This window comes from Elephas maximus, chromosome 7 (assembly GCF_024166365.1).
Source record: "Elephas maximus indicus isolate mEleMax1 chromosome 7, mEleMax1 primary haplotype, whole genome shotgun sequence".
Lineage (NCBI taxonomy): Eukaryota > Metazoa > Chordata > Mammalia > Proboscidea > Elephantidae > Elephas > Elephas maximus.
Genome location: NC_064825.1, coordinates 128,523,957 through 128,594,003, shown reverse-complemented (window position 1 = coordinate 128,594,003; position 70,047 = coordinate 128,523,957). Strand labels below are relative to the sequence as shown.

The following is a 70,047-nucleotide window of genomic DNA, read 5'->3' as shown; positions in this document are numbered from 1 at the left end:
ACTCTGTAAGATGAGCAAAGAATTAATTCAACACATCAGCGACAAGACTCAAGGTCTGTAGGTGCGTGCACTGTGAGAAACCCAGAAAGTGACCTACACCAGGGAACTTGCTGAGAACATGCCACTGGCTTAAAAATGTGAAAATTAAAATGGCTTCAAGGAACCACAACTGCTCCTACTCAAGGAACTGGCAGGGCTTTAGGGAGCAGAAATGTACATGACTGGCCCCTTGAGCTGCCTGGAGGGCCCAGGGCAGCAGCAAGGAGAACCAGCCAAGTGCCATTTGCCTTTGGCAGGGGAAATGTAAACCCAAAGCAGTCTTGAGGTAGAAAAAGGGATTTGCCCAAAAAATGTCCTTCACAGCATGATTTTATCATTGAAAATGCTGGCATCAGCCCATGTTACCACGACAGCAGCAACAGGCTCACACCCTGGAATGTCCCTGGGGCCTTGCCCAGAACAGGTGGATTATTTTTCCATAGGTAACTGTCCATGATATAACCTGAAGTAAAAAAAAAAAGCAAAATAACTGCCAATTACAACCACAGGAAATAGACAAACGGGTATCAGTATAACGCAGAAGAGAGATGCAAACCATTTTAAAATTCGATGTTCAGATAGCCTCGAGAGGATTTTCAGTTGAAGATAAAGGAGCAGACCAGGTGGGATGCAGGTACGGTCTGCACTGTCGCCATCAGACCCAGGCCAGGCAGAGAGCACTCCATCAAGAAGGGTCGCTCTGCCCTGTGACTCCTCCTAATGAACCAATAAGGCTACTCAAACCCACAAGCCAAAGCCAGTGAGTTGTCTGTAGAAAGAACCCGGAAGTGGTGGGGAGACCGTAACTCACACTTCTGATTATGTGGGATCCAGCGGATTTGGATTTGACCAAAAAACATCAGGACGGACAGATACAAAATGTGGAAGGTGGCAGAGCAGACCTTTTCTCCTCCCGTGCAACATTTGTAACAATGATCAGACCTTGAACAATGAAGAAACGGAGCCATACATTCAAAAAGGCAGAAATTGTACAGGCCATCTCCTCAGGTCACCATTCATTAGGCCAGAAATTGATTATGATCGCTTTAAAAAAATAAAAATTTTCTAACACCTGGAAATTTTAAAGCATCCTCTTAAATAACTCAGATCAATTATTCATCAAAATTGAAACCACAGAGCAGACAGAAAATAAAGACAACAAACTCTTACCAAATACAGATGGGATCACTTTAGTTGTCTTAGGGATCAGATTCTCAATCCCGAGGAGCCCACCAAGCTGACTCATCCTGAAGCCCCACCTTGCAATCCCGACTGCCCCCTTCACAGCTCAGAGGCTTTGCTCATGCTCTTCCCTCGGCCAGTAATGCCCTTCCTCGCAGGTCCTTCTGCCCTTCAAACTTAAGGGCTCTGTTCTCACTCTTGGACAGCGCTATGCTCCTCTGTAGCTGTAACCGCAACTGCCAATTAACTTGCCGTCTCGGTAGTCACCATCTGAGGACAGTCCACATGGGAACTGGAGCACCCTGAAGGCCGTGCCAGTTGTCTGTGTCCCTGAGTCCATGGGGACCAGCTCAGTGCCTGGTCATAAAGGATGCTGCTCAAGTCAAGCGAACTTTAGAAATGGAAGCTCTGTGGAATTAGGCAGCAATAGTCGCAGAGTTTCCGTTTACTGAAGGCCATGCATGCCTGCCGGGCCACCCTCCTGGGACCATGTCAGGAGCCTCCTTAGAGACATTCCCCAACTCCGCAGCTGAGGGACCTGCCTGCGGTCACAAGGGAGCTGAGGGCAGGACAGGGCTGGAACAGGACTGCCTCACGCCACAGCCTCCACTACTCCACTTCTCCTCCCACTCTCCACTGTTAAAAGTAAGCGAGTGTGAACATCAATGAATTAAGTGCGCAACGCAAGACACTAGAAAATGAGTAACAAAACAAAATCCAAAGAAGGCAGGGAAAAGAATTAAGTAGAAATTAATAAATTACAAAATGAAAGCAAAACTGCTTACTTAATCTAAAGCAGCTTCTTTGAAAAGGCCAATAAATTAGATTTCTTGAAAGTCTAATCAAGAAAGAAAAATACTAGCAATGAAAAAACTACACATACAGGAGGTAGTAAAATATAAAAAGACTCTACACTAATAAACTTCCTATCATAATAAGGACAAGAAACAGCAACCCCCCACTCACTCACACCTGCAAGCCTGCCCCTCACTACAGCTGCACACCCACCAGTGAGCTATGTTCTAACACTATTTTGTTCCCAAAGTATCCCTGAGGAAACTGCCTTCGAGTTTAAGAAATTTGGTCAAAGACACATGCTCAGAAAAAAAAAAACCACGTTGCCATTGAGTTGATTCCGACTGCTAGTTAAGTGGCAAAGCAGGGAATGGAACCCAAGTTGTCCAGTCAAAGTTATGCTCTTAACCAATCCCAATATCCTGATACCAAAACCTGCGAACAATGCACTGACGTCCAAGTGGAGCTCCTTCCTAACTTGCCTCTGTGGTGGCAAAATAAAGCTCAGGACCAGGAAGAGTCTGTTTCAGAAACCAAAAAACTAAACCTGATGCCATCGAGTTGATTCTGACTCATAGCGACCCTATAGGACAGAGTAGAACTGCCCCATGGGGTTTCCAAGGAGCAGCTGGTGGATTTGAACTCTGACCTGCCAACCTTTTGGTTAGCAGCCAAAAGCTGAACCACTATACCACCAGGGGCCCAGAAATCAAAGGAGGGTTTAATATTTCGAACTCCATAATATTATCACTCATCAGAAAATCAAAGAAGAAAAGCTTGATGCTCATCTTGAAAGATGCAGGGATGACATGTGAATAAGCCCTGTATCTGTTACTGATCTAAAAAACGTTCGACACCCTTTCCCCCCAACCCAGCACATCTAGCAGCGCCATCAGGTTTGGGAAACCCAGGCCAGCCCACTCCCACACTGTATGGTTTCTCTGATTCTAAACCATCTCAAAGGGTACACTCTCCTCCACACTTAGTCATTCACACAATACCTTGAGGTTGTTGTCATAGCTATACAGCCAGCCCTACCGTTTTTTCCTTAAATCAACTCAATTCTAAAAGATAAAACCCCATAGAATGTGAGAAAATTTGCAAATATCTGATACTCAAAAAAAAAAAACAAAAAAACAAACCCATTGCCATAGAGTCAATTCTGACTCATGGCAACCCTACGGGACAGAGGAGAACTGCCCCATAGAGTTTCCAAGGAGCTGCCCGGTAGATTCAAACTGCCAACCTTTTGGATAGTAACCGTAGCTCTTAACCACTACACCACCAGGGTTTCCATCTCATACTCAGAATACATAAAGAACTCTTACAACTCAATAATAAAAAACAACCCAATTTAAAATGGGTAAAAGATCTGAATAGCCATTTCTACAAAGAAGATATGCAAATGGCCAACAAACACATGAAAACATGCTCAACGTCATTAGTCGTTAGGGAAATAAAAATCAAAACTACAGTAAAAGACCACTTCACACCCACCAGGACGGCTATAGTGAAAGAGTTAAACACAGAATTACCATATGATCCAGCAATTCCATTCCTAGGTGTGTACCTGACAGAATTGAAAACACGGTCACATAAAATCTTGTGCACAGATGTTCACAGTAGTAGTATTCACAACAGCCAAAAGGTGGAAACAACCCAAATGTCTATCAACAAATGAATGGATAAACCAAATGTGGCATATCCGTACAACCGGGTATTATTCACCCATAAACATGGGACATCATTCAGCCACTATTCATTCTATAAGAAGGAATGAAGTACTGGTACTTCAAACAAGTACTTTATACTGAATCTTGAAAACATCATGGTAAATGAAAGAAGCCAGACCCAAAGGGCCACTTATTATATGACTCCATACGAAATGTCCAGGATAAACAAACCCATAGAGACAGAAAGAAGATTTTGTTGTTGTTGTAGGGGCTGGAGAAAGAGGAGAATTGGGTCTGACTGCTAATGGTGTGGGGTTTCTTTTCCGGGGATGGAATTATTCTGGAATTAGATAATGGTGATGACTGTACAACACAGTGAATATACTAAAAACCACTGAAATGTACAATTTAAAACAGCGAATTTTGTTACATGAATCATATAGTAACATAAAAAGGAACAAAATAATTTAAAAGCAAACTGTATATTACCACTATAAACAGCCAGTGTTTTTTCAAATACATATTAAAATAAATAAATGTCTATTGCCAATCACCCACCTTGTCTCGGGGACCATAGCAGGACAATCACCCCTTCGGCAGCATGACGTAGGCTGTGTGGGCCTCTCGAGCAGCTCCCAGGGCCCAGACCACCCCTTCTCCTCCTCTCGCTGTCACATCCCACCAGTGGGTCAGCTGGGAACAAGACCACACTGCTCACTGCTTTTCAGCAACGTTCTGGTTGTTATAGCCAATGTAACAAGACAGGAAGAGACCACTAAGCAGCACAGAAAAAGTGATCAATTACACGTGAATAACATCATCCTTAAAGGTGGTGGTTGTTTACGTGGAAAACCCAGGAGAACAGGTGCTCACACCATGTCAGAAACCGTCTGCATTCTTTCATTTACTCCTCACCCATTTCTGAGGTGGGTAATGTTCTTATCCCTTCTCACAGATAGGGACATTAAGGCAGAGAGATGGTCACACAGTAAATAAGAGCCGGGTCCAGGAAGAGAACCAGATGGTCTGACTCAAAAACCAGTCCTTTTAGCCACAATGTTGTATAACCTCCCTAGTTATGAAGTTCATTCTACGTATTTATTTACAAAACAAGATATTTCTAAAATAAGTCTTACCCCATGCTACCATGATCAGAAATTTTAATAGAAAAATACACCCAACCATGATACAGAATATAAAATTCCTAGGAATAAACCTCAGAAATGTGTACAGCCTGTATAAAGAGAGGTTCAGAGCTCCCCAGGGACATAAGCATCATGCTACCCTGGGTGAACAGGGAGGCCAGCTGATAAATGGAAAGTCCTGATACTATAATAAATCTATAAATATAATACAACCCCAATAATAATCCAAATATTGTAATTAAAAAAAAGAATGACAAGAATTTGTATACGTATATATTAAAACTAGATATTATGAAGCTAAATAATGAAAACAGTGATTTGGTATAAAGAAAAGCAGGTCAGTGGAAGAGACTAGAAAGCCCAGAAAGACTCAATGATATCAAAGCATATAGCCCATAAGCGGTAAATGGCATTTCAAATCAGCAGAGAAAGTAGAATTATTCAGTAAATGGTGCTGGAAAAATTGGCTAGCCATTTGGAAAAAACCACATTTTGACTTCATACAGTACAGCAAAACAACTTCTAGATGGATTAGAGAGTTAAACGCCAACTATAAAGGAACCAGAAGAAAAGGGGGCCTAATACCCAAGTATGAAACCATAATAATGAAGACTGACCAATTTGATTACAAAACTAAAAACCTTCAGCAATATCTAACATATAGAATTAAAAGGTAAAACTACAAACCTGAAACATGTTTGGTAACAGATGAGGGTAAATGCCAACACAAAGAGTTCTCACAAAGCAGTGAAAGGGCACCTGTACACCAACGCTCACGGCAGCACTTTTCACCATAGCCAGCCACCTGAAATGGCCATCAACAGATGAACGGGTAAAATGACACGGATGTATACATATGCAGTGGGATACTACTCAGCCGGAAAGAGAAATGAAGTCCTGACGGATGCTGCGACATGGATGAACCTTGAAATCGTACGAGAGAAATTAAATCAGCTGCAAAATGACAAATACTGCATGATCTCACTTCTGCTAAATAACATAAAACCCAGTAAAAAAAAAAAAAAAAACATACAGAAACCAAAAATTATTAGCGGTTACCAGGGGTGGGGGTGGGGGTTTGTTTAGGGGGCAGTGAGTTTATGTTAATGGTGGTAGAATGCTTTGGAAAAGGGTAGCAAGAATGGCTGAACAACTTGAAGACTGAAATCAATATTACTGAGTTATATATGTAGAAATTGTTGAATTGGCCTATGTTTTGCTGTGTATATTTGATTAAAAAAAAAAGATAAGCACAAAGCAGGCATACCAATCAGCTAATAAACATGACAAGTATTTCACTTCACAAAATCAAATAGTTCAAATTAAAGCACCGATAGACCATTTTTTGGCACCAAATCGGCAAAGATAAGAAACGAGACAGTGACAACGTCAGCAAGGCTGGAGGGACCAGGTTGTTCACTGCTGGGAAAGGTGAGCTGAACCCTTGCTCTACGGAGAGCACCTGGCAGCAGGAGTCGAAAGCCTCCTAAGTGTTCACACTCTTGACGCCAGTCATTTCACTGCTAAGACATTACCTTACGGAAATAATCAGATTCGTGCACAAAAACGTATTAGGAAAGAGAAAAGCACCCATTTCAACAGTAAGTCAAAGAAATCATAATCAGAAAACAGAATAATAAGCATTTGATTAAAAAAAAAAAAAAAGGCCATGAGACCAAAAGGTCAACATTTACCTTAAAAGCAAAAATGAAAAGAGGGCAGGGAAACTACAGTACTGGAAATGGAACAAACACAATTAAAAACAATGTTGACACGTTGTGAAAAATGTTACTAATATCACTGAGCAATGTGTATAGAAATTGTCGAACAGGAACCTAATTTACTGTGTAAATTTTCACCAAAAAGCACAACAAAATATTACTAAAAAAAAAAAGCCCACACACTTTTTCTGAAGTGGCACAGATTATCGTGAAGCAGATGAAGGCAACCTCTGACTTTTATGGGAAATATTAAAATAACTGAAACAAAAGGCCTGACCCCTGGCTTCCGGCACCTTCTATGCTGCCTCAATGACAGCACACAGTGAACACGTTAAGGAAAAGGGGCTGACCTGGGAAGTGACAGCAGACCCCTAACCAGAAAAATACACTGGTGAGGGCAGTCAGTGAGGGGACACATGAAGGGACCGCTGTGTCAGACAGGACGTGTTCACGACATGGCCCCGAGACACTACTGAAGACACAGCACACTGTGGTCTTTACCATCTCCTTAGTAAGGCAGGAAAGCAGGTAATTGGTTTGGGGAGAAGTCCGGCCGGAGGCCGTGGCCAGGAGAAAATGGCGGTTCAGGGGTTGAACACCGGGGTAGGGTGGAAGTACCAGAACGGGATTCCACTTACAGACATTCTGGGGACACAGGACTTCCCCACGATAGGAGTCAGCCGCAAATGGAGCAAGCCCTCCCAGCTGATCGTTCCTCCTTGGATGTTACCTTGGGCCCAATTCATCCTCCAAGCTGCGTTTGCATAAATGTTCTGGTATTTTCAGTGGGACAGTGTGTTTATGGCACATTTCACCCGTGAATTCCATGAACTGACCCTTGTCAATACAACGGTAACAAATAACCATTATTAGACACAAGCAAAACCATAACCATAATCTGTGATGGGGCCATCGTTTGAATGGGGTGGAAGCTGCCAAGGTGGGTTAGGATACCCAGATGTGGGGCACACAAACCAAGATCAACATCACTGATCACAGCTTTCCATATAATAGAAAACCAAATTAAACAGACCTGAGTAAATAGAAAGACATGCTTTACTCTTGTCTAGAAGACATGAAGACAGAAAGAGAAAATATACAAGAATAGCTAGGAAAAATTGTGGAAAAGTAGAATAATGAGGTAGGGATATCCTTACCGTATATTAAAGCACAGAGTGACAATATTTCAAACTATCTGGAACTAGCACATGAATGGACAGCTCAGTGGTGATCAGCCAGGTTAATCAGAAAATGGTATAGGGACAACAGGTCGTCCCTACGTCACTGATAACATCAAAATAAAGTTCAGGTGGATCCAAGATTGAAATAGATACAAAACCCTAAAAGAGCTCGGACAAAACATGGAGTTTAACAAAAAATAATGTCGAGGTGGATTAGCCTTTCTGAACTACTCATAAAATCTCAAAGCCATAAAAGAAAATATCGACAAATTATATACACATTTAAAACTCTGAACAGCAGAATTTTCAAAGTTTAAAGGTCAGTGACAAACCGGGGGAAATACTTGCAACACAAATGACAAAGAGCTCATTTCCTTAATATATAAAGAGCTTTTAAACATCTATAAGTATATAACCCTTAGAAAAATGGGCATAGGCTATGAACCGGAAATAGTTTTTAGATACATAAAAAAGTATATTCAATTTCAGTGATAACAAGAGAAACACAAATCCAAACTACAACGAAATACTGTTTTTTTCACTTCTTGGATTAACAAATAACCAAACTCAAGAACACAGTGCTGGTAAAGTGGGGGGCACTGTACATTAGAACCACCTCTGTAAAGTGCAATCCAGCGACATCCATCGTAATTAGAAGTCACATGTACTGTGACCCAGAATTCCTCTTAAAGGGAATTTTTTCCTGAAGATACACTTGCCCATGTACATAAAAACACATGTAGATAGTTTAGCCTTGTCTATAATAAAAATGGTTGGAAATAACCTAACAGTTCCCCCAAAGAAGAAAGTACATGGTAGCACATTTAAAACACAAACTACCACACAGATGCTGAAAAGATCAATGTAGAAGTGAATATAAAAAAGATGAGTGACCTCCTACCTGTAATGTTAACAGAAAACCTAAGGTGCAGAACGGAGTATGGTGTACCCACACCTCTATTAAAAAAAAAAAAAAAAAAATTTTTTTTTTTTTTTATACTAATGCAGAATTCTCCAGAAGAAAATGCCACAGTTGCCTCTGTGGAAAAGGGGACAAGGGTAAGAGAAAAACGTTACCAATGGTATTTGAATTTTTAACACTTGCAGTCATTACTTTAAACCTTTATTACACCGCCGGACATTTATTTGCCTTTTGGCTCAGCGGCGGCAGCAGGGCCTTGCTTTGATACACAGTTGACGGGTCACACAGTCGTCACATCGTCACATACACAGAGAGTAAGGCAATAGTGCACTGGTCACCAAGGGGCCGAGAGGGGCCCAAGGCACTCAAGCATTCTTCCCTGGAGGTAACAAGGTCTGCTGGGGCAGACACCCCGTAGGTCACCTGTGTTAATCTCCCCGTGGCCCTATGACAGTGAGACAGAGCGAGGCTTACAGCTGTGCTCCTGCTCTTCAGTGGTCTCTGAGGGGAGACGGAGTTTCTGTACCTAAACCAGAAAACAGCCAACGTTCTGCTGGAGAAGGAGCTACACAGCCCTGTTCCACTCAGGACTAGAAGTGTTTGCAACGCCAGGTGGGAAGATTTAAACAGGCAAGACAAACAAACGAATAAGATATAATTAAACACCATTTTTTGCAAATGTCACAACTGCTTTTCTACAACAGTCTGTTTTGTTCTTAACTTGCTCAGGGGAAAGCACACTAGGAAGCGGAGCCTTCTCGGACCTGTTGTTGTTTTGTGTTAAGTCGGTCACCATCCCATACTAAATGCAGTGTTAGCCACTAAAAGGTTGTAACCGAATTCCACGGCACATGAGACGAATACCAGGGTTACTCTGTCAGCAGAACTTCTCTGCCCAACTCACAGGACTGCGGTCGCATTGAGAGCCTCCGACCCATCAGACTACACGACAAGGTGCGGGCCCACAGGAAGGGGGTGCGGAGCCAATGTGAATGCAGGACCTTCTGAGACCAGTTCAGCAGTGTCCCTCAAAGCCTCCCTGCCTCTTCAAGACACTGACTCTAGGGCAGGGCACCTTAGGCAGGGAGTTCACGCAGCACCACGTGCGATGGCCTGACAGCCCCAGAAAGAACCTAAAAACTCACCCACGGAAAAGGAGTCAAAATAACCGAGCTGACATGCCTAAGATTAAACATCTTGGAGCCATAAAATGATACAGTAATGGCAGAATAGTACGCACTGCATTGCATGGTTCCATTTCAGAGCAGATACTAGGATACATTTTAGTATGTTCGTGGGGGGAAGTGTCTGAAGCTGTCATTAGCAGCTATCTGGAGGGGGGTTACAGAGAAACTTTTCCCTTCTACACTGCGCTTTTCTGTAGTTCGTTTGCTTTAAGACAGGACTAGTACTTTACAAAGGCGTTTAAATTTTGCCACAAGCGGACACTCCACAGTCCCATCCACTGCAGCAGTACACTACAAAGTTACCTCAGCCAGAACTTACCTAAGCCTTCAAGATGCTGGTCCCTTCAGAAGCGTCACTGCTGTGCAGACAAGCAGAGAACAGAGCCATGGGGCCACATGGTGCTGGCCACTAGGTGGGGCGTCATGGTATGAGGGATTCAATAAATTATACCTTGAGAAAATTATAAATTATGATGTGTCTTAGGCCCTAGGTCCCTATCAGTGTAAAGTCCATAAATGCTGCAGATGCCAAGAATCTACCGTACCAATTAAAGTCTCAACGGGTCATTTGTGAATACAGACGGGCTTAAAGGTGGCGGCTGGCAGAACTTTGAAAATTTAACATACTGGGTGTCTGAGAGGATATGAGCCAACAGATACTCTCATACTCAGGTACGTCAGTCTGTACACCCGCTCTGGAGGGCACGAGGGCAGAGCAGGCCCAGCGATTCCACTTCTTGGTAACTGTCCTGGGAAACACATGACACGTGCATACGGAGGTGTGTATAAGGACGATCGCACAGTACTGTTACAATATCATGAGACTGTAAATAGCAAAAATGTCCATCAATAGCATAATGGCTAAATAACTCATGGTAACATCTACAGTAAGGAATAATGCGCAGCAGTTATAAAGAATGCCAGCTCTATATGTACTCACGGGAACAGGAATCTCCCTATTGTTAAATGAAAACAGCAAGTCAACGATGATATGTACAATAGTTATTTATCACTTATATATAAAAAAAGCAATCGATATTCCTTTTAGGTATGGGTGTAAATGAAAAGAAAAAGATCTCAGGAAACAGCAAGCAGGTAACACTTGCCTTTGGGGAGGAGGGTGGGATTGATGGTGCCAATCTTGTCAGCGATGTTTTAGTTTTGTTTAAGCACAGAGCCATCACGTATCACTTATATAATTCAAACTTAACGGAGTAAGAGAAGCAACTACTTGCCATCAATGGGAGAACAGATGAATTAACCGGGGATACAGCCACACTATCCCGCAAGCAAACCAAATGAACGAGAGTCACCACAAGGGCTGAATCTTAAAATATCATTTGAGATAAGTTCCAGAAGATTACATACAACATGACACATTTTCCATAAAGTTAAAAACAACTAAAATAAAAATGTATCATTCTATAATTTAGAGCTTTTTTAGAAAGACATACGAAAAGAAAGCAAACGGAAGATGATCCCAGGACTCAGGATGATGGTTACCTCGGCTCAGGGGAGTCAGAGGGACAGAGTGCAGAGGATCACATAGGTAAAAGGAAGTTACTGTCAAAACCCCAGCTCTTATAGTGGGTGAAAGATTCAAGAATGCTTACCACATTTATTAAAAACAGCCAATGAAGCAAATAAAAGAGGCAATGTTGTATCATAAACCAAAGATTAACCCAGCTCTGTGGACTCTAATTCCAAAAAGAAGAGAATGATACTCTCACCTCAAGGACTATGACAAGGTGCTTCCCCCACTTACTAGATTTTAAAACACAGAGAATAGCGAACATTGTTAAAATTCACTGTATTAGATTGGAAGCAATAAAAACTAGAGCCTAAAAATCCCAGAAATAGAGCCAGACAGGTCATTTTTGAAAACTAACATTGACAGACACGGAGCAAAAGAGCAAAAAATGTTCCACTCTTAATACATTTTTTTTTTTTTTTTTCAAACCAGTCCAAAGAATTAATTTGGATCTGCCCTAGGATGGTTTCCTAACCCTGTAAATGAAGAAGAGTGTATTTATTGTAACCGGTGGACTACATACATATTCAGCTACTAAGTATCAGAAGCAAAACCACTAATGTATTTTTAAAGTCCTTTTACAACAGATACTTTTTGTGCCAAAAATAAAAGGAAAAAAAAAAAAAACAAGCATAAGGCAAGCTTGACCATCATAACTGGCAAAAACTTACCTTCCCAACAAGACAATGAATCCACGGCCATTACACAAGTCAACCCTGAGCTTTCACCCGGTAAATGCCAAGAGAAAAATACAGATGGTAAATCAAATGGTAAGATACTCAGGCTGGCCAGAAATTATGGAAATACAGGTTAAGACAACTAAAATACTTTTAAAAGCAGCAATAAATAAAATTGTAAAAACTTTACACTAGTAAATACGTGAGGAAATGGATATACTCACATCTGTCAACGTAAGCTTTCTGGAGCTGTCTGAGAGTGTGTGACAAGGGTCATAAGACCATCCCCGCTCAGTGACCTGGCAATGCCACTCTGAGGAATATATACACACACCAAGTGTATAAAGATGCTTACAGCAGACTGGTTTTAAATAGTCAAAACACTGTTTACCACTTAACTAAGAGACCAGCTAAACATTATCGAGTATAAGAACACTACGGGCTGAAATAATGCAGCCAGCCATTCTTTCTGGAGGTCTTGGGCCGCTTCAAACAGCTGATGAAAGCAATGCTTTCCAAAGAAACAGATAAACATACAATTTCAGAGCGTTCGCAGACCTTTGGAAACCCATCTGAAGAATTCTTGTGAGAAAATCACCAAAGTATGTTTGTGGACTCTGCTAATACATGGAAATGTTCGTGGAGACAAAATTAAATGTACAAACAGAACAGACCAGAATCTACCCCGATGGCCACTATTGAAAAGACCCAGTTTAAGGCAGGCAGGCAGCCAGAGAAGGGGAGTGGGAACCAGGAGGAACCATGAAATCTGGTGTTGGGCAATAAAGGAGAAGAAGGAAGGCAAGGAGAGGAAGAAGTCACTGGAAGTACTCAATAGAGTGAGTGTGTGCCAAATACATATTTCATTCACCCCCAGTTTACAGATGAGAAAACGGGCTTGGTGAGGTAAAGTACCTTGCCCACAGTCATAGCAAGTGGCAGAATCAGAACCCTTACTTTTAAATCTGCCTATCCCTGTGTCTGACAACCCCCAAGGGCTGCCATCGGTCCAATTCAAATATGACAGGAGTCAAAGACGAACAACAAACCAGAATCCCTTTAAGAGACACCACAGCCTTCCTGAGCCTCTTCTGTAATGAAATTCCCTTTGTGGCAACAACCTGGCAATGGGGAGGTGGCATGAGGCTGGAGCAAGCTCTGGGGCCTGAGAGGGTATCAAGCTCCCCTCCACATAGACAGGTTCCACAATTAACTCCAGTTGGAATGTGTTTAAATGCACAAAATGAAACCATGCCAAGTACTACAGGATAACACAGATTCATACGTATTAACTCTTAGGGTGGGAAAAATGTAAGCATTACACCAAGTGCAGAAACCGTGAAGAGTGCTAAGTTCACCTCAGAAAAATATTAAACTTCTGTACGTTTGAAACACAATAAACAAAATTAAAAGACAATCTACAAACAGGAAAATATCATAAATATAAAAAGGGTTAATACCTTTAACACGTAAATAGTTTTTACAAAACAACCAATTGAAAAATGGTTAAGAAGTGGAAAGTCACACACACACAAAAACGCAAATGGCTATGGACGGACGGATGGGAGAGGCTCAGTCCCACTGGCAGTCAAAGCGACAATGCTCAGATGTAGGCAAGGTTTCTAAGATCGTAACACCGGTCCTGAGGATAAGGGGAAACAGCCTGGTTTATCTTACTAAGGAGAGCTCTACCCTGGAGGGCAATTTAGCAATATGAACCTAAAATCTTAAGTTTGACAGAACCATTTTACTTCTAGATATCGACTCGCATTTCCCAAAGAAATAAGCATGGAAGTGATAAAATATGAGCAACAAGGAAGGTCATCATAGCACATTTAAGGGAAAGAAACTCATCTGTTTGTCCATCTGAATGAAAGTACTTAAACTGATACAACCGTACAAGGAAACATTACATCACCATTAAAACTGATGCTTCAAATGACAGGAAAAGATATTCACTATACACTAAATGGAGTTACAAAGCAGAATTTACAGTAAAACCCCATTTTTGTACAAAAAATGCACAGAATAAACTCCTAGAAGCAAATATGACAATAATGATCATTTATGGAAGACTGCTGAGGTTTTTTCCATTTTGCTTATTTCTAAGTTTTACATGAACCCTTTTTACACATAAGAACTCAACTAAGAGTGGCGCGCGTGGTCTGTGAGGGCTGCATCCTAACCAGCAGGCTGGAAGGTGGTGGGGGGGGGTCACCGAGGAAGGCCAAGGCCACTTCTTGGTATGTGCACATTCCCATCTTTCTTATTTTTCCTTATTTTACTACCTTCCCCTTCCCATTTCCAGAGTGTATCAGTTTTTTTTATCAGTCTATTCTTCCATGTTACATATGAAAATGTAAAACGTACCACAGGTATCAGTGAGCCTGTTAGCATTTCTTCATTGCCTAATACACCAGGCACAACACAAGGACAAACACTGGCATGGCTGGAAGGCTAACATTTCCTCCAGAGACTTAAATACACACAGACAGCTTAGACCAAAATGAAGGTCTTCAGAGTCCGTTAATGTCCATGGGTCAACAAGAAAAACCAAGGTGGCTGACAGGGAATGGCATTTACTGTCCAGCCCTTTTGTGACACAGTGCCATTTTTGCAGGTCTCAGCATCTCCAAACTTGGGCACACAGGGGAACTTCAACCAGTATTTGCTCTCATGCAATTTTCCTTTTTAAATTAACTTCCAAAGTCAACTTTTGCTGTTCTTATAACCGATTTCTTTTAAATTCCACAAAGTTTTCTACCCAACTGCCACAAGCCCACTCGCTGAATTTCCCTCAATCATCAACCACTCTGGAGTTCAGGGAAAAGGTATAATTTCAGATCTGTGAATGGAGACGCAAACTGACTAGCAATCATCGCCAACATTGTCTCAACATTTGTCACCCACCCCACCTGACCGGGGGATAAGGAAGTTAGGCAGCTTCCCGAGTCCCCACCTCAGGAGCCCCTGGGTTGGGGTGGGAGGCAGAAAGGCGGCAGTGAGCTGGCTGAGCTGGCTTTTGGCTGCCTAGCCAGGAAAAATCCATCAGCCCCCCTTCCTGCCCTATGGCAACAAGCCCTGCTTCATAACCACTTCCAGTGACAAACATTTTTTCTGGGGGGGTAATTTTCAGCATACCAAGGCCTCTGGGCTGAGAGTTGGGGGAAACAAAGTACCCACCTGTATACAGAGGCATTTATTTATAGCCTTCATCATCAAGGTTCAAAGCAGGAGTTTTGTAATCACCATACAGAAAATGAGAAACAAGGAAGCTACTTTTTTTTTACTAGAGTTATGGAGAGAGAGCAAGCCAGGGGAAGGGGCAGTAGGACCAGAAGCAAAGACAAGAGGAGATACGAAAGAAAGCTGGGTCTGTTTCTTGGGGGAGCAAGGAAAGGGGTGGCAACCAGGGAAAAGATCGGCAAACCTACAGCACACAGCAGTGCTGTGGGCCGGACAGGCTGGCAGTGACTTACTCTTGCCAGCACCTCGCTCTCACTCATTTTAAAGTAGCTTGTGGCAATGCAACACGGGCATCATGAAGGCGAAACCAAACAAACAAGACACTCCAGCGCTAGGACCATGGCTGTTGTCCCGAAGGGAAGAACCCCTTCTGCTATGCTCCCCCACATTGCACTTCAGTCTTACATGCCCTCCAGCCAAGCACACCTTGAGTACCATACGCTTCCCTTACTGCTCCCTTGGAAACAAGTGCCTTCTTGGCACCGAGGCTGGCAGTGGTAAAACCTTACGGCCAAAAGAGTTAACAAAGGCCAGAAAGAGTTAACAGATCAGTACAAGGAATTAGCTCTCAGGATGAAATGCTACCATGTCCCCACCCAGGCCACAGAGACTATTTACACAGTCATGCTGTCAACTCTGCATTACAAGCGCTTCTACGCACTTCCTGTTACGCAGACCTGCTTGCTTAATAGAGGTGCTTACTTGAGAAAGCCCAGAAAACTTTAGTCATTTACCAAAAGAAGAAACATTAAACCAAACTCTTGCTTAAGTTTACAGTTATGTGCTTAGACCCAAATTCCAAATACAGCCCCACCAAAAGACTGCAAATGTGGAAAAAACATTACATGGTCACTCTATTCTTCAGACTGCTTCCCTACGAAAACTGAGATCGATACAGATCCTCTTTTTTGATAATACTGCTGGAAATTTAACCAGGGAAGACTCCAGAATATTCAGGTCAAAGTACTCCCACCTCCCCTTTTAACACCATTATTGGCTGGATAAAGGGTTCAACATCACATTCTGTACAACTGTTGTCAACTTCCAAGAGTAGGCACGGCCCTAGCCCCTCCACCAGCCTGCAGCCTGGTTCAGACATTCCAGTTATATTTGAGGTTACCACACTCTCCTGAATGGCAATTACTTGGAGCTGCCAAAAAAGGAAATGTAGGCCTAAAAGTACCATAAGACAACATATATATACCGGCCATCTTTATTATGAAGATACCTTGATTTACATAAAAGATGAAGATCGAAAAATGTAACAGTAATACAACAATTCTAGTAAGTTTAGAACTCAAAACTTTTATTTATGCTGTAAAGAGGGAAGATGACAGTTAGTGATTCACAGGCATGATGCAACACAATTAGTTCTCACCATACAGAGCAAAGTACAAACGCTTTTAACCACCTACTTTCACAGTTTCAATTTTGCAACAGCACACCCACACACACTTCTCCACCCAGGCATGACTAAGATTCTTTAAACTCCAATGACAGTCACTGTATCACGTCCAAGTTACTGGTTAAAAACTAAACTCTCATGCCAACATACTTCTAAACTTTAAAAACAGACCATAAGACAGAAAAGGCCCCAAGGCATAACATCCACAAGACGTTAAGTATTGAGAATTTTAAAATTTTAAAGGGAAATTTGGGAGGGCATGAGGGACAATAACAAACCACTGGTGTTACTTTATCAATTCAACAGATGTAGCTTAAAAACTAAGCATTATCAAAACAAAGTTTTCAGATCTTTCTCTAAATATTTAAAGATAAAACATTTTGGAAAGGTTTTCTCCCCTTTTGCTCTTCATTCATCTAGTTAAAAAGCACAAAGACATTGTTCAAACTGAAGATACAAGGGATCATCCACTCTCACCTCAGCATGGGTGGACGGACTGTTTGCTACCAAACCTTACAGGTAATTTTACAGGGGCCACAAACGGTTCTTTGAGTCTCCTTTTTACAACTGGCTATGATTTGAATATAAGAAAACTTTTGCGTATTAATACTGATGACAAACAGAAAGATGTGTCCATCCTAAAATACAACTTGCATGTAACAAAAATATCCTTTAGAAAAACCATTGCATTTTTTACTTTGCTCAGAATTTTCAACCACAGAATCTCTAAGTGACAAAATTATGAGTTATAGACCCAGAAAACTAGTACTTCTAATCTTATTTAGGTACACATTATAATTCCAAAATACTTTAACGCCCGCCCATTTGAGCATTTACAAGTCCCTTCTGAGACTCACTGCACCAGAACATCACACACGCACCCCTTTACAGCTTCAGACAGACCATCTAGGCCTGCAAAGCAGTGAAATACGTTCACCTTCAGTTCATCCAAGTTTTTAGCACCTCCACCTTTTCAATGACTGATACTCAGGTTTTCAGTCTTCCCCACATTGCAGCAAAGCAAAACAATTTCGCTTTTTTCCTGCAACTTTGCTAACTACTGAGCACTTTATAAAGTTTCCAAGCAACTTTTGTTGTCCCAAGTAACAACTTGACTAGTACAATTCATCATATTAACTAGTATTTTTCTGTGCCCACGAGCTCTATTAAATTCCCCACCTCTGTCTACTGTTTTTCTCCAGAGAATTCCCTTCAACCCACATTCCCTACCACCCCCACCCTCTGAGCAATATACCTAACCCAACCCCTCCCCTCTCATCCCCACCCATCCCAGTACCAGTGCCAAGCTGTGCCCTGCCCCTCCCACAACCTCCACCCTCAGGGTCTGTGGATTTGAATGCTGACAATACTTTGAAATATAATCAAGTAAAATTCATTAAAAAAATATGGAGCGAAATGAACGAGTCATCTGCAAGGGAAGATCTGAAAGCCCAAACTAGATTTGGTGCCTCTAGCACACAGAACTTGGATTCTATCAACTTGTACCCTCCCCCTACACCCTAAGCACAACACAAAAAAAAAAAAAAAAAAAGAAGCACAACACAAGGGCCCCCTTAATTTGCCAATCTACCTCACCTAAATACCGCCCCCCGCTTTGAGGCATTTAAAACTTGAACAGCTCCCCCCCCACACACACAAGTTGAATTTTAAATCGTGACACTAAGAATTCCTCCAATACACAGACAGGTGGGCAGGCAGGTAAGAACGTAGGTAGGTGGGCTCCATCTGCAAACTCCATCTACAGGGCATCACTCTGCATTGTGGCATCAACATTAAAAAGTTCTACAGCTTAAAATCTTCTCGAAGTAAGGTTCATAGCACAGGGAGGTTCAACTCAGAAAAGATGCAGCATCTGAGAACCTCCACCCGCCCATAAAATGAGAGGTTTGCTGGCATTCCTGTACCCGGAGGTTGGTGCGGCCTGGATCATTGGATCAAGCGTTCGTTCAAACACCATTATCTGCTGACGGCCCGCCTGTACAGCTGGATGCGATTGTTTTTTTTTTTTTTTGGTAAGGGCTGCCCTTTATAAGCTCATCTGAAAACCTTAAATGGTGGCCTCCTGAATACAGGGCTTCCTGAGCAAGGCCGGAAACAAAGCATCGGAGAACTTGCTCCTCTAAACCTGGAAATTCAATCTGCAGGCATCAATTTAGGCAGGCTGTCTCCTTCAAGGTCTCCCCTCCTGCACTGCTACGCCTCACACTGGCCAGGGCTCCATTTCTGCTGGTGCCATCTGATCGCCATGACGAACACTATAGTAACAAACCACGGTCCATGAGGCATTTTCAAAGCTCATACCATCTTTGCAGGCCTGCCCAAGGCTGCACATTCAATCCCACCCTCTCCATAGGCAAACAACCGATCTTTCCATCACTCCAGCCCAGGGGGGCCTGGACTGAGGCCTCACCAACCCACCCGCCCACCCAGAGCCTCAGCAGGGGTGCCTTTTCTCCTTCATTGTTACCAGCAATACCAACTCCAACGGGACGGGACGTCTGCTTCTTCCCCAGCTTACCAGAAGCAATTTTTTTTTAAGCGAATGGATAACCTCCAAAGAATTAAAGGGAAGAGAAGGGGCAGAGAAGTTCACAGAAGAGACTAGCTTCAGGCCTAGAGAAGAAAGTCCAAAGGGGAACACTGCCACCTGGAAAATAAAGCGTTGGGTCAATTTTGCCCACAGACATACAAATACCACTGCCTCAGGCACATCAGGCGCCACCACAATCACAGGTCAGGATGGCCCCCTACCTCCTGAATCACTCCTTCAAGCCACCCTCACCTCCAACCAGTCCTGGCCTGGCCCAGCCAACCTTACATACCACCCTGGGCCAGAGCTGTCAGCCCCATGAGGCTAAATTCAGTTTCCACAAGACCAGGCCTCATCCCCAGGCAGGTTCACAACCCTTGGTCTGGAAAAAAAAAGGGGCTGCTGGTATCAACAAGCACCACCTCTGCCCTCCCAGCCAACCTGCACCCCATGCCTTCCTTCCTGATCATTTCCAGGGCATCAAGTGCCCAGTTCCACCTCCTCTCTTTCAGGCCTAGGAAAACCTTCAAGTCTCCTCCACTTCCTCCTATCTTTCCCTGCCTTCTCTCCTTTCACACAAACCAGGGCACCCAGGGCTCCCTCAAGCCCATGTGGAGGCGGCGCCCTTTCCAGCGGCCGACAGGACAGCCTGGCTTTAAGTGCTGTCCTCCTCCTGGGATCCTGCGGACACTTTTCAAGACAGCTGTCCCTAGATCTGGCCTCCTTTCTCTATGCAGCTCCATCCCCCCAGTCTCATCTGTCATCCCCTGCATCTCTCAGCTGAGATCCTAAACTCGCTTCTCCTCCCACCCCACTCCCAAGCACCCAGTCCTCCCTGGCGCTAACTCCTGGCGGCCTGGCCACAACTTTTGCTTTTATAGCCCTGGGTCGCATCACCGGGGCAGTGCTCAACGGGACGATTCCTCCACTGCCACCGGAAAAAAGTCCCTCCCTCACCCTGCCTGAGGCGGTGACGGGGCAGTTCATGGTCTCCCACGAGGTCCGCCCCCTCAAATTCCTCCTTGGCAATGCCCTAGAGGATAGAGGACAAATCTCAAGGTCACGTTGGGGGGCGAATTCAAGGAGTAGAAGTCACTTTTCTTCCGGTGGTGGTGGTGGTGGGTAATACCGTTGCTGAGATAGGAGACTAGGTGGGGGTGGCGGCCTGGGGCCCCTCTCCCAAGGGAGCGAACGGGGCGGCTGGGGTCGCCTCAGGTCACCCCGCCCTGCAGAAGCCCGAAAAAAGGGCTGGCGGAGGTCTGGAAAATTCCAGGCGGTGGCGGAGGGATCTCTGCAGAGGGCGCATCACTCCCTGTGGCGGCGGCGGGTGGGGGCGGGGCGGGGCGGAGGGCGCGTGATTCCTCAGGCGGCGCCGCTCTGCCTGCTGAGCGGCCGATGACGTCAGCGCGGGGCGCGGGGCGGGGAGGCCGCCCGCTCGCCCCAGGAGATGTAACGCACCCTGGGCAGCTTTACGAAAACCGCCCTGTGCTTTCAAATTCTCTAGTTACAAAACCGTGCTGTGACTTTGTCGTTCTTGTTATTTAAAAACTGGAAATAATTTGGTTAAAACGTTAAGGCCCAATGGAGCTGGGTAGGAGTCTGAGGGGCGTACGGAAGGGTTTTATTCTGTTACCAGGGATTATTTCTTGAGAAAAAATGACCCTGCTGAGATAGAACACTTAGTGAAACATGTTCGTCATGTATTAAGTGGAAAAAGGTAGTTGTAAAATAATTTAAAGCAAGATTTTGTGCAGAAAGCAGTATCTCCCAACTTCACGATAACAAGATCAAAAGGGTATGGCCGAGGGACCACAGTGGTTTCTCTGATTTGTTCTGGACTTTAGAGTGTCAGCCCATTTGATCTTGGATTGGGGGCAAGTGATTTTAAAAAAAGAAAAAAACTGCATTTTTCAGGGCAGTGTACAGCCTGTGACGTATTACAGTGCTGGGGCAGCTGCTCCCAGGAGCCAAGTGGGTCTTCCAAAAGCAAAGGCAAACAGGCAACCTCTATCCCCTCCGTGAAGGCCAGGCAGGATCCGAGAAATCGGTGGAGGTCTGTGGGGGATTTTGAAAAGTGTAGTTGGCCTCTCCCCTGCCAGTGTGGTGCCAGGGTTGGGGGAACCACGCTCCTGAGATCCCCATTGTAGTGTCTGTTCAGCCCTGGTCCCCCAAACCAGAGGGTGGAAGGACAGTCCTCTGAGAAACCAGGAATGGGAATGGTATCTTGGACAAACTCCCTGCCAGGAAGTCTCCTTCCAGGGTAACCACCCACACTCCAAACAAAAACACCCTGCAATAACAGGCTCCCTTGGCAACCGGGAAGAAACTGGAAGGTATTTTTTTCTCTGCCTCAGTAAGATGGCATTTGCAGGCAGGGCTGGGCCCAGCTGCCACACCCCACCCTGTGGTTCTTGAAAACTGATGACTCCTTCTCATCTGACCCTCAGGAAGGTTGAGTGTGTGGCAAGCCCAGGCTTGTTCACAGGCACACTCTTAGCAGAGCTCTCTGCCAGGGGAAGATTAGGTCAGCTCGTTCTTTTCCAGCAGCTGCCCCATCATTCTTTCCCTGGCAACATTTTCAGGAGTGGGTTGGTGTGGGGAGACTTGACCTGAAAGTACAGTGTGGAGTGAGGGCATTGCCTGTTAGAATGTTCTAGAAAGCTGAGAGGTATGTATGAAATCAAGCAAGTGATTCTTCTCTGCTGTGTCACAGTGCCAGGCTGTGGAGTGAGCCCTTTCTTTATCTAACAAGGTGTCTGAGAGGTACTTTTCACTATCTCTTGTCCAAAAATCTCCCACATTCACACATATCATTCCCAAATCCCAGAAACAAACTACCTTTCATTTTATTTTTTGGAAGAGTAGGAGTGGGTTGAATTAGAACACATGAAAGCATAGGATTCTTCATCACATGAGGAAATAAGGCTCTCCTTTGTGCCCTTGTGTCTGGAGCTGTCCCAGTCACCCACTTGCTTATCAAGGACAAAATGGCGCTGTTTCAGAGGGCACTTGTTTAGTCCGTCTCTGGCCTCCTAGCTCCACACAGCTAGTTTTCCTCAGGAAGGGAACATCTTCGAAAGGAGATGAGATGAGGGCAGAAAACAACACGGGGGCATCTCTGTCCTTCCTTAGGGGGCCAAGGCTATGCTTAAGGAGCTTGGGCTCTGTCCTCTTTCTCTGCAAATAAGGCTAAAAATACCTCCACCCTGATGAAGGATGAGAGCAGGGCAGCCAGTGTGTCAGCAAATTTCTCAGGATCAAAACAAGCTGTTCCAGGCAACAGCAGTAAACAGGGCCTTGGATCACTGGGTGGGGCTGTGGGGGTGATGGGCCCGCCCTGCTGGGCTGGTGGCCACAACCTGGTCCTTCCTGTGCTGTCCTCTGGGGGAGGGGGTGTAGGGGTGAGAGGGAAAATAAGGACAGGAAGGGGCCCCTTGGGCAATATTCAGATTCCAGGGACAGGGCACATCTTGGACCCCTTTGTCACAGCCACAGGCGGTCAGGATCACTGGCCTCCCTGGTGACCCAGCTCTCCATCTTTTCTGAAGCCAGTTCAGCTCTGTTAATTCCAAACACATGCAACATACCCACCAGCCCAAGAAAGGAACTGGGAATTTCCTACAGGAGAGTGGGGAAAAGGAAGAGAAGAGGGCCAGTGCTTCAGGCCTGCACCAAGGACAGGACAATGACAGTATTGCTTTTGCCACATGAGAATATGCTAGAACCTACCCCTCCATGGGTCTAGTTCTGGAGTTGTGGCTTCCTGGGTCACCTTGGGTCCCCCACTGGCAAGAGACCCTCAGCCTGGGCCACTTCTCTTTGAGCCTGAGGCCTCTCGACTCAGGGCCTGGTGAGGAACTGCACAGTCACTGAATACTGGCAGCAAGCCCGCCCGTCCCGCTCTGGCTGGCCACGCACCAGCAGACCTTGCGGGAAAAACACCCTAACCCCGCTCCCCCATACCCAACCTGCCTCTTCCTGCTGTGGCAAGAGGCAGAGGGGGCCTGGGCTCCTGTCCGGTCCGGCTCCACCTCTCCATGTGACCCTGGGCAAAGCCTTAATCTCTCCTGGCCTTGCTTTCCTCTTTCTGAGGCCCTCCTCCGCCTAATGTTTCCTAATTCTGATGAATGCTGTTCTGTATGGAACATTCTTCACCTGGTGGCCACCTGGCATACGCCTCCCTCAATGGTCACCTTCTCAGTGAGGCCTCTAAAGCCCCCATGCCCCCCTGGCTGACCTACTCCATGTGTCTCTGCGTGTGTGTGTGTGTGTGTGTGTGTGTGTGTAACACCTGGGCTCCAGATGGGCGAGGTTTCTGTCTACTTCGTTCTGGACCTCCTGCACCAGCATAGTAGTCACTCCTCACTCAGTACATGTTTGTTGACCAGATGGTTTCTGTTTCGTAAAGGTCGCTGGATACCCTGAGGCTCTTGCTAAATCTTTGTGATTGTCTGAAGGAAAGAAATCATCACAGGTCAACTGCAGCCCCATACCAGTCATGGCCCAGATCTGTAGGTCTCCAGGGCCTTGGGCACCCAGGTCTGGAGACAAGGAGAAGAGGGGTGGGTACAGGGCGGGAACCTGTGGATGGGGGCCCAGTGGCTCCCACAGGCTTGTGATGCTGGCAGCCTGGCGTGTACCAAGTGAACCCAGAAAAGCCTCTTTTGGCCAAATGTTGGCAGAAGGCATTGGAGAGAGAGTGTGGAAGGATGGAGACCACCCCAGACCTTGGTTTAAAGAACCTCCTCCTGATCTAGATTGATGGCCATCTGCAGATGTGCTCTGCTTTCCTGGACCCAAGCAGACAGACCGCACAGAAGGAGGTGGTAGGGGAGGGGCTCTATGACAGGAAAGTGACCTTTGACCTCCTCTCCCCTGGGGGTGGTAGGGCCTCTGGGTTCTCTGTCCCTGATATCCTTTCCTCACCACTAGGAGGTGGGTGTAGGCAGATCCTACTGGGGCCTCTCACTCCTAGGGCTGGAAGCAACTTTGTTGGTGTTAGTCTCTTGAGTCAGGATATCCTTGGGGCCCCCTGCTCTCTGCCACCCCCCTCCTGAGCATTTGGCCTTGTGCCCATTTTCCTGGGCCTGTGGTGCCCGGGCCCTGGTGAGTACCCGCCTCTTCCCTGAGCTAGGCCCCTGCCTGGAACGCCTTCCTACCCTTCTCCTGCCAACTCTTTTACTGGTGCAGGGTCACCTCCTTAGCTCCTAACTGTCACAGCGCTCACCAGAGCCATCTGTCTCTCCTCCAACACCACCGCTGCGCCTTCCCTGCAGAGGGAAAGCTGTTGAGTGAATGCACAGGCCTTGGCCCCTCGAGCACTGCTGTCCTTCTCCCAGTTGCCCCCAGACCTCCAGGGTCCCCCTGTTGCTGGCTTTCATAGACCCCAACGTTGGTCTGAACCCACCTTTCCAGCCTCCTCCCAAAACCCCACCCGCCAGGAATCCTGGCACCAACTCCTCTGGGCAGGGGAGCCATCTCCAACCCCTAAGTTTGCATAAACCCTCTTAGTTAGCTAGTGCTGCTGTAACAGAAACACCACAAGTCGATGGCTTTAACAGAAATTTATTCTCTCACGGTTTAGGAGGCTAGAAGTCCAAATTCAGGGTGCCAGCTCCCGGGGAAGGCTTTCACTCTCTGTCAGCTCTTGTCATCAATCTTCCTCTGGGTGTAGGAGTTTCTCAGCACAGGGTCCAAAGGATGCACTTGGCTTCTGGCTCTCCTTGCTTGGTGGTAGGAGGTTCCTCTCCTCTCTGCTTGATTCTCTCTTTTATATCTCAAAAGAGATTTACTCGAGATACAGCCCAATCCTGTAGATTGTGTCCTGCCTCATTAACGTAACCACCTTTAATCTTGTTTCGGAGCCCTGGTGGCACGGTGGTTTAGGGCTCAGCTGCTAAACAAGAGGCAGTTCAAATCCACCAGCGGCTTCTTGGAAACCCTATGGGGCAGTTGTGCAGTGTCCTGTAGGGTTGCTATGAGTCAGAATTGACCCAACAGCAAAAGGAATGCTGTCTCATTAACGTTACAGAGGTTAGGGTTTGCAATACATAGGATAATTACCTTCAGATCACAAAATGGAGGAAGACCGACCACACAATACTGGGAATCATGGCCCCGCCAAGTTGACACATCTTTTGGGGGGACACAATTAAATCCATGACACCCCCCAAGAAACCTTCTTTCTTCTCCAGGTCCCATGTCCACTTTGGGTCACTGCGGATGGGAATGTCCTCAGGCCTGGAACTTGTCTTGCCTCCACTGTGACCCTATTTATTGCTCTGACTTCCTTCAGAGCATTGGTAGTGCAGACTGTCCTTGAACCTCCACGAAGGAGTCTTTTCTGTGCCAACCCCCACCGTGGCCCAACTGAATGCTGTCCCTGAGGGCTGCCGGGTGGCACCAGGGCTTCTTTGGGCACAGCCAGTTTTCCTGAGTGGTTCTGTCAACTCCTAGAGGCTGTTGACCTTGACTGACCTTGACATTGTATCAGGCCTGTGCTCTCACTGGCCCAGAGAATATCAGTGTATCAGTGTTCACCCCTCCCCCTGCCAAATGCCAAAGTCAAATGGGCAGAGGGTTCAAGGAACTGTTGGGAAGAGCTAGCACGATGATTATCCTTTCTATGGTAAATTTAGTTTGAAATAGCTGACGGCTCAGTCTGGGAGGGTGTGACAGCTGGGAAGTTTGGGCAGCCTCCAGCTATTTTTAATTATTTGACTTAAGTGTCATGTGCAACAGGGAGAGTTATACTGTCCCAGCTCTCCCCAAGGACTCTGCGCCCTCTGCCCATTTGACCTTGGCGTTGGCGGGTGGGGGGGGAGGGGGGAGGTGACCGCTGACACTCTCTGAGCCTGGAATGGTCAGCTCCATGGGCTTGGGGCAGAGCAGGAGGGTGATGATGCAGCCCTGGGGGGCCACCTCTCGGATTTACCCAACAGCCCTAGTTGTAAATAAGCTGCAGTCTGTTTACAGGACATGGATCCTAAACTTTGGAAAACGTAGATCTCATCACCAAGCTGGGGACCCCCTGGGGAACCCCACATCCGGTGCCCTTCAAGGTTCATGACTCTCACCATGGACCCAGCGACACACAGAAGGTCGGGCAGGTTCAACATGTCCTGGAACTCGGGCGCCCACTCTGGGGAGGCATGCAACATCAGACCCAAACCTCCTCCTCCCCCGCATTGATTCTGCTCCAGGCACGACCACAGTCCTAGGCTGCCGGGATCAGGACAGGGCGGTGCCGCCTGGTCACCAGCGCTGTGGATCCGGAGGAGGAAAGGGCAAGCTCAGTTGCCCCCTGCTGGCCACAGCCGGACCAGCACCTTCGGGCAGTGGTGGTAGCTGCTCTCCCCCCTCCGCCAACTCCCAGAGCGGCTGGTCAGCCCGGTGGGGACAAGAAGAGTAGGCTGACCACGGGGTACCGAACCTGCAGCTTAAAACTGAAGTCCTGAACCCCAGCCCCAGCCCCAGTGATGTTGGGTAAATCCACGTTTTCTGGAACATGAGACTGATTCAGACATTTACCGCCATTCCACTAAGACCATCAGGCCGCTTCTACCAGGAAGCCTTCCTTGATCACTGCTCACCCTCCCTATTGCCTCTTTATCTCCTGTTGAGTGTGGCCACACCTTTATCACATGCCAATTCATGTGTCAGGGAATCGTGTGTGCAAACTGGCTCCTTTTCCTGGTCATTTGTGCTTTCTGACCCTTATCCCCTGAAAAGCTGACTGGACTCTGAGCCGACACCCCTGGCACATTTACCCCAGCCCTCTCCTTCCCAATTCTCTCTGATGGTATCCCCTAAGACTTTATCTTTTCAGACTGTGAAGCTTCCTCAATGACCCTCCTGTATCTTTTCTGAATCCAGCCGGGCTCTGTGATGTGCCGGCACTGGGGCAGGCCTTGAAGCAGAAGCCTTTCTCCCGCTGGCCTGAGCTGGCCTCCTGGTGGGCTGTGGGGTGGCAGGTGCAGCCCTGCCCTGCAGGCCCAAGGAGGCCAGGGTTGGAAGGCTGCAGGTTGGCGTGTCCTGATGCTCGCTGTATATGGTAGAGTGATGGGATGGTCCATGCTGACTGTCTGATTGGAGTGTCTGAGGCTGTGAGATCTCATCACACTGCATGGACCCCAGGGGCAGGCCTGATGGGGCCTCTTCTGAACAAAGGCCTCTGGAGTCAGACTGCACGTGGCAGGTGGCAGGGGGCAAGTCCCTCCTGCTTTTCCAGGATACACACCACCAAAAAAATCAAACCTGTTGCCATCAAGTTGATTCTGACTCATAGCGACCCTATAGGACAGAGTAGAACTGCCCCATAGAGCTTCCAAGGAGTGCCTGGTGGATACAGGTACCTGTATTTTTTTTTTTTTAAACATTTTATTGTGTTTTCGGTGAAGGTATACTGAGCACATTAGTTTCCCGTTCAGTAATTTATATATAAATTATTCCAAGACATTGGTTGCAGTCCCGACAATGTGTTAGCACTCTCCGCATTACCACCCTGAGTTCCACGTTTCCGTTGGTCTGGTTTTCTTGCCCCTTCCTGCCTTCTCATGTTTGTTTCTGGGCAGATGTTGCCTTTTCGAACTCATATAGATGATTGTTCTAAGGAGAACTTTCCTCACGGGTGTTTTTTAGGCCTTTCTATTATTTGGGAGAAGGTGATCTCCAGGAGTGGCTTTAGTTCCAAGTTAGAAGGGTGACTAAAGGCCATAGTCTCAGGGGTTCTTCTAGTCTCTGTTGGACCAGTAAGTCTGGTCTTTTTTTGTGAATTTGAGTTTCATTCTACATTTTTTTCTCATTCTAACCAGGACCTTCCATTGTGATCCTGGTCAGAGTGGTCGGTAGTGATGGCCAGGCACTACCTAGTTCTTCTGGTCCCAGGCTAGTGGAGACTGTGGTTCCTATGGTCCATTAGTCCTCTGAACTAATTACTTCCTTGAGTTTTTGGTTTTCTTCATGCTCCTTTGGACCAGATGGAAAGAAACCAATAGTTTTAACTTAGATGGCTGCTTGCAAGCTTTTAAAATCCCAGATGCTACTCACCAAAGTAGGATGTAGAACACTGTCTTTATGAAGCTATGTTATGCCAATTGACTTAGATGTCCCCTGAGACTATGGTCCCTAGCCTTTAAGCCCGGTAACTCAGTCCCGTGAGGTGTTTGGTTGTGTCTAGGAAGCTTCCTTGACTGTACCCCCTGTGTGCTCTATTACATATGTGAATACACATGCAGCACATACAAATATATATGTAGAAATATCCACCGCCAAACCTGTATATGTACATGGATGTACTTGACTGGGTTTTAAATAGGGAAGTGTTCAGAATGTATTCAAATAAGTTCAATTTTGTTTGATTTTTGTTAGAATTTTCCTGGGTGCAACTCAAAATGTAAATAAATTAGAATTCAGATTTATGCCAATACTGAAATAAAGATCATTACAACAAAAAGTTACAGTATTTGAGCACCTAAGAATAGCCTAGTATATTTAATAACAAAGGCTGATATTACAATCAGTAGACACTAGACAGTCTCAAAGGTCTCCAGCTTCAACAGAATTTTCCAATTTTATTCATTTCTATAATAATCTAAGAAAAAGTCAACACGGTCATATTTTGGGACAGCTGAATGAGGAACTACTACCCTGCCATCTCAGTGCCAGAGTTTTACTTTTATTTATAATGACGTTGGTGCCGATTTATCACCTAAAGTAACTTTGCGTGTGTTATTGGCATGGCTGACGCCGAAATGGAAATTATCTTTCTGTGTCTGTTCTTGTGTTCATGTTGAATTTTTGTATGTTATGGAGATAAAAACACCTTTTATAGTTTTGCCAAAGAATAACTGAGCTTGAAAGTGTTCAGTTCTCTAGATCTAACTACTAATCTACAGAAACATGTAGGACAAAGATATATATTAAAGCAAAAGTAATCAGTAAAACCCAGGCTCTAGGAGACTCCATAGGATAAAGACATGGTTTCTTGACAAACGGATTGCAAGGGAAAAGGAAGGGGATGGGCACACCGCTATTTAATTTTGTCAAAGTACAGAAAAAAAACAAGGTCAGTGTGTCACACACAAAATACCAAACACTTCTTCTCTTGGCCACAGTGAGGAACGGTTGCTTCTTTACCAACTGCAGCTTTATCTTTGTTCTAGTCTCCTCTCTTTAAGATACACGATCATAGACCTGCCCATGCTTTCTGTCAGCACTAAACCAGCTGTCAAGTGGACCAAACCAGCTGTCAAGTGGAGTAGATTCCGACTCACATTGACTCCATGTGTGTCACAGTAGAACTGTGCTCCGTCAGGCTGATTTTTCCGAAGTAGATTGTCAGGGCTTTCTTCCGACAGGCACCTGTATTTTAATATAACAACCTTTGATGCATTAAAAAGCCCTTAAGAAGACCAAGACAGTACACTGTTAGGGTGAGGACGAAGGACACCTGGAAAGGACCTCTAGAACACATGGGAGCCAGCGAGTAAGTGAGCTGACATAATGACATACAAATGAAGCCATGGCAGGCTACAGACACATCTGTCGCCTGTCGCCCACAACCTCAGGGAGCAGGGGTGACTGCCCCATTCTCGGATAGAGAGTGGCACTCAAGACAGATGACTTCTGGCCACAGGGTGGCAGAGAAGGGATCTTCAAGAGGCCTTAGAAGGGGCTTGTGCAAAGGTGGGGCCCTGACACCGGAATCTTCTCAGATCCCAGGTGAATCACCTCAGGCCCAGGAGTGCCTGTGTGGGGAGGAGGTGCAGGGGAGGGAGTACGGGGGAGGGTGATGTGTGTTGGGGGGCCTGGAAGTTTCCCTGTGGCTGGTTTTGGAGGCCCAGGGAGCTAGCAGGGTGTGGGTGGGTGGAAAGGTCTGGGGGAACTGGAGTTTATGTCGCTTCCCTCACTCCGGGAAGTCAGTTGCTGGCCACACGCTTGCGCTGGGCTTGAGGCTGAGCTGGTGCCATCTCACAGGGGTGTGTAAACCAGGGCCCTGACCTCGGGGTGCCCATGATGCGGCCCAACGGATGTATGTGGAAGAACAGGGAGCAAAGTGCTTCACAGACCCGGAAGCTGACTCTGAGGGGACACAGAGCAGGGCTCCCTCAGGGGGATGGGGCTCCCAGTTGGGCTCCTCCCCCCCCAGTCCCCATTTTGGGCATCTCAAGGGTACCTGGAATTGGGTCACAGGCTCCGGTATCCACAGAATCCTGAGGAGCCTCCCAAGAGCCCTGTCTCCCCCCTACCCCCCGCAGCCCACCAGTGCATGTGGTCTTTTCCAGGGGCTGCTGGTTCCCCACCCTGCCTACACCTGGAACACCTGGGCCAACCAATGAAGGCTGAACAGGGCCCAGGAGGGTGAAGAGGGCACAGCGAGGTGGTCTGGAGGTGGGGGCTGGCTTCGGCCCAGGCAGAGCCCAGGTGGGAGCTATGAAGATGGCCAGCCTGGGGCAAAAGCTCCTCCTGGCCTTGGAAGAGGGGAGGGCCTAAGTCAACCCCCGAGCCTTTGAATATCAGGCACCTGTCCCTGCTCACCTGGCCACGGGCCCCAGTGCCTGGCACTCTGATGGAAAAAGGAAGGAAATGGACTCTACCCCAGAATGTCCGAAAGGAACAGGGCCCTGCTGACACTTTGTAGCCCAGTGAGACCATGTCACACTGCTGACCTGGACAGGTATGGTAACAAATTTGTGTTGTTATAATCCACTGTTAGTGGTACTTTGTTAGAGAGCAGGGATCGGACACTCACCAGATGGCAATGGTCTGGGTTAGAGGAAGGGGTTCTGGACCGCCAGGACCCACGCTGAGGAGAGGGTGTGCCATCAGCAGACCCCTGCCTCTCATGTGGCCTGCTGTCCCTGCCAGCTTTCTAGGCAGAGATATTAGAGATGATGAAAATAGCTAGCACCTATTAAGTGCTTACTCTAGGCCAGACACCAATCCACCCCAACAACCCTGTTGTTGTTGTTAGGTGCCGTCGAGTCGGTTCCGACTCATAGCGACCCTATGCACAACAGAACGAAACACTGCACGGTCCTGCGCCATCCTTACAATCGTTGTTATGCTTGAGCCCATTGTTGCAGCCACTGTGTCAATCCACCTCATTGAGGGTCTTCCTCTTTTCCACTGACCCTGTACTTTGCCAAGCATGATGTCCTTCTCCAGAGACTGATCCCTCCTGACAACATGTCCAAAGTATGTATGTAAGACGCAGTCTCGCCATCCTTGCTTTTAAGGAGCATTCTGGTTGTACTTCTTCCAAGACAGATTTATTCGTTCTTCTGGCAGTCCATGGTATATTCGATATTCTTTGCCAACACCACAATTCAAAGGCGTCAGTTCTTCTTCGGTCTTCCTTATTCATTGTCCAGCTTTCACATGCACATGATGTGATTGAAAATACCATGGCTTGGGTCAGGCACACCTTAGTCTTCAAGGCGACATCTTTGCTCTTCAACACTTTGAAGAGGTCCTTTGCAGCAGATTTACCCAATGCAGTGTGTCTTCTGATTTCTTGACTGCTGCTTCCATGGCTGTTGATTGTGGATCCAAGTAAAATGAAATCCTTGACAACTTCAACCTTTTCTCCATTTATCATGATGTTGCTCATTGGTCCAGTTGTGAGGATTTTTGTTTTCTTTGTGTTGAGGTGCAATCCACACTGAAGGCTGTAGTCTTTGATCTTCATTAGTAAGTGCTTCAAGTCCTCTTCACTTTGAGCAAGCAAGGTTGTGTCATCTGCATAATGCAGGTTGTTAATGAGTCTTCCTCCAATCCTTTTACTGGTGATTTTAATGCGAAAGTTGGAAACGAAGAAGGATCAGTAGTTGGAAAATATGGCCTTGGCGATAGAAACAATGCTGGAGATCGAAGGACAGAATTTTGCAAGACCAACGATTTCTTCATTGCAAATACCTTCTTTCAGCAACATAAAGGGTGACTATACACATGGACCTCGCCAGATAGAACACACAGAAGTCAAATTGACTATATCTGTGGAAAGAGACGATGGAAAAGCTCAGTATCATCAGTCAGAACAAGGCCAGGGGCCGACTGTGGAACAGACCATCAATTGCTCATATGCAAGTTCAAGCTGAAACTGAAGAAAATCAGAGCAAGTCCACGAGAGCCAAAATATGACCTTGAGTATATCCCACCTGAATTTAGAGACCATCTGAAGAATAGATTTGACGCACTGAACACTGGTGACCAAAGACGGGACGAGTTGTGGAACAACCCTGTACATGAGTATTATTATACCCATCTTAATTTTTTTTTTTTTAAAGGTCAAAAAATGGAGTCACTAGGCCACAAGGCCAGTTAAGTCCCAGGATTCCGGGACCACAGAGGATGAGGCACAACTCATCGCCCTGGATCCCAACAGGCTTGTTCCAGGACCACCCTGCTGCAAGGACACAGACTTGCTCATCCATCTCCGGACACTTTCACAGTGTGACCTGACCCCCATGCAGCAGGGCCAAGGGCTGTGGTTATCACTGCTTCCACCGCTTCCTGCAGGCCCACAGTGTCAGGAAGGCGGGTATGACACTATCATTTCTCTCACACAGACAACAGGATCTGTGGGAGCAAACCACCTCGCAGCCAGGCCCAGTGCCCAGGAGCCCCAGACCTCCTCTGGGTCCTCCCAGCTCCCCTGGTGGGGCACCAGCCGAGGTGCTACAGAGGGGCCCTGACAGTGCTCATGGGCCCAAGCTCCCCGTGTGAGGACAAACGCTGACCCTACAGGCTGGGATAGGGGTGGCAGTGGTTCCCGAAGGGTCACAGGCTACAGCCACGTCTGCCATCAGCTCTGGCTCCCCGCTTCCCTGTGGAGCACCCCCACTTGGTTCCTGCCAGGAACCCAAAACCCCTCATACCCTCTCACCCTTGTAGCCCCTGACAAACTGCCTGAATGAGAAAACTTGACTCTGGGCCCATCAGCATCTGGTCTGGAGAGCCCCAGGGCTCCTACAATGCAGAGCTAATAGAAACAACCAGTCTGTAGTGAGCACACCTCATTTCAGATCATAAACCTCCCTGGGTTTGCTGGAAACAGATTTTATTATGAATGAATCACATGATACAAAAGAATGAGACTATTCAAGGGCATTTAGTAAAATCCTGCTTTGTCCCAAAGGGCAGGCGAAAAGGTTAAGGCACAATGGATGGTCAGAAAACAGGAGACAGAGGCAGTACAGTAAAAACCCCGTCATCTGCACACGGGTGTAAACAAACATGCGCACATGCGCACACACGCATACACACACCCCTGCCGCCCATCAGATAAGAGATTTGCCTGGAATCAACAGTCAGTGGGACCAAGATGACAGGGCTGGAGGTGCCAGGAGAACTGGGCTGGGCAGCTCTCAGTGGGTCAAACAACTCCAAGAAGGAAGACAAGATGTGGCAACTAGCTCCCGCTCCCCGGCGGGGACATTCCAAACAGCTGGGAACACCTCACCAGCCTCTCCTTTACTGATCTGATATGACAAACAACAAAGTCCCTGCTGTGGGAGGCCAGCCTGCCTCAAACACCTGGAGTGTTCACATGACAGACAAGTGGGTACTAATGGGCTCTTGGCCTTGGAGTGCCTGCTGGCTCCCATTTCCTTTCCCACGCTGGTTTACCATTGGGAGGGGAAGACAAAGTAAAGCCCCGTGCTGACCCAGGCTCTGCCTCCTTACGGTGGGAAGGCCCAGGAAGCAGCTGGGAGCTGCCAGTACAGCAGTACCCACCTCAGTGCAAGCTAGGAGAGCCCTCCTCTCACCGTCGGCTCATCTGGGAAGACCCAGAGCCAGTGTGGCCAGGAGGACAAAGATGGGAAAAGCCAAGTACCCACATCAAATCTCCTTTTATAACATACTTAAGATGAGATGGTCTCCAGTTGCCGGGACATCCCATACACAGCTGGCTCAGGCCTCAGGCCAGATGGAGAGGCTGTCTGGAAATCCCCGGCAACGTCTTTGAAGACAAGCCAGTGGCTCTGAGGTAAACAAGGGCTGTTTTCTTGATTTGACCCAGAGCTCACCAGCTTCATGGAATCAAAGCAGATAAAAAAAAACCAAGACCCAGAACACCACGGGAGAAATGATGGGATTGGGTGGTTCGGTAAAGGGAGCCGCCCAGGCTAAAGGGTCTTCTGGAAGCTTTCCACAGAGCAGGGAGTGAGGCTGGTAGGCTTGTTCTTCCACAGGATACCCCCCACCCCCAGCGCAAAGATGTCACAAAAGGCATTTTCCTTCTGGCTAGAAAATCTCATGCCTGCGAGACTGAGGGTTCCACCTGAGTCGGGCCCTGACCCCTCCTGCCAGTCCCAGCAGAGCACCCCCAGCCCAGGAGACACAGGGACCCAGTGTGCCTGGGGCCATGGTTCCAAGAACCAGTCCAACCAGGGAGGGTGTGGGAGTGTCCCTCATCATCTCAGTTTCTGCTGCAGTTCAGTTGAGGGAGGCCCCTCCCCTGCCTCCCAGAGCATGGCCCAGCCTGGCAGTGTGGGGTGGAATGCCAGCAGAAGGAATGTGGGGACATGTCACCAAAGTCCAGGGGAAGGACCAAAGGCACAGACCGGACCTGCAGGTCCCAAGGCCTGTCCTCGGCAACCTGTCACCGGAGATGCCACCGGGTGAGATAGCAGCAGGCACTTCAGAGCAGGGGACACTGTCCATCTTGAGAGGGAAACAAAGGAGGTCTGTGGGTAGAAGCGGGTGGCTGGGTCCAGAGTTCAGGGAAAGGAGGGGGCCTGTATGAGGGGTCCCGAGGGGAGGCCCAACTGCCGACTCTACAGGCCCCGGCATCGGCCCTGGCCCAAAGTCCCTGGTCCATGGTCTGAAACACCTGCAGACTCTGAGCAACAGGGGTGCCCCCCATGCACACACACCTTCGGGGACTAACTCGGCCCACCTGTCCCTCAGAGAGGACAGGGCAAGGCCAGGTCCTGGGGGGCTCCATGTACCCTCTTCTGTCTGAGCTGCCGCCCTCAGCCCTGCTCCAGGCTGTCGGTTGGCTGCACCATGTTGTAGCTCCCCTGGCTTGTGGAGAGCTGCCGGCTGAAGAAGGACGTGGTGCGCTTTGGCTTCACCCGCTTGATCTCCTTGCCTGTGAGGGAACAAGAGAAATGCACTGAGAAGCGGCTTTCCCTGAGGTGAAGGGGCCTGGGCCCCAGGGAAGCCTGGGTTCTGGCTCCAATGGGACGGCTCCTTCTAGAGCCCATTCATCTGAGCACCCCCCTTCATTCCTGCCATCTTTCTGACCCTCAGTCCCCCTCCCAACACTGTGCCCCCATGACAGCATGGACGGGCCTGTGGCCAGCCTCACAAATCAGGGGCAACAGGTTTGCGTTCGATGTTGGCTGGCTGTGGGGTCTGAGGAGCTTCTCTTAAACTTATTTAAAATAGACCAAGGAAACAAAATACTTGCAATATCTACAAGTGACTAAAAGTGAGCCCCCTTAAGATAAAAAGACCCTGACAAGTTAAAAATACCAAGCCAAGTGACGAAAGTCAGCATCAGCACCGATACATTGCGTTGATAGTATGTACTCTTGAAGTGATGAAAATGGCAGCTCTGTGGTCTTCCTCCCCAAAACCACTAACCCCAGTCTAATCATGGGAAAGATGTGCGACAAATCCCAGCTGAGGGGCCTCCTACAATACACCTGATCCAGTCCTCCTCAAAACTGCTAAGGTCTGAGAAACTGTCACAGCCCAGAAGAGGCTAAGGAGACATGAAAACTAAACGTGATATGGTGGCCTGGGTGGGATCCTGGAACAGAAAAAGGACACTAGGGAAAAACTAAGACAATCTAAATAAACTATGATCTTTAGTTAATAACAATGTATCAAAATTGGCTCATTAATTGAATAAATATACCATATTAATAATGTAAGATGTTAATTAAAAAAAAAACCCTCAAACGGAAGGAAAATAAGCAAAAGATATGAACAGGAATTCATGAAGAAAATATAAATGATAAAGCACATAAAAATGTTCCAACTTCTCTGGTCTTCATATGCCAACCCAAACACCTCTCAGAATGATAAAACCCATTGTGGGTGAGGAAGTCAGGTACCAGTTTTCAACGAGCTGGTTTCAACTCATGGTGACCCCATGTGTGTCAGAGTAGAACTGTGCTCCCTAGGGTTTTCCAGGGCTGATTCTTCTGAAGTAGATTGCCAGGCCTTTCTTTTGACATGTCTCTGGGGTGGACTCAAACTTCCAGCCTTTCAGTCAGTAGCTGAGTTTGTTAACTGCTGGCACCACCCAGGAACCTTAGAAGGCAAAACCATTCTGGAAGGTGATAAATAGCAAAAGCCTTGAAATGTGCACACGCTTTGACCCAGGAACTCCATCTCTAGGAATTTACCTGGAGGAAACATCTCAGGTTCCAATGAAGGATTTAGCCCTGGGTACATTGTTAATACTAGCTGAAAACTAGAAATGAGCTACAACACCTGGCACTAAGGGACCGGGTGAAAATGACTGCTCCAGCCACTTTAGAGATATAACATGGCAACATTGCTACTGTGGTTTAGAGTATGTTACAGAGAATTACTTCTTTTTATGATTATAAAAATGAGACACTTATTGTAGCACATTTAAATGATATAAAGAAGTACAAAGAAAAAAATATGAGTCACAGAAACTGATCACAGTTGCGGTCTCGCCCTCCGTACACACGAACAGATTCACACGTTACGCGTGTTGTCCCGTTACCGGATCTTTTAATTCAGCATTCTTTTGTAGACATCATGCTGTTGTAACACAGCCCTTTGTTATCACATAAAAAACAAACGTGTTTTGCAATAATTTTAGATTGCCAGGAAAGGTGTGAAGGTAGTACAGCCAATTCCCATGTACCCCTCCCCAGACCACACCCATTGCCGCTGACTCATAGCAACCCTATAGGACAGAGTAGAACTGCCCCATTCGGTTTCCAAGGAGTGGCTGGTGGATTTGAATTGCTGACCTTTTTTTGGTTAGCAGCTGAGCTCTTAACCGCTGTGTCATCACGGCTCCTATGCCTCCCCAGGTTTCCCTTATGTAATACGTTACCTGGTACGTTTGTCAAAACGAAGAAATTGACATTGGTATAACATTATTAACCAAATGACAGGCTTCAATTTCATGTTTTCCCACTATTGTTTGTCTGTTTCAGGTTCCAATCCAAGGTACCACATTGCATTTTCCAGTTGCTGTCGAGTCTATTCCAACTCATGGTGACCCCGTGTGTCAGAGTAGCACCGCACTCCATAGGATTTGCAACGGCTGATTTTTTGGAAGTAGACTGCCAGGCCTTTCTTCCAAGGTGCCCCTGGGTGGGCTCATACCTCTGACCTTTCAGTTAGCAGCTGAGCGTGTTAGCCGTCTGCACCACACAGGGCCTCCACCACATGGCATTTAGGGCCTCACACTTTACCAGCTGCACTGAAATCCACAGGACGTGGCTCCACAATTTGTCTGCCCACTCCTTTATTACAGGCATTGGGTGGTTTCTCGTTTCCCATCATTCTGGATGATGCCCCCGTGAGCACGTTTGGGGATACAACAGTGAGAAGGGACAGGAAGGGCTGTTACAGCCTGGGGCCGGGGCCTCCAATCGTGGCTCCCAGAGCTCAGCCCTCTCTTCTCTCAGCCAAGATCCTGCAGGGTGGCGCCTAAGGCACCCTGGGCCTAGAATGGCTCTGCTCTTCCCTCCGCCCCAGAGCTCCCCATGGTACAAGTGTGCGTTCACACACACACAAAGGGTTGCTCACCATCGTCCACATAGTCAATGGTGGAGAGATGCTGGATCCGGCTGCACACCACACTGCCTTGCCTCAGTAGCTTGGGCCGCTGTGTGGGAGGCGGCGAGGCACCTGGGGCCGAGGTGGGGCCAGACCCACTGTCCTGGGGGGCAGCGGGCTCCACAGCCTGGTTCAGCTCGATGCAGTACTCAATGAGGCTGCTCATCAGCTCGGCCTGGGGAGCAGAGAGGGGCCTGCGTGAGGCCTAGTGGGTGGGCAGGCCCAAGCCCAGCCATTCTGTACCCGCTGCTGAATGGGGTGCACCAGCCACAGATAGCTCCTTGCCCTCTGGGGGGAGGCAGTGTGGAAACAAACACCATTCACCCAAGAAAGGAAGGAAAGAGGGAACGTGCACCAGAGCTCAGGCTCTGAAGTGTCTGGAGACCCCAGGTGGTGGCGGGAGAGGAAGACGTGTTTTCCAAAATGGGGGTTTGGAGAAAGGAGACGGCAGAGGGACAGCCTAAACAGTGGCGAGGGGCCTCTGATGGAAGAGGGTTGCCCTCTCCCCTGTGACCCAAGCAGGGTAAGAGGAGGGCCCTGAGGTGAGGTGGGCTGGTGAGGTGCTGAATAAAACGTGCTGAGTGAATGGATGAGGGAGACAGAGGAACTGAGCTCACAGGGGCTGTGAGGATGGAGGAGATGGTACTGAAACAGCCCAACCATTGCGCAAACCCTCAGTGGACAAATGCTCCAACGGCAGCTGCTGCTGACACTGCCACCTGGTATGGAGCCTCCAGACCAGTACTCACACTCGCCCAGGCTGCTCCAGGTCAGTAGGCGCTCAGGTTTCCATCCTCCCTCGGCCCCCACGCAGCCCCCTACCCCCTCCCTGCTGCAGAGAGCCAGAGGCCTGGAGCCTCCCGTAGTCAGCTTGCCCTGATGGGAGCCCTGAGCGCCCCACCCGCTACCTGCTTGGAGTAGATCTTGAGGAGCTTGTTGACAGGCATGCCCTCGCTCTCCCCATCAAACTCCAGCCACAGCACAGGCTCCTCCTCCTCGGGGGAAGTGTGGTCCCATGACAGCTCCTGGAAGCGCAGGCCCAGCAGAACGTGCTGGTGGGAGGCAGAGTGAGGCTTGGACTCTGGTGAGCAGAAGCCTGCCCCCCACCCCACCTGGCTGCCACCAGAGTAAACACCTGGCCAGGATGTTGACCTCCAAGATGGAGTCTAGGCTCATTCATGCCTTTCTCTAAGGAGGGGACCCCAGCTTTCCTCAGACCCTCAAAGGGGACTGTGCTCCAGGAAGGCAGGTTCCTACCCAACACCGCCCCTTACAGCTGGGAAAGCCACATGGGGTAGAAGAGGAAGATGGGGAAGGGGCCTTTTCCAGAGATCAGGTGGGGCCGGCATGTGGGGCACAGACAACCTGCAAGGGCTGAACCCCTCTCTGGGGATAAGCAGAGTCGACCAAAACCCCTCCTGACTTACAAGGAGACTCCCACCTAGGCACAGAGAAGCTGCTACTCAGGCAGGCGGGAGCCGAGCCAGTTGCCCAGTGCTGGGCTGAGGAGAAGCAGGAGCTGGCCGACTAAGGGCTGGGTTGCCCCAACCGGGGTCCGTCGTGGGGCTTTTCTAGAAAACTACCAGGCGGTCTCCATGCTGAGCAGCCAGGCCCCAGGAGCCTCCTTCCACTTAAGAGTGGAAACTCCAGCTGTAGCCTCACCCCGCCCCCCTCAGCACACTGGGCAGAAAACTGATCCCAGGACACAGCCAGGGAAACCTCTGGATGACGGCAGGCCCCTCCCAGATGGTCCACCCGCTCCTGTCCCCAGGGCCAACCATGGGCCCTTCCTCCCATGAAGGCCCTCCCTAGGCCCATTGCGGGGAAGCCAGAGGTGGCACCTTCTCCCGGCAGTCGATGACATGCACGCCCTCCAGACTGATGGCCACGGTCACTGGCTTACGCCCGCCCCGGTGCAAGAAGCTCTGGGCTGGTTTGTCAATCTCGCCGTGGAAGAAGGCACACCTGGGGAGGGGACCTAATGTCAGCCCTACCCACCAGCCCCAAGAACAAATGACCCAAAGGGTCCTGATTCAGCTCTACCCAGAAGGCCCAGGGAAGAAGCCTGCTCTGGGCCAGGCTGTCCTGGGCCCCTGAGAAACCTAGGTTGTTTGGGAACTGAGAGTCTGTCCACAGGGCACAGATATTTTGTGAAGCAGGAGCAGCACCAAGGTTGGGCCTGCTCGGGAAACACGAGGTGGATTCAGGGCTGCCCAGGGAAGCAGCTCTGGGGCTGGACAATGGGACCAGGAGTGGTACAGTGCCCTGGGATGCCAACCCACCCATCATGTCTCCTTTCCTGTGCCTCTTGCCCCTGCCACATCCTCTGTCCCTCCTTGAACTCCAGTTAGTCACTGTGCCACCCCTCCCCTCCCATTCTCACCCCTGGCCAAGCGAGCACCATAGTTAGATCCTGCACCTCCATCCAACATTCGGCAGTGGTTCTCATCTCGTTCAGAGTCAAAGCTGACGTCCTCATGGAGGCTCACAGATCCCTACAAGACCTGTTCCCGTCACCTCCAGCTCCGCCCCTTACAGCTCTCCCCTCAGCTCGCTCTGCTCTGGACACGGCTGGGCCTCGTGGAGGGCCTCGTGGAGACAGCTGTCTTCTCTGCCCGGAACTCTCTCCCCCACGTCCTCATGTGTCACTCCTTACCTTCCAGTCTCTGCTCAAATAGCACCTTCCAGTGACACTTCCTCTGACTATACCACTGAAAACTGCAAGCCCCCACATCTGTCCTACTGTGCTCCACTTTTTCCCATACCACCTGGTACCTGCTGAGATAACACGTGGCTTACTCATTCCCTCCACTGCTTACTGTCTCTCTCTCTCCACTAGAATATCTGCTTCTCTAGGCCAGGGATCAGGTCTCCCTGGTTCACCGAGGAGCCCCAAGTGCCTAGACAACTATCAGGCACACAGTTGGTGCCAAGTGCTCCGCATTAAGTGCTAGCCTTATGGGTGACGGCTGGTCAGAGGGAAGGCCCCCAGGCCCAGTTACCCAGTAGCTATGGCAGGTGGAAGGAGAGAGCTCATCAGAGGTGTCCCAGCCTGAGAAAGAAGAGGAGAGGAGGCTGGGTGCTCAGCTTGGGGCCTGAGGTGGTGGGGCCGAAGCACTGCCTCACGTGAGGGCTGGAGCTCAGCTGGAGTTAGTAAGGGCCAAGGACAGATTGCTGGGCTGAAGGGGACAGAGGAGAGCCCACAGCTGTGGCAGCCTGATAAGGGATGGTGGCCTGGTGTTGGTGGGCGGGGTCCGGTGCTGGTGGGTGGCTGGGGGTGCTCACCCATAGAACGGCAGCTCGTGGCACTTGAAGAGGTAGGCGCGATAGTGGATGCTCAGGGGGTTCTCCCCCTCACCGTCACTGCCGACCACTTCTTTCACCTCACGGTAGGCATTCAGCAGGCCCTGCTCGCCAGGCCCAGCCTTGGTCCCACGGCCCCGGAGGGCAGCAAAGAGGCCCTGGCCCCGCTTACACAGGTGGGCAGGGAGGAAGGAGTCCAGCTTCTCCCTGAGGATGAAGATGGATGCTCAGCATGAGGAGGGGCAATGCAGGGCAGGCGCTTGGCTGGAGGTGCTGAAGGCCTCAGGGCCGGGTGTCATGCCCATGGGGCAGACAAGCAGAGCCGCAGGGCAGAAGCGCAGCCCTCCCCCGCCCAGCAGGGATCCTGAGGGCCCTCCCTGCCCTGACCACAGAGACGCCCACTGCTGCGGTCCCACTCAACCCAGAGCTCTGGGAGCGGTGTGGGCTGGCGGGCAGGAGGGCTCATCCCACAAAGAGAAGGTGGAGGCAGGCCTGGACAAGGGAAGGGGACATACAAGCTGCTTCTGGGCCAGAAACCAGGTAAGGGGCCCAGGAGGGGAGGCACAGGCACCAGATAAAGACAGTTGTAGTTCAAATACCAGCCCTTCGCCTAAGGGCAGGCTCTGGAGTCTGACTGCCAGCCTGCAGCACAGCCCACCCTATGACCAGGCTGTGGCAGTTTCCCCATCTGTAAAGTGGGTGGGGGGGAGTAACATCCCCCACTACCTGCCCAGAGTGCCAGTTACCATGACCCTCAAGCATGATGACACTCTTCAAGAGCAGACCCAGGAGGCCCAACAATGACAGCCCAGCTGGCCCTGCTCCCTGCCTGCTCACAGTCTGCCCAGCCCTGTTGCTTCTCAACCAGCCTGGGATCACTGTTGAAGTGCTCCCTGGCTCTGCTCCTCCTGCTGCTCCAGTTGCCCTGCCTGGGGTCTGCAGCACCCTCCCTCATCCCTCCAGCTCCTCTGAAACCTGATCTTGTCTTCCTCACCGCCCCCGCACCCACTCACAAGTCCTGCCACAGCCAATTGCATCCTCCAGTGGGGTGCCCCACAAGGCCTGGCCCTGCCTCCCTCCTGGCCAGCAGCCATTTGTCCACCCGGGACACCACCAGAGTGCCTCCTCCAAGCTGCCAGAGAGGATAGGCACAGGCAACTGCACGGAAAAAGGCACAGCTTTTCAGGAGAGGGTGGAAGTGGGTAGTGGCAGGCTGGAGCTTCTGAGGAAGGGCCCCACAGCCCACAGCCCTGCACTAAGCCCGAATGTCACTGGTGACTGGAAGTCACTGTGGTCGGTCCCCTGGCTGTGGCACCAAAGAATAATCTCAGGCCCCTCCTGACCCCAGACAGGATCCAGGACTTCTCAGGATATAGACTCTGCTCACCACCACTTCACCCAAGTCTCCCCACTGCCCAGCACCGTCAGCCAAGAGGAGGAGTGAGGCCCCAAGGCCACACAACGCATGTCAGGGCCCATCCAGGACTGGGCCCGCACCCCTTGCCCCACCTGGCATCCAAGGATGAGTCCCCCACCTGGGCCGCACTGTCCCTCACCTCAGGGTGCAGGCAGCAGACTGGCCGGGCTGGTAGGGCCCGAGCTGCACACGGCACACCAGGGCGCCCAGGGCCTCGCAGTCCTCCACGTCACACGGGTACCTCGCAGTCAGCACGTTGCCCTTGGCCTCCTCATAGAGCAGCCGTAGGACCTCCTCGTCGCGAATCTGCGGGCCGGGCAGGGGGGCTGCTCAGCTGGGCTGGGCCAGGCACGAGTGGGTGGGGCAAGGGGTGCTGGGCACAGGCACCAGACCTGGGGGTACTGCTTACGTCTCACCTGTAGCTCCCGTCGCTTGGGGAAAAACACATTCCTTCGGAACTGCAGGGAAGGCTCGTCTGGGGAGAGGGGCTGGGTCACCACCAGGCTCCTGCTCAGCTGGCCCTGCCCGCCGCCCTGACTGGCCCACTCCCCAGGCCCCAACTCTCACCCTTCACAGCCCCTCCCAGCCCACCCCATCTCCTGGGCTCCCTTTAGGGGCCCTTCCCTCTGCCAGAAGTGGCCGCTGGAGCCCAAGGGAGATGCCGGCCCTGTCCTCTGCCAGGGCAGTCCTCCCTGTCAACAGGAGCCTAGTCTCAATGGCAGTCAGTGTTCCAGACCCAGGACTGACCACCCTGGGAGGGCCCTGGAGCTGGGAAGGCCGACGGTGGCACTGACCCATGGCCAGGTCTTCGTCCGGGGCATCAGTGAAACGCAGTAGCAGCTCCGGCCACTGGCGGCCCAACTTGTAGGGCTGGTGCTTGGGCTTCAGCTGTACCTCTGTAGGATGAGAGGGCCAGTGGCACATGTAGCCTCAGACCAGTCCTCCCACCACCCCTACTCACTGCCATGAATGACAGCAACAAGGACAGCAGTCACGGCACCAGGCACGCAGGCCAGTTCAAGTGGTTTACATGCATTCCCACAGTAACCCCATCCGGAGCAAGGGAGAAGGAAGGAAACCAAAGACACAAGGGAAAGATGAGCCCACAGGACTAATGGACCACATCTACCACGGCCTCTACCAGACTGAGCCCAGCACAGCCAGATGGTGCCCAGCTACCACCACTGACTACTCTGACAGGGGTCAGAATAGGGCATCCTGGACAGAACTGGAGAAAAATGTAGAAAAAATTTCTAACCCAAGAGGATGGCCACCGGACACCCTTATAGCTCAGTAATGACGTCACTCCTAAGGTTCACCCTTCAGCCAAAAATTAGACATGCCCATAAAACAAAAAGATACTAAATGGGCACACCAGCCTGGGGCAAGGATGAGAAGGCAGGAGGGGACAGGAAGGCTGGTAATGGGGAAACCCAAGGTCGAGAAGGGGAGTGTTGACATATCATGGGGTTGGCAACCAGTGTCACAAAACAATATGTGTATTGTTGAATGAGAAACTAACTTGCTCTGTAAACCTTCGCCTAAAGCGCACACATACAGACACAAAAAGAACTTTTAAGAGCTAAGTAATACTGCAAATGAAGTTAACGGGCTAAATTTTAAAAAGTCACACAGCAAGTGAGAGGGGGGTCCAGCTCCCTGCAGAGCCAGCCTCTGACTGCTCACGACAGGCCCCAGGCTGGGCTGGAGCTGAGGCTGTGGCTGATGAAAGATGCTGGGGGTGATGGTATGATGGGCCTGGAACCACATGTGGTTGTGTGCCACTGAGTTGATTCTGACTCACGGAGAACCACCTGTGCAGCGTAAAACTGCTCCATAGGGTTTTCAAGGCTGGGGCCTGAGTGCGTCTGAGCATTTCCTGCCAGCCTGACTCCAAGGGTCCTGTTCTTTGGGCCACTCCGTCTGTCTGGACCCTGACCTTAAGCCAAAACGGCAGGCACGGCCTCCAAGTTGGCTTCTCCACCTCAGCGACCCCCTCATCAACACCACCACGTCCACCCCTTCTGCTGGGGTCCTCAGAGATAGGCGCCTTATACATCATCCACTTTGCGGTGGGAAACTGAGGCCACAGAAGGACAGTGACTGCCTAAGGTCACAGAGTTAGTGGCTAAAGTGAGAGGACAGTTGTGTCTCTTGGACCCTCTCTGAAGTCTGGTCATGAGCTCCAAGAACTCCCAGCATCTAGACTTGGCTGGCAGCAGGGGGCTCTGTGCCCACTTGAGAACCGAGTAAGGTAACTGGTCACATACTGGGGAGAGGGTGGCACCCTAGGGCAAGGGCTCCCCAATCCTGGAACAGTGAAGCCCAGCAGTACAGAGAACTCCCAGCATCAGAGCAGGACTGTGCTGACCCCAGCCCCGTGGACTTCCAGATGGCGCTGTCCTGCCCACAGACTTTCCCCCAACCTAGACGGATAGTCCCTGGAGCCAGGAGCCCTGTTCCAGGCTGTGACAATGGCATGGAATTTCACACCCTCCCAAAGAACCCTGGTGGCGTAGTAGTTAGGAGCTACTGCTGTTAACCAAAAGGTTGGCAGTTTGAATCCACCAGGCGCTCCTTGGAAACCCTATGGGGCAGTTCTACTCTGTCATATAGGGTTGCTATGAGTCGGAATCCACTCGACAACAACAGGTTTTGGTTTTTTGGGTCACAACACCCGGCCAGAACGGTGTCTCCGTGGGCGATGCCTCCTCCCTTGGTGCCCCCTCCCCTGCCTGAAAGGCTCTCAGCCCTGAAGCGTCTGTCACTGCGTCACACAGGGGTCCAGTGGGGGGCACAGACTCCAGTTCTGAGGGGCACAAGTCAAAGTAAAGTGGCCTTTCAGACCCCCAAGCCAGCCTGGGAACAAAGTGGTGTTGGCTTTGTGCTGGGACCTCTAGGACTGGAAGGGTGGCGCCCAGGGTGACCGGGCCACACAGGCAGCCCATTCAGGCCTCCTGCCAGAGGGGGAGCAGGAATGTGAGGAGGAGGGAGTGCCTCAGAGGAAGTGGGAGGAGGAACAGGCACTGGGCCTCCTGCTGCCAGGCAGGCGGCTGGCACAGGAGAATGTCACCCCCCAGCTTTCCAAAGACAGAGCCAAGGGGCCAGCAGCCCTGACCAAAGGCCCTGAGGGGGAAGGAGAGGGGTCAGCAGGAAAAGGGTGGGCAACAGCTATAGAGCAGTTGCTGAGCAGGAAGCCCTGGGGGTGGGGGTGGGGGGAGGTGCTCCTTCCTCCCCCACCACATTTCCTCCCTCAGGGTGGAGGCCTGAGGAGGGGAGGCCATCACTGGGTTGCCCGTGGCTGTTCTCTCACTCTGTCAGTGGGAGCAATTCCCCTTTCTCACTACAATGGAGAGGAAGGCAGCTCAGAAAATGCACAGGCCTGGACACCAGTTCACTTTCCCATGATGTGGCCCTCTCTCTCCCGGCCCCCTTCCTGACAGAGCAGCTGGCTCAGAGGCCCTGTTCAGCAGGGACCATGGGCCTGGGGGTCTGGAGGGCCACTGCCCATGCCATGGCTACTCCATCTCCCCTTGGGCTCTCAGCCTGAACTGCCTCTGTGGGGCCAGAAGGGCACAATGTGGGCGAAGGCAGGGCCAGAAGCCAGGCAGGGCCAGAGGCCTCCCCCTCCCCGCCCAAAACCCCTTACAGGAAATTCAGGTGTCTCCACTGCCTGCCTTCCCCACCCTGGGGAAAAGTCTCATCCTGAGGGGGCTGCTCCCTGGGCCACACACCACCTTCCTCCCAGGGGCCAAAGTCCTTCAGAACCCTGTAGTGACCACACAGGCTCCGGTTCTGCTCTTGTCCTACCACTTTGTCGGCCTACTGCTCCAAACTTCCACGTCCTCATCTGCAAATAGGGCTGGGGGATGGGCTGAGATGAAACTGCATGCAAGATGCAGTTCAGAGGAGACACAGATCCCGTCTTAGTGAATGTGGAAGCCTCCTGCCCCCTAACCCCCCACTGTCCTGTTCCCCGATGTCCCAGGGCCCCCACCCAAGGCTGAGGGTAGGCTCAGCCCCTCCTCTGCCACCAGCAGAAGGAAAGGAGGGCAATCAGAGGAGCCAGGAGTCCTCTCTGGGCATCTGGGTTCTTAAAAGGGTAGATGGCTCTGGACAGCCCCAGGTCTCGCCTTCCCAATATCCAGTGGCTAGATGTTCAGGACTTCCCTCTCTTCCCAAACTGGTCACTGCCTTCCAAACCTCCCCGCTGGCCTCACTGCCACGCCTTACCCAGGAGAGGGGAGACAAGCCAGAGCGCAAAGGCATCCACGGCGATGTCCGGGAGCTGCAGGACCTCGCGGACTGTGCGGTGTAGCTCGTGGGCACTGAGTGCGGGCAGGTTATCGACAGCCAGGGGCAACACCGTGTCATCCGCCAGGTACACCAGCACGTCAGCTGCTGTGATGGAGGCCAGGCCAGGTCAGCTGGGGCTCACCGTCCAGGCGCAGCCAGCAGGGACCAGGCACCTGCAACCACCCATTGGGACAGAAGCCCCCGCACTATGCCCCTTAGGTGACCAAGGCTCCCTGCCTGAGGCAGAGTCTACTCCAGGAGTATGCGAATCCCAGCACCCCTGAAAGACCCTGTTAAGATTATGCCTATTAGAACTTATTCAAGACTCTCAAACCACCCAGAAACCCAGCCACTCCAGCCCAGGGACCAGAAAACCCCTACCCCAAAGTCCAAAGGTTCAGCTCAGACTGGGGTGACCACTGGCCCCCAACTCTCTGCTGTGCTTCTGCCCTAAAAGCTTTCCACAGGTAGGGAAACAATATCAGCATAAGAGGTGGGGGGGGCGGGGAGAGCCAGTGACCTGCTGGGGTCCTTAGGCAAGTCACCATCCCTTTCAGGGCCAGGCTAAGATGTAAACAAGGTAAAGCAAGTTCCAGGTCTTGACTTCCTAAGACCATTCAGGCCACCAGACTCAATACTGTGGCGTTTCAGGATAGCTTTAAGCAGGCCCGGGAAGCACAACCCAAAAGGCCAAGCATTCTGTTGGGACAGCCTGAGAGATTCCCATTTGGAGCCTGGAGCCACAGGGAGAGCCTTGGAAGAACGGCCAGAGTCAAAACCCCATTTCTGGAGCAGCAGGTACCCGAAAGGAGCCACAGGCGTGGAGGCCAACACACTCGGGTTCAAATTCTAGCCCAAACCTGGCACGAGCCAGGTGGCTAACTTACGCAAGTCAGTTTGCCTGTCAGTTGCCTCATTTGTAAAATAGAGCTAACACCCCTCTCCAAAACATGGCTATGAATCAAAGGACGGGAAGCCTGTGAAAGGGTGGGCACAAAGGATCATTAATATAAGTGCAGTGCTCTTTGGACTCTGAGTCTATCCTGCTCCAAGAGCTACCTTCTTCAGAGATTATAATATAATCTCCAAAACCAAAAAGAAAAAACAAACGTGCTGCCATGGAATTGATTCTGACTCATAGCAACCCTACAGGACAGAGTACAACTGCCCTATGGGGTTTCCAAAGAGTGGCCAGTGGATTCGAATTGCCAACCTTTTGGTTAGCGGCCGAGCTCTTGGCCACTGCGCCACCAGGCCTCCTAAATAATCTCCAGGAGGCTGAAATTCAGACCCACTTTTCAGGTGGGGGAAATGGGTACTGAGGGCTCCAGTGCCCCATGACTTAACCCCTCTAAGGTTCAGTTTCCTTCCTGTAAAACATAGATAATAATCCCTGCTGTCAAAACACTGTGAAAAATAAATGAAACAAAGAAAACAAAGTGTCACTTCCCATCCATGCGATTTCACAGCTATTTGAGGTCAACGAGACTCAGGAGGACAGGACTCAGACAGGAAGGTCCTGACAGCGCCAGAATTCCTGGAGTTATCCATATCTCGACGTAACTCACTTGTTAACACGACAGATTATCTTTAATGAAACAGATGACAAGCTATAGCCCCTTCCCTGGAGCTGGGTCCCAGGAGGGTAAGGAGAATGGGGACAGGCACCCACCTCGGGCTCCCACGGAGGACACGCTGCTTCGGTGGGACAGCTCCGCGGGGCCAGGCGGCCCGGCACTGCCTTCTGTCGCGTCCATCTGCAGAGAGAAAGAGTTACTGGGGTTCAGGGATGTGGCGGGCTGCTCAAGCTCTCGTTGAAACAGTAAGAGGGGTTCCCGGGCTGGGTCTGCGAGGTTGGACAACGCTGGCTGGAGGGATCGAGGGTGCAGACGGGGGGTCCTCGGCCGACGCAGGGTCAGGGCCGGGCTGGTCGGGGGTCCAGGCTGTGACAGAAGCGGGGGCTGAAGCTCCGCGCGCGGGATGCCCAGGCCGGACACCGTGCACTCCGATACGGAGCGGGCAGGGAGGGTGTCCCTGTGTTCTCACCTCGCAGGGACGCAGCGCCCGCCGCCTCAGCCCAGGCCCCGGTCCTGACTCCGGCCCCAACTCCGGGTCCGACCCCGTCACAGCCTGAGCTACCACCCGGGCTCCGGCTTCTCGGGCGGCAACACGGAAGCCGCCGCGGGAGAAAGCGCTGAGCGTACGGCCACGCCTCCCCAGCCCTCAGGAGCCAATCGGAGCCCGAGGCCGCCGCGCACGCGCACTGCTGGGCGCCCAACATTTCCCCCCCTCCAGAGCCCGCGCATGCCCGGAATGGCCCGGAATCCCACCTTGCGACTCTAGTTACACACCCAGGATATCCGTATTAGGAATCATCCTCAACACCAGCCCAAGTGACCGAGGACGAGTCGCCCACCGCCCACTCCTGTGACAGGGTGTGGTGAAGGTTCAAGGAAATCGAGGGTGCAAGCGCGAGCTCTCCACACGCCGTGTCATTTGGGGCTGGTGCTCTCACCTGTAAAATGAAGATGCCTCCTCGGACGTGTCAGGGACACACTCTGCGATATGCTGGGTAAAGAAGAGATGCAGGCAGCGGCCTGGTGGTGCAGCGCCGTGAGGGTAATGGGCTCCTCAAAGGGCAGGAGGCTGGGCCGGTCCCGACCCATCTGCACAGGTGCCACCTCCACTCCGGGCCTCAGTTTCCTCATCTGCCAAACGAGGTTACAGTAGATGACCTCTAAGGGCCCTTGCCACTCTCCAATTATGTGTGTGTTAGAATCTCAGGCCAGGCACACTCCCTGTTTTTCCCAGGGAGCAGTCACATGGCACCCGCTATCTTAGACACACAACCTGAGAACTTGAGGCATTCTTAGGCTGGAGAGTGGTGATGGGGCCCCAAAGAAAAGAGGCAGGTGTGAAGCCACCTATCCCCAGGGTCACGTCACCAGCATGTCCTGGCAGCCCCAGCATGTGTGTGCCTGAGGTATAGATCTTGGAGACAGACGGGTCTATGATGCCTTCCTGAGCTGGGGAAGTGGGTTCAACTTGTCCTGATTCCCTGAGTTTGGAAGGCAGTTCTAGCTCCTGACTGAGCCCAAGTTTCCTCAATATTAGAAACAGCTCTTTGCCTGCCTTCCCAAGACCCAGGGGCTCACCCCTTACAATGTGTCTTTCTTGTAGCATGACCTAAGGGCTCTAGGAAGCTCAATGTGGGCTGGAGAGGAGAGGGTGCGGTGGGAACAGGCACTTCTGTCCCGATTCTCAGCTCTGGGATCCTCAGACCAGGACACAATGACCCTGTGCCTCCCTAAACCAGCTAGAGCAAAGTGGGGAAACAGTTCAGTCAGTGTTGTTGGGTGCTTACTGTGTGCGGGACCTGTGCTACATCAGGGTACAGAGACCCTGGGGAGACACGTCCCTGCCTTCAGAAAGCTTATATCATGGTTTAATTGGACAGTGTAGGGAAAGCGGAGAGAAGTCCAGGAGAAAAGCATATTTAAAATTACATAAGACAAAAGAATAGCCTCGAGCTTTAAAAACTATAAGCAGGAAGAGGATGGGCCTCAATTCCTGAGCACCTACTGTGTGCTGGATGTTGGGCTAGGCATTTTCATGTGTGTCACCTCACGTCCTCCTCCTGGACCCTGTAAGTAGAACTAAGCGTAAGAGCAGCTACCGTTCGTCGAGTGTGTGCTATGTGCTAGACTCTTCTCTGAGTGCTTTAATCCTTGTAACACGTTAAGAAGTGCTATATCTCTGTTTTATGAATAAGAAAACCAGATTGGAAATATTGAATCACAAGGCTGGAAGCTGACAGGTGTGTGTAGTTGTGGGGATGGGTGGGGACTAGAACCCAGGTCTAAGCAAGCGAGGAGGGGCTTTGGGAGAGAGTCTCCAAGCCTACACATGGTGCTGGCTGATAGGGCAGGCAGGCCAGCGAGGAAATGCATTCCTGGTAGCGAGGTCTCCATAGGCATGGTTGGGACACCGGGAAAGCCCAGGGCACAAGAGGGTACAACAGGTGAGGCTGGGAAGGTGGGGTGGCATCCAGTGTCAGGGAGCCTCGAATGGCAGGGTGAGGGATTTGTGGTTGGTTTGGCAGGCAGTGAGGACGTTTTAGAGGTTGTGAGCTAGAGAGACCAGCTCAGAGCACTCCCTTGCCAGGGAAGATTTGCAGGAGGACTGGAGAAGAGCCAGCCGGTGGATGGGCTTTGCTTCTGCAAGGCTCTAGGTGAGTAATTATGAGCTGAACTGGGTTGGTGTGGTGGAATTTGGAAAGGAAGGGGGGCCCATTCTGAAATGAGGAGCTGGGGGGACTACAGACCTTTAGAGCTGAGAGGCCCTGGCCATAGCAATCATCTGGGCTTGCCCTTCCTTTGTATGCAAGCAATGAAGGATACCATGGCCCGGAGAGGGTTTTGCTAAGGTCAGTCAGGGTGACGACAGAACCAAGACTGCAGCCCAGCCTTCTGTGAGAGACCAGCAGTCAGGAAGGTCCTTGAGGCCGTGCCAGGGAGGAGGTTGGAGATAAGGCCCTGCCCCCTCAAACCTGTCCAGTCGTGAGAAAGTAGCAGGGTGGATGGATTCTGCTTTATTCACAGAGGGAGAGAGGAGAAGGGTAAGCAGACAGGACTAGTCCTTAGCATCCAATGGGAAACAAAGCTGCCATGAGACCCGGGGTGGGGGTGCTGGGGGTCCTTTACATTCTTTTGGGTCCTTCAGAGGTGGGGAGTGAGAACTGAGCCCCAGGGCTGGCTACTGATACTGCTCCCTGACCCTTCTATCCATCCATCCATCATTCATTCATTCATTTGACTAATATTTCTTAAATGCCGATTCTGTGCCACAGAGACTCTGGGTAACAACTGGTTAAGCACTTGGCTACTAGCTGAAAGGTTGGCAGTTTGAAACCACCCAGAGGCACCTTGGAAGACACGCCTGGCCATCCGAAAGGTCACAGCCAAGAAAACTCTATGGAGCAGTTCTACTCTGCACACGGGTCACCATGAGTCGGAATCGACTTGATGGCAACTAACAGCAATAACTCTGTGTCACACACTGTACTGAGCCTTTGAGGGCAATAACTCTGTGTCACACACTGTACTGAGCCTTTGAGGTACATTAGTGAACAAAAAAGCCAGAGATCCCTGCCCAGACAGACAAGTCAGTGACCTGGTGTGTCAGAAGGTGACAAGTGCAATGAAAAAAAAGAAAAAGTAGAGCCAGGGAAGGGGCACCCAGCACCACGCTGGAGGGGATGGGCAGATGGCAGTGTTGACCAAGATGATCAGGGCAGGCCTTCCTGAGAAGTGCTATGTGTGCCAAGGCTCAGGTGAGGGAGAGTTCATGCAGAGGAAACAGACAGTGCAGAGGCCTAAAGATGGAGTGTGCTTGAAGAAGAGTCAGGAGGCCAGGGTGGCTGGAGTAGACGGAGCAAGGGGGTGGTGGCAGGAGATGAGGTCAGAGGAGTGTGGGGCCGCACACGGGTGGCAGTGGTGGGGGATGGTCTGTGGTCCTAGGAAGGACTTTGGTTTTGCTCTGAGCAGATGGGGCCATTGCAGGAAGCTGGGCAGAGAAACCCTTATCTGATGTAGATTTGAAGTGCCCCCTCTGGCTGTGCTGCCCTGTGGAGAACAGACTGGAATGGGGGCGGAAGCAGGGAGGCCGGCTGGGAAAGTGGCATCCCTAGGATTGGCGTCCCCCCGCCCCCCGCCGTGGACCTCCTCCCCCACCAGATCATAAAGAATTCTTAGTGATGTTTTTTGTGCTAATGTTGTTACTCGTAGATTGTAATTTATATGTCACTGTTTCTTTTCTTTTAATTACTATTTCAGTCTCCAAAAAGTTACTGATACAGGTTACTGCAATTTTATAGTTAAAACATCAGAAAATTTGACAAAATCAGTGACCGTAAAGACAGCAGCACCAGCGAAAACAACACTGCGTGCCTGTAGCATGCTCAGACCTAACCACGTGACTTGAAGTGTCACTGTAACTGGGTAATAATGACAGCTCTGACCAGAGGGCATTAAAACAAAAAACCCGTCGCTATCAAGTCGATTTCGACTCATAGTGACCCTACAGGACAGAGTAGAACTGCCCCATGGGGTTTCCAAGGAGCGGCTGGCTCGTGAGTTCGAACTGCTGACCTTTGGTTAGCAGCCAAGCTCTTAACCACTGCGTCACCAGGGCTCTATTCGGAGGTACAAAAAGTAAATTAGCACAGAGCTTTAGCCTTGTACGTACATTGATACATGTAAGCTGGGCCTAAGAAAAACGTTCTTCGGTTTTGTGTGATCAGCTACAGGGATTTTTGTTTTTTAATTGTGCTTTAGGTGAAAGTTTATAGCTCAAGTTAATTTCTCATACAAAAATTTATATGCATATTGTCGTATGACCCTAGTTCCAATCCCTGTAATATGACAGCACATTCCCGCTTGCCATCCCGGGTTTCCCATGTCCATTCAAGCAGCTCTTATCTCCTTCTGCCTTCTCATCCTGCCTCCAGACAGGAGCTGCTCATTTAGCCTTGTGTAATTTTTTTTTATCTACTTGACTTAAGAAGCACAGTCTTCACAAGTATTATTTTATGTTTTGTATTCCAGTCTAATCTTTGTCTGAAGAGTTGGCTTTGGGAGTAGTTTTAGCTCTGAGTTAACAACGAGTCCGTGGGCCATGTCTTTGGGGGCTCCTGTAAGACATGGCCCACGGTCTCAGTCAGACCATTAAGTCTGGTCTTTTTACATGAATTTGAGTTCTGTGCCACACTTTTCTCCTGCTCCATCAGGGACTGTCTGTTGTGTTCCCCTGGCAGGACAGTCATTGGGGCAGCCGGGCACTATCTAGTTCTTCTGGTCTCAGGCTGTTGGAGTCTTTGGTTTATGTGGCCCTTTTGTTTCTTGGACTATTATTTTCCTTGTGTCTCTGGTGTTCTTCATTCTCCTTTGGTCCAGGTGGGTTGGGACCAATTGATGCATCTTAGATGGCCGCTTGCTAGCTTTTAAGCCCCAGACACCACTCACCAAAGTGGGATGCAGAACATTTTCTTAATAAACTTTACTATGCCAATTGACCTAGATGTCCCCCAAAACCATGGTCTGCAGCCCCCAGCCCCCGCTACTCTGTCCCTCGAAGTGCTGGGTTGTGTTCAGGAAACTTCCGAGCTTTTGGTTTAGTCCAGTTGTGCTGACTTTCCCTGACTTGGTGTCCTTCCCCTCACCTAAGATAATTCTTGTCTACTATCTAGTTAGTGAATTCCCCTCTCCCTCCCTTCCTACCCTCGTAGCCATTAAAGAGTGTTTTCTTCTGTATTTAAACTATTTCTTGAGTTCTTAGAATCATGTCTCATACAGTATCTGTACTTTCGTGACTAATTTCACTCAACATAATGCCTTCCAGATTCATCCGTATTGTGAGATGCTTTGTGAATTCATTGTTGTTCTTTATCGTTGCATAGTATTCCGTTGTGTACGTGGCACAGTTTATCCATTCATCTGTTGATGGGCACCTACATTGTTTTCATCTTTTTACTATTGTGAGCAGTGCTGCAGTGAACATGGGTGTGCATATATCCATTCATGTGACAGCTCTTATTTCTCTAGGATGTATTCCAAGGAATGGGATTGCTGGATCGTATGGTAGTTCTATTTCAAGCTTTTTCAGAAAGCGCCAAATCGATTTCCAAAGTGGTTGTACCATTTTACATTCCCACCAGCAGTGTATAAGTGTTCCAGCCTCTCCACAGCCTCTCCAGCATTTACTATTGTGTGTTTTTTGGATTAATGCCAGTCTTGTTGGGGTGGAATGATATCTCATTGAAGTTTTAATTTGCATTTCTCTAATGCCTAATGATCGTGACCATTTCCTCATGTGTCTGTTAGCCGCCGCTACGGGGATATTTTTATAAAAATAATAACTTTCTGCTGAAACACTGCACAAAAACTTTATAGGCAGTCATTTTGGTGTCATGCCCTCTAACAGTGTCACCTGGTGTGGTTCACAAGTCCCCCCCCCACCTTCGTAGTGACACCACTGGGTTGGGGCAGTGACGCAAGTGGTAATGATGGTGGCTTGGGGCAGGGTGGCAACAGTGGAGGAGGTGAGAAGGGTCTGGATTCTGGATCTGTTTAGATGATAATATTATCGAGATTTTTTGATAGACTGGGGGTGGGATGCAAGAGAGAGGCACCAAGGGTTGCCACTGCGTTTGGGGCCTTCACAGACTTCTATAGGCAGAAGTGCCTTGAAAGAAGACCCCCCCTTCTTCCAGCCTTCCCCTCCCCCTGGTGTCCAGGGAAGGAGGTTCCAGTCCCTGCTGTGTTGGTTTGGGTTGAAGTTGTCCAAGGAGAAATGGGCAGCCATACCCCCGCCACCCCCAGGTCTGTAGACACACTAACATTTATACCGTCCTGGAAAAGGGGTGAGCTGTGGTGGTACAGTGGTTAAGAGCTCGACTGCTAACTGAAAGGTTGGTGGTTCAAACCCACCAGTGGCTCAGAGGGAGAAGGATGTGGCAGTAAAGGTTACAGCCTTGGAAACCCTACGGGGCAGTTCTACTCTGTCCTATAAGGGTTACTCTATTTACTCCTCCACCAGACCGCAGTGGGTTTGGTTTGGGCAAGGGTCAGGGGGGACAGGCCCCAGGAGAGCTTGGTTTATGACTCACACTCAGAGTCATAAACAGCCCCAGGGAGGGCAGACAGGCTCCAGGTCCCTGGTGAGTCACTCCCAGGAGCCTGTCCCTCTCCGGCCCCCACCCAGCTCCTCGGTGCCGCAGGTGACTGCAGGTTAGGGCTGCCCCCTGGTGGCCGTGGTTCTGTCTCTGACAGCCTCGCTGCCTGTCCTGGAGCAGGCAGCCTGGTGTGTTTCTGTGGGGATAACAACTGGGAGTCTGGGCCGGGCTAACGGGCTACCAGTTTACCAGTTGCCATTCGGTCAGTGTGTGTCAGAGAACTGTGAGCCATAGGGTTTTCAATGGTTGATTTTTGGGAAGTAAGATTGCCAGGCCTTTCTTCTGAGGTCCCTCTGGGTAGACTTGAACTTTCGATCTGTGAGTTAGTAGCTGAGCACATTAACTGTTTGTACCACCCAGCGGCTTACCTTGCTGACTGGAGGCAGCCCTGGAGGGGTTCCAATCAGGAGCTGGGGCCTGGTTGCCCTCCCTGACCCAGCATGGCCACTGTCAGCCAGTCGGGGAGGTCAGGCCACTATGCACCCATCATTCCTGCCCTGTGCACCTCCTCCAGTTTAGTCACCAAGGTTGGCGCTCTCCCATCTCCTGGCTGCCCAAGGTCTGGGCATTGGGCCACTTCTCACCCCTGCACCCAGGGTTAAACATTAGTGGGAGGCTATCAGACTGGGTCCGGGGGAGGGAGAGGGCTGAAGTCAACTTTCTCCAGCTTCTCCTGGCACCGGAGCCTCCAGTTCCTGCCCTGTATCCAGGACAATGCCTGCAGAAGAGTTTGTGGCTGGCTGGATCTCTGGTGAGACATTTTTCTTCCTTCTGTCACGTCACCCCCAAGGGTGGGGTGACATCAGAGCAACTGAGGCCAAAGTCCTAGTTTCCCTGGAGCAGCCCAGAGCCAGCTGTCTTGGGGAGCTCCTGGGGATTGCTGGGGGGGTGGGGGTGGGGAATGAGAGGAGGGCGCAGGAGTGGAGGAGGGGCTTCTGCAATTCACTGCCCAGTGCCTGATACCTACCGAGGCCAGGAGCCCCCGTGGCACCCTGACCTGCAGCCCTGCTCTCCAGGTCCTGCTCTTCCGCCTGCTGTGGGGCTCAAGGGTCAAGGTCACCTGTGACTTCACCTGCTGTCCTGAGTTCCCTTTTGGGCCACTGCCCTATCTGGCAGTGGGCTGCTCTCCTGGGCCCTGTGGCCTGCTATACTTCCCGACTCAGCCCAGCTGGGTGACACCCCCTTAGGAGGAAGAGGTGTTGTACTGAACCTCCCCCAGATCCAGAGCCAGCCTTGGGGCTCAGGTCATGGCTATGAAGGCTAGGGCCAGGGGAGGGGAGGTGGCGGGGCCTGGACAGGAAGCTGAAAATTGGAGAGTCATTCCAGAGTCCCACAGTCACACGAGCCAGTGGGGCCCTGGTGGTCTGCCCAGCTGAGGACATGTGGGTCTAGGTGGGCTCTTGCCTTTTGGGTGAGGCCTCAGGCAGGATTCAGGGGGTCTCACTCCCTTTGACCCTGTACCTTCCTCATGTAGTGTCTGGTGGGAGGCAGGCCCAGTGGTGGTGGGGCAGCTGGATTTTCTCAGGAGTCTGGCAGGAAAGTGGGCCGCAGGTGTGTGTGTAGCCCAGCCCCTTCCCTCCCGCCTGGAGCCTTTCCTCAGCCTGGCATGAGTGCCCTCACTCATAGCACCTTCTTGTCACCACAGGAGCTTTGGGCCTGATCCTAGGACACCCCTTCGACACTATAAAGGTGAGCCTGGGGAAGGTCCCAGGGGACCTCGCCTGCATTGAGCTTCGGGGGGTGTCTCTGGCTGACCCACCACCCTGCGTGCCTGTCCCCCTGCAGGTGCGGCTGCAGTCACAGAGCAAGTACCGTGGTATCTTCGACTGCGCTATGCAGATCTACCAACATGAGTCGGTGCGGGACCACTTCTGTTGTGGGGGGGAGGCGTCTAGGCAGCTGGTGCAAGCTTTCCCCTCTCCGGCGGGGCTCTGCCCCTGGAAAGGAGAAGACCCGACCTGGGGCTGTGAGGAGGAGAGAGGATGGGTGGTAACTTACTGCCCAAGGGTGGCCTTCCTTGCCCTCAGCCTGCCCCCCTCCTGCAGCCAGAGGAGGCCCTGCCAGGCAGGAGCAAGCAAAGGGGAGCCCGACACCCCGCCTATTCCTGCATCGCTGTGTCTGCAGATCCTGGGCTTCTTCAAGGGAATGAGCTTCCCCATCGCCAGCATAGCCATAGTCAACTCCGTCCTGTTTGGGGTCTACAGCAATGTCCTGCTGGCACTCACGTCTACCACCCACCAGGAGCGGCGGTCCCAGCCTCCCAGCTATACAGACATCTTCATAGCAGGCTGCATCGGGGGGTTTGTACAGGTGAGGGGAGCGCTCACACACACACACACACACACACACACGTGAACCCAGTGCTGGTGGCAGCACGTGGTTAGTGCAAGCCTTGCCCTCCCAGCCCCCTCTGGCAGCCCCACAGCTGCAGAAGGCAGGCTGCCCAGCGGGGGTAGTGAGGAGCCATACAGAAATGGCTGGCTCCCAGCTGTTCCCCTGGACCTGGCCTGGCTGGGCCATGGCCTTCCAGGTTGCCAGCCTCAGGGCAGAGGTGTGGAGAAAAGAGCGGGCCGAACTCAGGTGGGGGCAGGTATAAATGACATTAGCCAGGGCCCACCTCCACGGGGGCCTGTCTGCCCCACAGTTGTGGGGAGACTTCTCCCCCAGGTGACCTTTGACTCTTGGGAATTGATAGCCTCAGCCATAGACCTTTATCCCCAGCAGAGCTCGGGGCCAACCCCTGTGTCTGGGTGGCCACGACCTGTGAGCCCTCACCTGGCCCTGGCACCACCTATGTCCTGGGTATTAATCATTAAGTGACTTCAGTCATTTATTTTTGGTCTTTGTTCTTGGCACTTTAGTGCGTGGTTTTGAGAAGGTGGTGGAGGGAAGAGGGGCCTTCAGGTACTGGAGGGACCTTGAGCTGAGTGGGGAGGCTGAGCCGGCAGAAGGGCGCAGGCCTGGCTCTGTCCCACTCTCCTCAGGCCCCTTGGTGATTGTCTACTTGGACCTAATGCTCCTAACACACTTGATGAAGCCAAGTGCAGGGACAAAGGACAAAGTCAGGCTGTTCATTCAAATAAATGAATGATTAATGAAACCACCAAAGCCTGGCTTCTCTTTTGCCCCTTCTTGAGAGGGAGGCGTGGTGCAAAACAAAACAAGACACATAGCCCCCAAGTGATTATGCTCCCCTCGGTGTGGGCCTCTATCCTCTCTAAACCTTGGCATCTTATCTTGACCTAGTTGCCTCCTTGACCCAAACCCCTGACTGCCCCCAACCTCCATCCACAGCCCCCCAGCACCAACCCTCACCTGGGGCCAGTCCCAGTACTGTCCCACATCTGTGTCCATCTGCTTCAGCCGATGGATAGGAGTCCTGGAACCCACGCAATTCCACCTGTCACCCGGCTTCCCATGCTTGGAAGTCTCTGTGCTGGGACACTTTGGAGGTGGTGGGCTTGCCCCTCTGGGCCTCAGAGGTGGCCTGCAAAGGGCTGTCATTAGAACCGTGCTGACCAGGTGCCTCCTTCACCCTGGGCAGGGTCAGTCCTGTACTGTGACTCACGGTCCCAGGCCACATCCTTTATTCTGACCTGCTCACTGTAAATGCAATGCACGCTTGCCCCTGGCGTTGCGGATACTAGAAACCTGCCCCTGCTCCTGAGAAAATAATCCTGTGTGCCTACTGCGTGCCAGCTGTGTGCCGGGTGTGCACAGTGCTGTTGCATGGTGGGGGGTAGTGAAGCTTTCTGTCAGGGCGCCCGATGCTAAGGGAGGTGGGTGGTCCACACTGCATCAGGGCCCCCTGACCCATCCCCAGGGTGAGGCCCAGCCATGTGAGCGAGAGCCTGAGTACAGCCATGGGGGCTGGGGTGGCTCCAGCAGGGAGACGCTACCCCTCTTACTAATGTAAGCAGACCATGACCAGGGCCTTCCTGTTCCTTCCCTACAGTCCTACTGCCTGGCTCCTTTTGACCTGGTCAAAGTCCGTCTGCAAAACCAGACAGAGCCGAAGGTCCAGCTGGGGAGCCTGCAGCCGCGCTACCGGGGGCCCCTGCACTGCGTGTCCTCCATCCTCCAGAAGGAAGGGCCCCAGGGGCTGCTCCGAGGGTCTGGTACCCTGATGCTGAGGGACACCCCCACGCTGGGCATCTACTTTGTCACCTACGAATGGCTGTGCCGCCAGTACACCCCAAAGGGCCAGAATCCCAGTAAGTCAAGTGGCCCCAGAGGATGGAGTGAGCAGTTGGGGGCAGGGAGCTGGGCCCAGGCAGGGGTGCTGGGGCAGGATTAGACGCCTGGGGAAGACGCTGTGTTCCAGCATCCCACTCTGGCCCCCTGCCCTGGCTTCTTTTGCCCAGGTTCAGCCACTGTACTGGTGGCAGGGGGCTGCGCCGGCATCACCTCCTGGGTCACAGCCACGCCCTTGGACGTGATCAAGTGCCGTATGCAGATGGATGGGCTGAAGGGGAAGGTGTACCACGGGGTGCTGGACTGCATGGTGAGCAGCGTCCGGCAGGAAGGACCGGGAGTCTTCTTCCGGGGAATCACCATCAACAGCGCCCGCGCCTTCCCTGTAAACGCCATCACCTTCCTCAGCTATGAATATCTCCTCCGCTGGTGGTGATGAGCCTGGCCAGGCCCTGCCAGCAGCTCCGCAGCAAGCCTGCCACCCACTGTTGCTATCAGAGGCCGGGCTGAAAGCACCCAGCTTGCAATGCAGATGCCAGAGGCTCAGCCCATTGTACCATCCACCTCATCCCATCAAGGGACCTTTCACACACTGGACTGGGGCTGGGTGATGGCGGTGGGGACTGGTAGCCTGGGGCCTGGACTCACCGGAATCCAGAGCTGGTCTCAGACCCCCAGCCTTCATTCCTTTGCTTTCTGTGTCCTCCGTGAAGCAGGGACAGCAGGGTGCAAACAAATCAGCAAGTGGTGCTGGTGACCTTCTAGCCCCTGCCCCCCACGCACAGGCCCCATTACCTCCCGCACCCTCGGACACTGAGTCCTGGGGCTTTGCCTCTTAAAGAGCTCTTTGAGCCTCCCCTCTGCGGCCCAGCACGTATCTCCCCTGTCACGTCCTCTCTCCCTCTCCCCTGTTATTTTACTACCCTGTTCTACTGGCCACTAACTGGGGCCCCTCTTTGGCTGTGGCAGACTCCCTTGAGTGGCCGAAGTTCAAATCCACCTGGGTCAGACCCCTGGATCGTGTGCTGGAGACATCTTGGGCCACCCGGAACCCGCCATCCCCTTCCCCCATCGTCACAGTGTAGCAGCTGGGCATGTGGCCACAGGGCAAGGCTACATTTCCCAGCCTCCTTTGCAGCTGGCCGGGGCCCTATGGTTATGTTCTCGTCAGAGAAATGTGAGCAGAGTTGCCCATCCCTTGGCTGGAAATGGTGACTCCTGGAGGATGGCGAGGGTGTGGGAGGCACCCTGATGGGAGCACAGCTCACCTACCCACCCTGAACTGTTGTGTTCTGAGGTCTCTGTTACAGCAATCCAGCCTCCACCATAACTCACACAATGGGTGAGGGCCTGCAAGTTTCTAAGCAGTCATGCAAGCACGGCTCATGGACTCCCAGCATCAGTACCTTCTGGAGCTCTTAGTCCACACCCAGACCTACTGAGTCAATCTCAGAGAATGACAGCCCAAAATCTGTGTCTCCCAGTGACTTTTATGCACACTAAAGCTTAAGATACAGTGTCCTGCCTCAAAAAGTTAAATATAGAAGTACCAGATGACCCAACAATTCCACGCTTAGGTATATACCCAGAAGAATTGAAAACAGGTATTCCAGCAGATACTTGTACACCAGAGTTCATAGCAGCACTGTTTACAAGAGCCAAAGATAGAAATAACCCAAGTTCATCAGTGGATAACTGAATAAACACAATGCGGCGTATCCGTCCATGCAATGGAATATTCAGCCATAAAAACGAATGGAGTCCTAATAACTGCTGCCATATGGATGAACCTCGAAAACGTTATGCAAAAGGCCACATACTGTATGATCCCATTTATATGAAATATCCGGAATAGGTAAATCCATAGAAACAAAGTGGCTCCGTGGTTGCCAGGGGCCGGGGTGTTACAGGGAGGGAATGGGAGTTTTACCACTTTGTAGGGATGGGGTCTCCTCTGGGGATGATGGAAATGTTTTGGAACTAGACAGAGGTGGTGGCTGCACAACACAGGATATTAAATGCCACTGAATTGTTCGCTTTAAGATGGTTAATTTTATGTGAATTTCACCTCAATTAAAATGGTGTTCTATTATTTTTAGGTGCCGTTGAGTTGGTTTCAACTCCTAATGACCCTGTGTACAACAGAACGAAACACTGCTCGGTCCTCTGCCATCCTTCCAGTCGTTGCCCTGCTTGAGCCCATTGTTGCAGCCACTGTGTCAGTCCCTCTCATGGAGGGTCTTCCTCTTTTTCGCTGACCCTCTACTTTACCAAGCATGATGTTCTTCTCCAGGGACTGAACCCTTCTGATAAGGTGTCCAAAATATGTGAGACATAGTCTAGCCATCCTTGCTTCTAAGGAGCATTCTGGTTGTACTTTCCAGACAGATTTGTTTGTTCTTTTGACAGTCCGTGGTATATTCAATATTCACCAACACCACAGTTCAAAGCCTTCTGCTCTTCTTCAGTCTTCTTTATTCATCCTTCAACTTTCACATCTATATTAGGTGATTGAAAACACCGTGGCTTCGGTCAGGCGCACCTTGGTCTTCAAGGTGATGTCCCTGCTTTTCAACACTTTGAAGAGGTCCTTTGCGGCAGATTTGCCCAATGCAATGCGTCATTTGATTTCTTGACTGCTGCTTCCATGGCTGTTGATTGTGGATCCAAGTAAAATGAAATCCTTGACAACTTCAATCTTTTCTCCTTTATTATGATGTTGCCCATTGGTCCAGTTGTGAGGATTTTTGTTTTCTTTATGTTGAGGTGTAATCCATACTGAAGGCTGGGATCTTTCATCTTCATCAGTAAGTCCTTCAAGTCCTCTTCACTTTCAGCAAGGAAGGTTATGTCATCTGCATATTGCAGATTGTTAATGAGTCTTTCTCCAATCCTGATGCCTCATTCTTTATATAGTACAGCTTCTCAGATTATTTGCTTATCGTGTAGATGAATAAGTATGGTGAAAGGATACAACCCTGACACACAACTTTCTTGACTTTAAACCACATAGTATCCCCTTCTGTTTGAATGACTGCTCCTTGATCTACATATAGGTTCCTCACGAGCACAGATAAGTGTGCTGGAATTCCCATTCTTCCTTCACACCATCGGTTCCTGATCATATGCTACCTCCTGAAATAGTTGAACGTCAACCAAATCTTTTTGGTACAGTGATTCTCTGTATTCCTTCTATCTGTGTATTCCTTTGATGCTTCCTGCGTCGTTTAATATTTTCCCTGTAGAGTCCTTCAGTATTGCAACTGGAAGCTTTTTTCTTCAGTTCTTTCAGCTTGAGAAATGCTGAGTGTGTTCTTCCCTTTTGGTTTTCTATCTCTAGGTCTTTGCACATGTATTGTAATACTTTGTCTTCTCAAGCTACCCTTTGAAATCTATTCAGCTCTTTTACTTCATCATTTCTTCCTTTTGCTTTAGCTACTCAACTTTCAAGAGCAACTTTCAGAGTCTCTTCTGACATCCATTTAGGTCTTTTCTTTAATAATCTCTTGCTTTCTTCATGTATGATGTCCTTGACTCATTCTGCAACTTGTCTGGTCTTTGGTCATTAGTGTTCAACGCATCAAATCTATTCCTGAGGTGATATCTAAATTCAGGTGGGATATACTCAAGGTTGACTTTGGCTCTCTTGGACTTGTTTTTTGGCCTTAGTGGTTGGTGTGTAAATTTGAGTAATAGTGTTAATTTGTCTTCCTTGTAGGTGTATGGCTATTTTCCTATCACTGACAGCATTGTACTTCAGGATAGATCTTGGAATATCCTTTTTGACGATGAACACAACGCCATTCCTTTTCAGGTTGTCATTTCCAGCACAGTAGACCGTATGATTGTCTGATTCAAAATGGCCAACACCAGTCCGTTTCGGCTCACTAATGCCTAGGATATCGATGTTTATGCGTTCCATTTCATTTTTTATGATTTCCAATTCTTCTAGATTCATACTTTGTACATACCAGGTTCTGATTATTAATGGATGTTCGCAGCTTTTTCTTCTCATTTTGAGTCGTGCCACATCAGCAGATCAAGGTCCTGAAATTTTGACTCCATCCACGTCATAAAAGTCAACTCTACTCTGAGGAGGCAGCTCTTACCCGGTCATCTTTTGAGTGCCTTCCAAACTGGGGGGCTCATCTTCTGGCACCATATCAGACAACATTCTGCTGTTATTCATAAGGTTTTCGCTGGCTAATGCTTTTCAGAAGTAGCCCACCGGGCCTTCTTCCTAGTCTTAGTCCAGAAGGTCAGCTGAAACTTGTCCGCCGTGGGTGACCCTGCTAGTATTTGAATACTGGTGGCATAGCTTCCAGCATCACAGCAACATGCAAGCCCCCACAGTACAACAAACTGACAGACGCATGGGGGAAACAACAACAACAAAATGGTGTTCTAGGTGCTCCTAATACTGGAAACTTGCAGCTCTGGCAAGCTAGAAAGGTGAGTGCATTGGAAGTGATTGAACACTGAGTTTTACAGCACCCTCTACTCCACAGATCCAAGAAGTCTACGCCTGAGGTCTGTTCCCAGGTGACTGGAGCCTGTCACTGTCATTTCTGTGCCTCAGTTTCTTCCAAAGTTCCTTCTAATTGTACCGTCTATGAGCCCTGTCCCCAGAGCCCTGATGGTGCAGTGGTTAAGTTCTTGGCTTCTAAATGAAAGGCCAGTGATATGAACCCACCAGCCCCTATGTGGGAGAAAGATGTAGCAGTCTGCTTCAGTAAAGATTACAGCCTTGAAAACCCTATGGGGAAGTTCTACTCTGTCCTATAAGGTCACTGTGAGTTGGAATTGACTTGTCAGCTGTGGATTTGGTTTTAGTTTTTTCAAGAGCCCCGTCCAGCATCACTGCAGAGCTGTGGATTTAGGCTGGATGGAGACGACAGTGGGTTTTTTTGTTTTGGGGAGCAGCGAAGGTGCAAAAGTCATTGGAACACAGCTGGGGTTTGAAGGAAGCAAACTGTATGTGAAAGGGGAGATGGGGTAGGGAGTCAGAGCGGTCCTCTTAGTTTGCCATTTCTCACCACGTTGTTAGCTGCCTTCCAGTTGGCCCTTGACTCGTGGCAACCCCAGATGTTACGGAGTAGAACTGCTCCATAGGATTTTCCTGGCTGTAATCTTTACGGAAGCAGCTTGCCAGGCCTTTCTTCTGTGGAGCCATGGGTGGGTTTGAACCTTTAGGTTAGCAGCCGATTGCAAACCATTTACACCACCTAGGCTCCTCTCACTACAATACTAGTTACCCAAGGCGTTTTTTAAAAAATCCTCTTTTTGATTTGCTTTAATGAAGTAATTTTTACTTTTGTAATTGCACCCATCATCCTATCTTTGCACTGTCTGGACATGGCTTCCGCCTTTCCCGTCTGGCTCTATTATCCAGAGGCATTTCCTATGGTGCCTGGCACTCCCTGCTCCAAAGTCTTCATTTAGAACCAAAGAAGTGGCAGGACTCCTGCCGGGCCTCAGAGTTCTCCCTGCTAAACAAGGACAAGGGCTAAGTGATTAGAAGAAATCTCGCCCCTCTCACAGGGGCCCAGGGAGGAGATGACACTCCTGGAAAGGAGAGCGGGAAGATAAAGAGCAGGCATTTATTTCCAAAACTTTCTCATCTCCACAAACAGGAATTCTGTACCCATTAAGCACTCACTCCCTATGCTCCCTCCCTCAGTTGCTGTCCAGTCGAGTTGCAGACTCATAGCGAAGCTATAGGACCGAGTAGAACAGCCCCATAAGGCTTCCGAGGAGCAGCTGGTAGATTCGAACTGCTGGCCTTTTGGTTAGTAGCTGAACTCTTAACCACTGTGCCACCATGGCTCCCCAGCCCCTGGTACGCATTAATCTATTTTCTGTCACTACGCATTTGCTGATTTTATTATTCTGAATATGAAACACTGATATGTTTCATATAAGTGGAATCATATAATAGTTGTCCTTCAGTGTCTGGCTGATTTCACTAGGTGTTTCCAAATCAGCAGGGTCTGATAATAAACAAACAAATAAATAAATAAATAATATGCATGTTAAATTTGTTAAGGAATTAACAGATGTTATTAGAGGCCACCATTATTCTGAGAACTCTTAGAGGGAATCCCTGTAGTCTGGGCAATGGTAAACAAACTACTCTGAGGTAAAAAAAAAAAAAAAAGTGGGAGTGAGGTGGTGTGTGAGGGTCACATGGAAAGAGCTTATAAGTTGGGCAGACGTGAAAGTGTCTCATTGGATCTGTGTTGTCAAATACGATGCTGATTCTTAGCACAGTGACCACAGGAGAAGAAACCACAGGAGACTAAGGTGTTTACCAATGCTAACGTTACACATGACGCAGTCTTGGGGTGGCTTTTGGCTTAAATCACTTTTGCAGAGCTCACTAAACAATGGGACCGAGAGGATTCACTCTGTGAATGCAACTGAATTGGGGTCTCCAGCCTGCCACCCTCCTGAGCTCCAGGCCCACAGTGCCAACCATTGTGGCTGCTTGGGTGTCCTAGAGGCACCTCCCCTTTCCTCCCAACCTGCTCCTGCTGCCATTGGCTTAGGCCAGACGCTACAGAGCAGCTGTCACTCCCCCTCCCCCTACATCCAAGGAATCCCTCACTCCTGTTAACTTGGCTTCTAAGGGTTTCCTAGGACCCACTTCCTTTTTTCCAATCCTATTATTGCCACCTCCCTAGTCCTGTCCTGAATCTGGGCTATTCAAATAAGTTTTTGAAATGCACTTCTGATGAAGTCACCCCAATCCTTTCATTTAACCCCCCCAGATAACCTCCTATTACTCTGAGGAATCAGGGCAAGCTCCTCTCCACATCTTCAAGTCTCTCAGAAGTTCACCTCCTGTTAGTTCCTTAAACATACCCGGCTTCCCCTGCCACAGGGCATTTGCACATACTGTTCTCTTGTCTATGTGCCCCCGCCTCGTTCTTCAGCTCTCAGTTCGGCATCACTTCCTTAGCAAAATCTCCATCAATCTCTCTGTGTGGGTCAGGTTCTTTTGGTTTATGCCTGTGGTTCAGAATTACCCGGAGGGTTTGTTGACACACAGATTGCTGGGCCCCACCCTTACGTTTTTGCTTCAGTTGGTCTGGGGGTGGGAGTCCAATAATTTGCCTTCCAAATGCTGCTGCTCCTGGTGTAGCCACACCTTGAGAACCACTAGCTTGTGGTTTCCTGGTATTTCCCTGGCTCAGTCTGTAATCACACACTGTCATCTGTGTGATTCTGATTATATGTGTCTCCCCTCCAGGCTGTGAGCTCCATGAGGCAGGGAACATGCCTGTGTTTTCTCATCATCATGGTTACTGAGCGTTGTGATTGAAGATTCTGTGGAAGAATTCTGATGGAGGGGGAGGAGAATACAGAACAGAATTTCACATTCTCATGGAATCCAGACTTTCTGGAGCCATGGAGGCTGGATGAATCCTCAGAACTATTGCCCGGAGATAATCCCTAAGTCTTAAACCAAAAACATCCCTAAGTCTTCTTAAAGCCAAATACTACCCAGAACAACTACATCTTACCCAGTTACTACCACCAACTGCCTTGACAGGGATCACAATAGAGGGTCCTGGACAGAAGAAAAATCTAGAACAAAAATCAAATTCACACACACAAAAGACCAGGCTTGGTGGTCTGACAGAGATTGGAGAAAGCCCAAGAGTACAGCCCCTGGGCACCATTTTAACTCAGTATTGAAGTCATTCACTTTGGCTGAGGTTCACCCTTCGGCCAAAGATTAGACACATCTGTAGGGCCGACAATAACACATGAAGAATGTGCTTCATAGGTCAATCATTTATACGAGACTAATGGGTACACCTGCCCAAAAGCAAGGACAGAAGGCAGGAAGAGACCGGAAAACTGGTTGAATACAAACAGGAAACCCTGGGTGGAGAGGGGAAAGCGTTGACACGTCATGGGGTTGGCAACCAATGTCACAAAACAATTTGTGTATTAACTGTTTTATGAGAAACTATTGCTCTATAAACTTTCACCTAAAGCACAATTTAAAAAAAAACAAAAGCTAGACAATAGTTTAGCTTAACTAGTAAATGTCTGCCTTGAGCATTGTGCTCTCTTAAGATCTGTCTATATGGGATCGAACTGACAACAGCAAATTTAAAGATTAGATAGGAACCTTGGGGGCAGTGAGTTTATGTTAACGTGCGAAGAACAACTCAGAAAAGGGAGGTGAGAATGGTTGCACAGCATGGAAAATGTAATTAATGTCGTTGAGTTGTACGTGTAGAAACTTGAATTGGTATATGTTTTTGCTGTCTGTCACGGGTTGAACCGTGTCCCCTAAAAATATGTGCCAACTTGGTTAGGCCATGATTCCCAGTATTGTGTGATTGTCCACCATTTTGTCATTTGATGAGATTTTCCTGTGTGTTGTAAATCCTATCACTGATCTTAATGGATTAGTGGCAGTTATGTTGATGAGATCCACAAATTAAGATAGTGTCTTGAGCCAATCTCTTTCGAGATATAAAAGAGACAAGCAAGCAGAGAGACACGGGGACCTTATATCACCAAAAAGCAAGAGCCAGGAGGATAGCACGTCCTTCGAAACTGAGGTCCCTGTGCTGAGAAGCTCCTAGTCCAGGGAAGATCGATGACAAAGACCTTCCTACAGAGCCAACAGAGAAAGCCTTCCCCTGGAGCTGATGCCCTGAATTTGGACTTCTCACCTACTAAAACTCTAAAAAACCCAAACCCACTGCTGTCGTGTCGATTCCCACTCGTAGCGACCCTCGAGGACAGAGTAGAACTGCCCCATAGAGTTTCCAAGGTGTGCCTGGCGGATTCAAACTGCGGACCTCTTGGTTAGCAGCTGTAGCACTTGACCACTACGCCACCAGGGTTTCCTCTCACCTACTAGACTGTGAGAAAATAAATTTCTCTTTATTAAAGCCATCCACTTGTGGTATTTCTGTTATAGCCCACTAGATGACTAAGACAGCTGCTAACCACCCAAAAGGTTGCCGGATTGAGCCCACCAGCGGCTCTGTGGGACAAAGATGTGGCACTCTGCTTCCATAAAGATCTGTGGGCTCGGAAACCCTATGGGCAGTTCTACTCTGTCCTATAGGGTCACTGTGAACCAGCATCGACTCCTTGGCACTGAATTTGGTCTTGGGTTTTGAGTCTTTTCTGTAAACCATGGACTTGCCTACTACTATACTACTGTTTAGGTTCAGGACACTTTCCTGTGAGAAATTAATTTATCATGTTAGTATCACCCCCTAGGGCCCGGTAGGAATAACTACAAATTTTTAGACGGATGCATGTCCCAATCCAGGATCTTCAAGATTTTTCACAGACTAATTAAGTACAGCCAATAAAAAAATTCCCACAGTTAAAAAATTAACAAACACACGGGAAAACAAGACACCATGAATCAAAGCATCAGGAGGAACAAAAACAACAGATTTAGCCCTTCAAGCATTTCAGATATTAGATTTTTGAGACACAGAATGTAAGATAACCATGCACGAAGTGTTCAAAGATATAAAAGAATTAAAAAAGAAGAAATAAGAGGCTATAAAAATGCTTAGGGATATTTGAAAAAGAACCCGGAAGAACTTTCATGGCTGAAGAAAACTGGAAGATAGATGAGAAGAAATCACTTTCTGATTTGGGGCTCTGCATCCAGTTCACCATCTTCTCAAGGTGAGAAGCATAGCATTTAAAATAGTGAGCTACTGGCTCACAAGTAGTAAATATAGTTTGTTTAATCCTCACAACTGACCTGTATTAAAAGTGACTGCCTGCTTCTTCCTCTAGCGTGTGAGCACCTTAGGGACAGAGACCAGGTCTTTTTCTTTGGTTCCTTGGAGCCTTGCGTGCCTTCTGAACATAGATGGTGTAGTGGGTTGAAGAGTCTCCTCAAAATTCATGTCCACCACTTGAGACTGTGTTGGCATCTCCTGTCTGGAGGGGGGATGGGAGAATAGAGTGAGTTGGAAGCTGGCAAAATTGTCATGAAAGGAGAGACTGGAAGGGCTGACTCATTAGGGGGAAAGCAAGTGGGAGTACGGAGTAAGGTGTATATACTTA

The 70,047-nt window shown here is 49.8% G+C and overlaps 2 protein-coding genes and 1 long non-coding RNA gene across 10 annotated transcripts; 1 reads left to right on the top strand and 2 right to left on the bottom strand.

The window, feature by feature from the left end:
* Positions 1-16,584: 16,584 nt before the first annotated feature.
* LOC126081050 (uncharacterized) lies at positions 16,585-20,524 on the bottom strand. The gene is made up of 2 exons (XR_007518279.1): positions 19,548-20,524; positions 16,585-19,372 (listed from the first exon to the last, which is right to left on the bottom strand). It is a non-coding gene; the product is annotated as an uncharacterized LOC126081050 (long non-coding RNA).
* Positions 20,525-33,270: 12,746 nt separating this feature from the next.
* On the bottom strand, positions 33,271-49,188 carry FRMD8 (FERM domain containing 8). Of its 3 annotated transcripts, none has more exons than XM_049892459.1 (11): positions 49,104-49,188; positions 48,730-48,814; positions 46,995-47,162; positions 43,556-43,657; positions 43,178-43,236; positions 42,901-43,067; positions 41,327-41,551; positions 39,883-40,006; positions 38,950-39,093; positions 38,012-38,216; positions 33,271-35,354 (listed from the first exon to the last, which is right to left on the bottom strand). In XM_049892459.1, exons 2-11 carry the CDS (start codon positions 48,812-48,814, stop codon positions 35,236-35,238), a joined length of 1,398 nt encoding a protein of 465 aa, XP_049748416.1. In that variant the 5' UTR covers positions 49,104-49,188; the 3' UTR covers positions 33,271-35,235. The 3 variants fall into 3 exon arrangements, with proteins under 3 accessions (XP_049748416.1, XP_049748417.1, XP_049748418.1); XM_049892460.1 differs by having other exon boundaries at positions 46,995-47,159; XM_049892461.1 differs by lacking the exon at positions 46,995-47,162.
* Positions 49,189-49,247: 59 nt separating this feature from the next.
* Positions 49,248-62,718, top strand: SLC25A45 (solute carrier family 25 member 45). Of its 6 annotated transcripts, none has more exons than XR_007518278.1 (8): positions 49,248-51,288; positions 56,456-56,539; positions 57,434-57,477; positions 57,574-57,645; positions 57,913-58,098; positions 59,744-60,002; positions 60,153-61,837; positions 62,082-62,718. XR_007518278.1 is itself a non-coding variant. In XM_049892464.1 (8 exons), the coding sequence occupies exons 3-8, from the start codon at positions 56,503-56,505 to the stop codon at positions 60,416-60,418; spliced, it is 864 nt and encodes a 287-aa protein (XP_049748421.1). In that variant the 5' UTR covers positions 49,248-49,629; positions 51,164-51,288; positions 56,456-56,502; the 3' UTR covers positions 60,419-62,060. The 6 variants fall into 6 exon arrangements, 5 of the variants coding, with proteins under 5 accessions (XP_049748421.1, XP_049748420.1, XP_049748419.1 ...); XM_049892464.1 differs by lacking the exon at positions 62,082-62,718 and having other exon boundaries at positions 49,248-49,629; positions 51,164-51,288; positions 60,153-62,060; XM_049892463.1 differs by lacking the exon at positions 62,082-62,718 and having other exon boundaries at positions 49,248-49,629; positions 51,160-51,288; positions 60,153-62,060.
* Positions 62,719-70,047: the final 7,329 nt, after the last annotated feature.

What these genes read in the sequence shown, in the direction of transcription:
- FRMD8 (XM_049892459.1), bottom strand. Translation starts at nt 48,814, where the DNA reads ATGGACGCGACAGAAGGCAGTGCCGGGCCGCCTGGCCCCGCGGAGCTG. An exon ending in TCAAGATCTACTCCAAGCAG is followed by an intron (nt 38,217 to 38,949) that starts GTAGCGGGTGGG and finishes TCTGCTCCCCAG; the next exon opens with GCCGAGCTGATGAGCAGCCT. An exon ending in CATTGACTATGTGGACGATG is followed by an intron (nt 35,355 to 38,011) that starts GTGAGCAACCCT and finishes GTTCCCTCACAG; the next exon opens with GCAAGGAGATCAAGCGGGTG.
- SLC25A45 (XM_049892464.1), top strand. Translation starts at nt 56,503, where the DNA reads ATGCCTGCAGAAGAGTTTGTGGCTGGCTGGATCTCTG. An exon ending in TGTGGCTGGCTGGATCTCTG is followed by an intron (nt 56,540 to 57,433) that starts GTGAGACATTTT and finishes TTGTCACCACAG; the next exon opens with GAGCTTTGGGCCTGATCCTA. An exon ending in CCCAAAGGGCCAGAATCCCA is followed by an intron (nt 60,003 to 60,152) that starts GTAAGTCAAGTG and finishes TCTTTTGCCCAG; the next exon opens with GTTCAGCCACTGTACTGGTG.